Source organism: Nomascus leucogenys, chromosome 3 (genome assembly GCF_006542625.1).
Source record: "Nomascus leucogenys isolate Asia chromosome 3, Asia_NLE_v1, whole genome shotgun sequence".
NCBI lineage: Eukaryota > Metazoa > Chordata > Mammalia > Primates > Hylobatidae > Nomascus > Nomascus leucogenys.
Genome location: NC_044383.1, coordinates 22,022,053 through 22,094,141, shown reverse-complemented (window position 1 = coordinate 22,094,141; position 72,089 = coordinate 22,022,053). Strand labels below are relative to the sequence as shown.

At 40.4% G+C, this 72,089-nt stretch overlaps 1 pseudogene; it reads right to left on the bottom strand.

The window, feature by feature from the left end:
• Window positions 1-30,331: 30,331 nt before the first annotated feature.
• On the bottom strand, window positions 30,332-45,798 carry LOC105739492 (annotated as a pseudogene).
• Between the last annotated feature and the right edge of the window lie 26,291 nt (window positions 45,799-72,089).

Genomic DNA, 72,089 nt, shown 5'->3' with positions numbered 1-72,089 from the left:
GACTCAGAATTGTGGAATACTGGAAATGTATTCAGATCTGTCCCATCAATTCTAGGATCAAAACTTTGTCTCCTAGGCTTACTTGAGGCAAAATGGTACAGTGTGAAAGGTATCGCATTTGGAGTTAAAAGACCCAAGTGCAAACCATGGCCGTCCCATTTACTGGCTATGAAACCTTGACCGACCATTTAATCTCTGAGTCTCAGCATCTTCATCAGTGAGAAGTGCTTGTTTCCTCACACTCACAGAGCTGTAATGAAGACTGGTTGAGCTGATGTAGGCAAAAGCTTTGTGAAATGGTAACTAGTCACATGTATATGCTACTTGTTATTGTTATGGCCACGTCTCTCCTTTGAAGTGGCTGGGTTGAAAATCTTTACTGGAGTCATCCTTCATTCATTTGTCTATTTAATCAATGTATTAAGTACTTCCTTTGTGCTAGGCACAATTTGGTTGGAATTCTAGTTTACATTATCCAAGGAAAATTTTAAAAATTTGTTAAAAGCAACCAAAAGCAAGTGGAGGAGGAGAATGAGTATATAGGCTCTGTCACTGACCAAAGAAAGGAATTAGTTGGGTTTCCATTGTTATGCCTCTTCAGATATTTAGAAGTCAGGATGTTTGGTATATCAATAAGACCCACAACTGAATTGAGGTGGTAAATCTGTGATTACTTCAAGCCCACCAAATATAGACATTTAAAAAATATCCAGATTCACTGTGTGAGTTATTTTCTGTGAAAGACAGGTGCTTTGAGAGCTGTCGAGTTGGGGGCTGAAATGACTCACAGCCTGCACCTTGCTGACTGATGGGAGAACACCACGCTGGGTTCCACTGCTGCAGAGACCCAGGAAATGGGTCTCAAAGATCTTTTGGGCACCAGTGCAACCTTCCCAGTTAGATCCGGGCGAGGGTTCTGAGAGTGGAGCTGGAGTCTGAGGTTGGGGTAGGGGGTGGGGCATGAGGGTCAGCTGCTTTTGATGTAACAAGCTAGATGTAACAAGCTGCTTTAGATGTAATAAGCTGATTAATTCTGACAGATTTTTGTACTTTGCTAGGTTTTTGAAATAATGAAAGCCAACAACCTCGTCAATATGATTCTATATTTGCCTATCTCAATAAGACAAGTTGCATATACAAAAGCCAAAGAGTGAATAACCCTGCAGAGTCTGTGCCCTCCTTTGAGAAATAGGTCAATGTAACATTAAAGAAAATTTAATAAAATAAATCATGGGTGAATTTCCTCTGTTCCTCCTGTGTAACTGCAGTGCAGGAGGAAGGTGTCCACTTGGAATTTTATACAGGATGATTAATATAACCTTTAAATTTTAGTTTTAATGACTTTTTTTTGCTCAATTTCAATTTGGAAATGCTTGAAACACAGCACATTGGATGTGGAGGTAAGAGGTAAGATTTAATTAAGTTTGGAATCTACATTGTAGATTTCTTAGCAACTGCACTTGTTCAAATAAAAATGTATGGCTGAACATGCTGATTTTCAAATCTGAAATCTACATTGTCTTGTGGAAGAATAAATGGTTTAACAACTTTTCAGATGAATAGAATAAATTTGTTTCTTGATTATTATAGGTTTCCTCATTAGGCTGATTAAATAAAAAGAAAGAAGAAAGAAATTTCAAATCACCTATAAATGTAGGCAGGCAGATTTTGGACTCGGAATGCTATTTAAATACCTTCCTACTCAATATGTAATATGAGGACCAGCTCTCAGAAATCTCCCAGGAATTTGTTAGAAATGCTGTTAGGCCCCACCCCAGATTCTGAACCAAAATTTGCATTGAACGAATACCCAGGTGATTGGTATGCACATTACAGTTTCCATGGCTTTGGTACTTTAAGTACTCAGGGTGAATTTGGGGAGTAATACTACATTAAATGCTTCTGGAGTCACAAGGAGAGAGATAGCTGATGCTTTGACTGATAAGTTAATTCCCAAACACATGGGAGACATATTTCTGTATGGCCAACTGTCCTTTTGTGTAAATTGTTGCCTCTGTCCTAGGGCTGTGGGAGAGTCACAGCATTTGATTTATTGTGCAAGGGACGTATATTAAAAAAAAATCAGCTCCTCCCAAAACAGAGTATGAAGAAATAATATCATTCATATCTGTTCTTCATTATCAAAATAATATTGCTGTTTTCGCGCTTCTTAGACTCCTCAGGGTATTCTGTTGCCACTGTGAGATTTCTTTTCTTTTTACATATTTAGAAACAATTTAATAGAAACGTTGCTGCATGGGAACAAAAATATTTTTCTCACAAAACATTTTCATTCAATAAGTTGCCACATATTTTTGTTCCATTTGGTACTTCATAAACTAACAGTATCTGTAGGCAATGCCACTGACAGGGCAGAAGAGTGGATTTCTGTGTTTAAAGTGGCCATATTAATCTATATCTACAGTTTTTGCTTTAAACAAAACATAACTAATAATTTAACAAATTGTTAAACAGTAATTTGTTCTAAGTTCCTAAAAAAGACTGCAGAGAAGGTAAGTTAATTATTTCATTCACTCATCTAAAATTACTGACCTTTTACTGAGGATACAAAGATGAATCAAACATTTTCCATTATACTGAAGAACTCACCCTCTAATGTCAAAGGAAGAAAGAAGATGTGGCAGTGTGATGACAGCTTTCAGAGAGTAAGTGTAGATGCTCTGGGAGGGCATAGTAGGGGTCCTTAGTGAGGCTGATGAGTGATGGGTTCTTAGTGGAGCTGAGGGATGATTTTCCACAAAAGCTAACCCCTAGGTGGAATCCTTTAAAAGGGAAAGCCTTGAAGCTACTCTCTCACTTTCTTCAGGCCTCTGTTTTGTGCCTGAGTGGAGTCCTCTGTGACCATCTGTATCAAGAGCAATAGTCACCCCAAACCTCTGCCCTCCCTATCTCTTCACCCTGTTTTGTTTCCTCCATGGCACTTATTACAATGTAGGGCAGCTGAGACAGCCCCAGTGATCCCCAAACCCTGGTATTCATTATGCCATGTTGTCTCGTTTCACATTTGATCCGTTATGACCAATAGAATATGGCAGAAGCAATGGTATGTCACTTCCAAGCTTAGGTTAGAAATAATACTGTGGCTCCCATCTTGATCACTTTCTCTTGGATCACTCACTCTAGGCGAACCCAGCTGCCAAGTCATGAGGAGCTCTCTGGAGAGGTCCACATGGTTTAGAAACAAAGCTTTGTGATAACACCACATGAGTTAACTTGGGAGCAGATCCTCCAGCCCCAGATGAGCCTTCAGATGAGACTATTATCCTAGCTAAAAGCTTGACAACTTCATGAGAATTTGTTATCTTGAACTACCCAGCTACATCTGGCATGTTATAGGTTTGCTTATTTATTATTGTTTCTTAAGTAGAATATGACCTCCATGAGAGCAATTACTTTGTGCACTGCCATTCGTCTGGTGCCTAGGACATTGCCCAGATCCTAGGAGGAGCTCAATACATATTTGTTAAATGAACATTAGAGCCTACTGATATCCATTGAAATGATCTGAATGAGGATTTAGAGTATCTCATTATATGTGGGAGATCTTCAAGATAAAAAGGATTAGCTTTATTTCTCTTCTGATCTAACTGGTTGGGTGTTTTAAGTGATGAAGTCTACAGCTAAGAAAATAACCCAATCAGGCTCTCCAAAGAACAAAAACAGAGGCATGAAAGCTGATGTTTTCATTTTAGCCACACCTGACAGGATAATAGATTTTTCCTATTTGGGTTCTCAGCAAAGCCAAGGGCAGCAGACAACTGTTGGGGCCGGTCATCAGCACAGATTTGTAAGTGACCACCAGAGCTGACTGGTCCCAGGGAAATATCATCCTTGGAATTATAAGCCAAAACAAACTCCATGGACATCAAAGCCCAATCCCTCTATTCTAATTGCCTAGGCTTGGGTCCTGTAGGGTCAATGAGAGTAAGTTCTTTAAAGCTGAGAAGCCCATGGGCCAGATGTAAGCCATAACTGTGGGAACCCAAAAGTCAAGAGACCAAAAGCAAATACAGAGCTTGAAAGAGCAGGCCGATAATGGGAAAACTGAACCAAGTCTGGGGGACTTGGACAAAGCAAAAACGACCAGAAATACCTGAGAAGAGTCCTGAATTGTAGCTTTCCGTAGGCAGTGGTTCTCAACGCTGCCTACACAACATAATCACCTGGGGGACCAATGCTCATTATTAAACGCTTGTTTCTTACTTCAGACCTACCTCCTATGTTCTGCTCTGTAATGCCCGGTCTGGGATGCTGCCAACAGCATTTCTCCTTTACCAGCTCTGCCATTAGCGGGTGCTAGAAGAGACTGAAGGGATGGAATAGGGAGAAGGGATTTTTTTCATTCTGTTTGCTTTGTTTGTTTTTACTGTCACCTTAGCAGTGGTTCTTCAATCTTTGGTCCCAGTAGCAGCAGTTGATTTTAATTTGCAGGTTTGCTACAATCCCAGAAGCAGTTGTTTCTGAGATATAAGCACTAGCCAGCCAGTGCCTTCTTCTCAGAAGTCAGGTCCCATCCAGCTCTGGGGGGTTCCTCCCCTGAGCTCAGACACCAGTAACAGTTGGCAGCACATCCCAGAGGCCATGGTCTCAGTTCTGCAGGGCTCTTCCTTCCAGCTGCTAAGTTTCGATAGCGCTAACTTCTTCCTTTGTTTCTGTCAGCGTTAGAGGTAGTATCTGCTTTCTGCATTCCTCAATAACTGGTTAAGACTAATTAAATTCTCTGTTTCTGGTTTCTATATCCCAACAGGACCCTGACTGCAGGCACTTAAGAGATATATAGATATCTGTGTTCTCCCATAACCCAATGTTGATTTAATTGGTCTGCTATAATCAGGACATTTTTAAAGTCCATAGATGATTTTAATATACAGTGGTAAACAACAATACCACTATGCTGTATTGTTCTGTTTACCTGTATGGAAGAGTCCAACTGACTTAAAGGTAGAGGGTGAGACGTGCCCCAAGCAGGAGCATGAACTGTTCCTATTTTTACTAATTCTTTCAGCTGCCTATACTAGGATCTAGCAGAAACCCATTTTTAATCTGACCAGGTCCACTCTTCCTTTAAAGAGTAAGGGTTCTTTTGGCCATTCATATGTCTGACTCCTTATCAGATGGTACTAGCAATTTGAGCTGGTTCCATCTTTCTGCTTCCATATTTTGAATGTTTCTGGACTTCTACTATACCTCTGGATATCTCATTATGGGTGGAATCAATGGAGGTAGGAGATTACTAAATGGATGTTTCCCTGTGACTAAAAGCAGACAGCTCTTGCGTACTTGCAAAGGTCTTTAGAAAAGAAAATTTGCATTTGCATTCAGAGAAAATCCATCTTACATAGGTTCTTTGTGTGCAAATTCAACACCCTAGCTCTAGATTTTCATTAAATATTTCATGTGTGTGTGGAATATTGTCAACATTACTAATGGTGTTTCTGTTTAATTTCTGGATATAATTTGTCATCAAATAATCTCCCAGAAAGGAGTTCTGGCCATGTAATGGGACCTCATGGAGAAGGATGGTTTGTTTTTGCAAAGGGAATGATTTCAATTTCAAACACGCAGGAGATTGGGAATATATGGGCCTTGTGACTCGGCAGGAGCATTATAGATTGCAATTAAATTAATGTTCTCAGCACAAAGACTCACTGCTTCGGGTTTCTGCATAATGTGTCCCCTTGAATCAGACAGGGAAAGGTACTTCACAAAAATTACCACCTTCACTCTCAAGAGACTTCACTTGGCCATCTTGCACTAGACTATGGAATTATGGTGACCTCAAATGGCATACCTCTTAACAGATAGGCTGTGTGGATCCCTATTCTCCCCACCACTAAATAAACCACATAACAGCTCAAAATAAAAAGTGGCGAAAGGAAATAAGCAGACAAACAGGAAATTGGTAAGATGACAAAAGATGTGTGCACACAAACACAGTCTAAATCATGCCGTTCGACAGTGATTTGCTCTGCTTCTGCTCCCATCTCTTAGAGGGAGGTCTAGAACCAGCACCTCTTCTACGTGTTATTTCCTGAAGGAAATGAGATTTGAGCCATGATAGACTGTAAAAGAAGTATGCTTAAGCAAAGCTGTTTATAACCTTTTAAGTATTTCTAGTTTCTGCTATAGACAGAAACATAGGAAAAGTACTAACATGAATAGGGAAAAAATCTTGAAATGGATTGGGAATAGGAGCACATTTCTTTGATCTTCAAAATGCTTTCTCTAGTTTGCTAATGGTTTGGGAGAGTAATCTCTAGGTGTGAGGTTGTAGACTTCTAGAGACAGGAAGAATGATTGGATAAACCATTGGTTTGTGCTGACTGCATTGGTGACATCAATCCTAAATTAGGAAAGCTTCCACATTGTCCTTCTATTCAGAAATCTTCAATAACTCCCCAATGTCCACAGGAGAAATCCTTGAATTTTTATTGCACTATGATTCTGTACCAACTTTCTTTAAAAAAAAATCTTGCTAACTGGGACTGTGCCTTGCAGACACTCTAGAATCAGGAATCATCTCTAATACTGGTAGGTAAGCGCTCTCTTTCACTCTCAGCTCCCATGTGTTAGCAACCATGCAATCTTGGATAAGTTCTTTGACACTCTGACCTTCCATCCCCTCTTCTGTAAAATAAGGGTGATAGTATCACAGAATTACAGAATAGATCTCATAAGGTCATTTTGCAAGGAGTGCATGTGGGGTGACCAACCGTCCCCGTTCGTCCAGGACAGAGAGGCATTCTGACCTACTAAAACAGCTTTCAGTGGTAAAACAGAAAAGCCCCAGGCAAACTGGGATGAGGTGGCCACCCTACATGAGATATTGCAAGTAAAACATTTAGCATTGTGCTTGGCATATAATAAATATTAGGATAATGATCATTATTATGCTATATATTCTTCCTTTTTCCTAAACATGCTTTGCATTTCCTCCCCCCAAGCCTATGTCCTGCCCTCATCTCTGCCCCTGCCACGCTATTGCCCATCGCTGGAATTACCCTGCCCTCTCTTTGCTTATCAGAATCCTTGTTCTCTTATTTCTCTGACCAGACTGAACACTAATGAGAATGGGCCTGATCTCATTCAGATTTGCATTTTCTGCAGCTCTTCACAGAGTACCTGTCACATGATAAGGAGGTGCCCCCTGCATGTTTGATGGCTAATTAGCTAATGTTTATTTTCTACTTTAGTAAACCTGCTACATCTATAACTATATCAAATGTGCAGAAAGCACCCTTGCCCTGCAGGTATTTGCTGCCTAAGAGGAAAATGCATGTCGTATTGTCAAGATCTAATGCAAAATATCAAGTAATAAACTTGTAATACTGTATATTGACTTTCACAATTGCTATTGAGTTGCTTAATATTACCTCAACTGTCACATATAAAAGGGACAGATCATTCAGAGGAATCAGACTTTCTTTTCAGTTCTTTGTAAAATAGCTCAGGAAGTTTTTGTGGTGTCACTAGAAGAAACTCTGACACTGCAGGGTCATGTGTTTGCACTCAGTGGAATGTTTTAGAATGTTCTTTTTGGATGAGATTGTATTTCATTATTTCTTTTCTGTAAATATAACAATTACTAACACTAAGAAACCATTCTCTGATAACTAAATTGCTGATTAGCAAAAGGTTCGAAATGGATTTGAGTTTCAAAAGGGAACAGAAGAAATTGAAGACATGTATCTTTAAACAATAATTACACAGTTGAAAATCGTACACCGAACATGATTTTGCAGATTCAACTTACTTGTTATTGGAGGAAAGACAGGAGATTAATCCTATAAATTTAAAAGTGTCTGGATTTTGTTTAATTTGACTTAAAATTTGAAACTTCAAATTTATAAGTTTTGTGTTCCTTATTTCACAGTTCAATTAGCAATTGTTTGGAGAGATAAGCTCACTCTTACAGTGACAGTCTCAGAAAAGTTTAAGAGCAAATATTCCTTTTATTTTATTTCTGTCTTTCCATCCATTACACTTGGAACCATGTGTAAAGCTGATTATTCAATTTTCGGAGTCATATTTGTAATATTTTCCATCTCATTCTAGAGTTCATTGAATCTGAGACACAATTCCCACATGCAGATGAAATTATTATTGTTTTCTCCTGTTAATGCAAGCTTATGTTATTTTCCTCTTTTCCAATTCTTAAAATTTACATTAATAAGAGGTTTAAACCAGAATACCCATGATTGACAGGATCTGAATGTAACTTAGATGATACAATTCACTTGTAGTAGGCCTAAGGGAAGTCAAGTTTAAGATCAAGATGGTCTCTGACCCAACAGGGCAAGATAACTGGATCAGACAGGCTTAAAGGATTCTTTAATACCAAACCCTTCCTCTCAGGAGATACATAGCCACAACCACCTCTCATCCTCGCCCCTGATTTGTTTTTAATAATTTTTATTTTTATTTTTTGTAGAGACGGGGTCTCACTATATTGTACAAGCTGGTCTTGAACTCCTAGCCTCAAGCTATCCTCCTGCCTTGGCCTTGCAAAGAGCTGGGATTACAGGTGTGAGCCACTGCATCCAGCCTGAAATCTTGATTAAAGAGTCTACATCAATCATTAGTCACAAAAAGTCTAAACAACTGGGTCTTCTGTGATCTGGAATATACCTTCCCCCTTATCCCACCTCTGCCCAGCCACAGCCACATGCACTCATGCTCTATTAAAGAGGAAAGAAGTCAATCAGAAGCAAATACAAGTAAGACAAAACAAAAAACAAATCCTCGCACATTAAAAAAAATTGTGTTATATATCCTGAATTCAGTAGACATTTAGTATAGTTGATATTGTCAGGTTCTTTTATGTAATGTATGGTTGAATTGATTTTTTTGACTGAGAACAAAAAGCAGTTACAAAATAGTGGTTAAGAATATAAGTTTTAGAGTTGAACAAACCTAGTTTTAAACCAAGTTCTGCCACTAATTAGCCTGGTGGTCCCGGGTATGACAAACACATTGTACACTAACCTCCGTCTCCACGTCTCTGAGGTGGTGATGACAGTCCTCTTGCACAGGTGTAATGAGGCTGCCAAGAGCTGCCTGCTGCCCATTGCCCTCGGGACAAAGACTCTAGCGCTCATGTCATGGGGAAAGGGGCCACCACACCATGACAGCATGGCCTTGCATCACCACAGTGCTCCACGCTTGGGTAGGCAGATTCAGGACTGCAGCTCATCTGATGCTAATGTTTGGGAGAGTAACCTCTTGGGTGTGAGGTTGTTGACTTCTAGAGACAGGAAGATGGTGTTTCCTCACCATCTAGAGATGGTGACCACCATTATAGTGGCAGTGAAGACGTGTTAAAACTCCTGTTTTACAGAGAAGAAAATTAGGATAAAAAATAATAGCAAATCACAGCATATGTTTCCTATGGGCCAGGCACTGCCCTGCATGTTTAATGTATTCTCGCTCATCAAATGTTCATAGGAATCTAGTGAGGTGGCTACGTTATGATCCCATTTTTTTTTAACAAATATGAACACTGAGGTTTAGAGGTTAAGTAACTTGACCAAGTAACAGAGCAGATAAGTTATAGTGTTGCCTCCTCCTGTTTTAGCTGTAATGAAAAGCATTCAGTTAACCTGAACTTCCATCTGAGAGTGTTTTATCACGTTCCAAAGGCCAAGAAGTGCAAAGCACAAGGCATACAAAGGAAATTTTTTTTTCCTTTTTTTAGAGACACAGAGTCTTGCTTTGTTTCCCAGGCTGGAGTGCAGTGGTGAGATCATAGCTTACTGCAATCTCAAACTTCTGGGCTCACACAATCCTCCCACCTCAGCCTCCTAAGTAGCTAGAACTATAGGCATGCATGATCATGTCTCACTAATGTGTTGAAACTTTTTTTGTAGAGACAGGGTCTCACTAAAAAACTATGTTGCCTAGGCTAGTCTTGAACTCCTGGGCTCAAGCAATCCTCCCATCTTGGCTTCCTAAATTGTTAGGATTACAGGCATGAGCCACCGCACCTGGCAAGAAAGGACATCTGTACTCCAGAGCTGGGCAGAAAGGCAAGTGAGGACCTGCATCTTCTAAGCCCTGGAGGTTCTAGGCCATGACTAAGAGCCAGGTGTCAGCTGGCCTGCCAGGGAGCAAAGCACAACACCTTGAACCAAGACTACTCTGTTCTTTGGGTTTTGCCTGTGGGAAATGCAGTATGGCCAGCAGGACTGGAGTGAGAACTCCCTCAGAGCAAAGCATGGATGACCCAAGAGAAGTCCCTGTCTGTTCCGCCAGTGGTCCACGTGAGGACAGCACTTTGTTAAAGCAAAAGAAGGAAAGCTTTCTAGGAACATAGCAGAGTGTGCCGACTCCAAGGATTCAGCTGTGAGTCAAGGACCAAAAGAGCCTTAGGCAGGGAAAAGAAAGGACCATTTGCAAACATAGGAAGGGCAAGAGAACATTGTCCAGCCCTGTCCTTCCAAAGCTGGACCGCTGAGCCCAGCTGTGCACTTTGTGTCTTGTGCCTTGTGCTGACTGAGGGCTGAGCAGGGCTGAGCTCTGGCCCTTGCTGGGCTTTTCAGTGGGCTGTAGAAACCCAGGGAGAGAGCCTTGTGGTCATCCACCCTCCCAGTCACCCTCGGTGACTTGCACACTAGGTCTGTCCTGCATCAGGACTGCCCCGTTCTAGTCCTAGCCCCTGACCAAGTCTCCAATCCTTCTGGGCCTCCATCAGTAAGACCAGGAGCTTACCACAGGTATGTTTGAGACCTTCTCATCCTAAAATTAAATGACTTTGTTTGTTTTCTTTTTGGAAGCATCTCCCTAGATAGTTTGAATTTCATCCTTCTATGTAAGTATTTGGAGAATTTAAGCACTTCTGTAAGTAGAATATTACCTTATTCACAAGCTCCAGGATGACCTGATGATGCCTAGTCTCTAGATTCAAACATTTAAACTGCATGTTAAATGTTTAAATGCACATTTCTGCCATTTGTTTTCAAGCCATTATTTAAAAAATGTTTTTACCTTTTCAAAAATAATTTTTAAAAATAGTGATTAATTACAATTAATCCAACCAATTCTATACAACTATTATGTATTATCATTTTTTATTTTCCTCTTCTAGCCTGTGCCCATCTACATAGTTATACTGATACAGTTGCAATCACAATGCACATATAATTTGGTCATTTTTCTCTCATTTGGCACTTTAGCTTAAACATTTTCTATGTATCTACAAAATCTAATTATCATTTCATTGAATGCATTATCTTCATCATCGTCCATGCACCATAGTTTAATTTCCAGAATGTTGCACATAGAGCTTGCTTGTAATTTCTTCTTGCTAGTATTGATAATGTTGTTAATTAACATTTTTGTGCATATAGCTTTTTTTTCTTGATGAGTTATTCTTAAAGGGAAAAAAGCCCTCATGCATTTTGAAACTGCTAGAATATATGAAGCCATATTCACACCCTCAACATATGGTTGCGTGTAAGCCACAGAATTCCCTCCTGTTTCCAGCAAGAGGCTTGGGACACAGTTCGTTATCAGCTGTCCTCTTTGAAGAGACTTGCAAAAATCATCCATCTGCACTTGGGGAAGCCCATTTATTTTATTTTCCCTCTTTTTTATTTGCTTCTTGTAAAAATTGTTTTACAGGAGCAAAGTAGCTAACTTTTACATAGATAATTAAGTCCTTGTAACAACAAATCTACGAGGCAAGACAGTGCGTTCTCCTCTCTCTGCCTGCCCACCCCCTGACCAGTCCCAAAGCTTGTGTTTTCATGGAACAGTGCTGCTTCAGTAACCACGCATTCAATTTAAAACTCAATTCCAAAGAAAAGAGCCATTTCTTTTTAAATGTAGTACATCAGACAAAGCAAATATGGACACTCCAAATCAGAAAGGACTGTGAACAATTTCAGCCACACCTGGAAACATGGTTTGTAAAACTGTGGCAAGTGTTGCCAATTTCAGGGACAGGGTAGGCATTCTAGTTCATAAGCCCCTAAAGTCTACCTTGTTTTAAACTAAAAATCACAAAGAATCGAGAGATCTTCATTTTATGGGAAACTGGAGCTGTACCAAATGTAAAACATCAAATTAAATTGAGTGAAAGCCATACCTATACTAATGCTTTAAAAGGGAAGACTTGAAGCCTGATGCCTTTTACCAAAGGCTTGGGCAGCTGAGCTAGTGCAGCCTGAAAATGTCTCATAAAGTAAAATTTAGGTCATTTTTATTCATTCTGTTATGCAGAGTCACAGACCTCGGAAAAACACACTAATAAAACATCATGCTCAGCTTAATGGTCTCTCCTCATTCGACTCCATAATGATAAATGAAATGCCATTAGCATAAGGCAAGTCCATTTCTTGTGGTCTGTGGAGGAGCCCAGGATTGCGATAGAATTGGAATTCAGAGAATTGATTGTTCACAGTTCAAAGGGAAAACTATGGCACATTTTGTAACCCCATGCCAAGGCCACCACTCTGGGAATGAAGGCCAAGCTCTGAGAAGGGTTGGGGTCCCCCAGACTGCAAACAGGAAGTGTCTCAGACCTGGGTCTGTGGACTAGAACGATACCTGAAAATAGCACTTGAGAGAGAGACCAGAAGAGCAGGAAGTTAGAGAAGGCAGCCAAGGGCCACTCTCTTGCTGTGCTTCAGTCAACTTCTGCAGTCTTTATAAAAACACCTTTACGTTGAACTCCTCTCATGGGCCAGGTAGTCTGCTGGGCTCTGGGAAAATAGCTAGAGATAAGATAGACAAGATTCCTGCTCTCATGGTGCTTACATTCTAATGAGGAGGACTTTCTGATAAATTTAAAATGGCAGTTTTGCCAGGTGCAGTAACTTACACCTGTAATCCTAGCACTTTTGTTCCCAGACCAAATGGAGGGTTGAGCTGCTTATTCTCATGGCCCAATAACGAGATGCAGATGAACTGGGAAAGGAGGGAGTTTTTATTTCTGAAACTGGTTACAGAGAGAAGGCTTGGAAAATATCACCCAACCAACTCAAAATTACGAAGTTTTGCAGAGCTTATATACCTTCTAAGCTATATGTCTACGTGTAAGTGTGCATTCATCTAAAGATATAAGTGATTAACTTCTTTTAATCTATAAGATCTGAGTCCTGAAGACCTTCCTCTGGAGCCTCAGTAAATTTACTTTATCTAAGTGGGTCCCGGTGCTAGGGTGATTAGCCTTATCTTTTGTCCCTGCTAAATCATGGAGGTTTGGGGAGTTCCTTTAGATCCCAACCAAACTTGTTTGTGGAGGCCTGGTGAGTTTCTTTAGACCCCCAATCAAACTTGTTTAATCCTAAGCAGGTCCTATTAAGAATTCCCTCATTATCTTGTCATGCTTCAAAGCCCAAGAAAGGCCTAGGCAAAACTTTTGGCGGGCTTTTGTTACATTCCAGCCTTTGTATGAGGGCACTGACTCTATCAGCTTTTAATATTTATCTTAACCACTCAGTCAGTGCTGAAGCAGTTGTTATGGAGGCCTGCGTTAGTGAGACCTGACCTGCCACACTTTGGGAGGCTGAGGTGGGTGGATCACTTGAGTTTCAGGAGTTTGAGACCAGTCTAGACAACATGGCATAACCCTGTCTCTACAGATAAATAATAAAATGGCAGTTTTATAGCACTTTTTGTGGCCCGAAATTATTGGCAGGATAATAGAGTGGTAGAGTTGCCCGATTTAGCAAATAAAAATCCCAGATACCCAGTGAAGTTTGAATTTCAAATAAACAAGGAATTATTTCCTTTTTAGTGTATGTCCCAAATATTGCATGAGATATACTTGTACTGAAAAGTAATTCCTCGTTTACCTGAAATTCAAATTTAACTGAGCATCCCATATTTTACCTGATAACCCAAGTAGTGGGTAATGGGTAAGGGCAACATAAAATACGGTGGTCAGGGAAGGCTTCTGTTCTAAGACCGTTTCAGGTGGGGAACAATGTGTTTTTTGAATGTCTATGTGATAAAAACAGGTACTAAACATTTGCATAGTGTTTGCTTGGGTCAGGTACTGTTCTAGGTACTTAACATATATTAAGGTATTTAATCTTCGCAACAGTCCTGTGAGACAGATTCTGCTATTCTCCCCATTTGGCAGATAGAAAAACTGAGGCAGAGACAGGGTAAGTAACTTATCCAAGGTCACCCAGAAAGTGGTGAAGTAGCCAGTCAGTCTGGCTCCAAAGTCTGTGTTCTAACCACTGTTGCCTGTCATGTAAGTCCACCATTGGAAGCATTCCATTTTACCAAAATCAAGTATCTTGAGATGTACTGCTATTTCAGCCAGCTGAGGAAGACACTGTGCTCTCCCCTCTCTATATACACTTCCTGTCCTCTCTGATGATAACATTTGAATAGCACTTTTTACTTACAATCGATTTTATATGCATTTTTATTGGAACTCTAAGTTTGATGAATCAGGTATAAGCAGACAAAGAGGGTCTCCAAGGATTATAGGAATTTAATCAAGTTGAACAATCAGCCTGTTTTACAGCCTCCTGCCCTTCAGCCTGTTTTTCCCCAAACTCCATGTGGAATGCAGTCACCTTTTTAGTTGGAACCAGCTCCTGACAGATCCTGGCAATTTATAGATGAGCCCAAGTGAACATTCCTCATGACCATGCTGAAGTTTCCACTCCAGGAGGAGCCACAGCTTCACTACCATAACATACAACCTATGTGCTGGCAGAATGACTCACTGCCTCTGCATCACTGGGACCCCTTCTCTACATGCAATGATGTGCCCTCTCTCCTATCCATCACTCCATTAAACCCTCCTGCCATTTTCCCTCAGGGAAACACTGCTTTGGAGAATACTCCCAGGGTTCTCCTCACTTGCACCAAGTAAAAAACTCTTATTGATGATTGATGAAAACCTCTGTTCTCGTGGAGAGTCTTTTATTACTTTCCAGGTGAATGAACTCCAGTTTTTTGTTTGTTTGTTTGTTTATTTTTTCTTTTTTTCTGGGTAACATAGGCTTTGCTAGTATCCTCATTTAGCAGATGAAGAAACTCAGACTGGGAAAGATTAAGTCATATATAATCCCATGGCAATAAGCAACAGAACTATGACTTGGCCTTAGATCTGCAAGAGCTTACTCTTGGCATATAGCCCATATCTAGCAGGGGCTCAAAAAAGGTATGTTGAACTGGACACAATGTGCTTCACCAGCTCTCAGCTGGGTGACCCCTTTGTAGAGACGCTGAATACCTTCCCTGAATATGGTATTGTCTCCCTTGAGGACACCAATTCTTCAAATGGCTTGACAGACTCATGTGGGTATGCCAGAAGGCTAGGTGCTCAGACCTCCCCATGGAGGTGTAAATATTTTAGTCAGTGGCAGGAATGGTACTATGAATTGTCTTATACCCATGAATAATGCAATCCCCTTCCTTTTCTCAACCAAATGACTTTAGGACATATGGGGCCAAGAACATGATGCAGATGTGAGGCTGGATTATGTACATCATTAGCCCACCTCCTATGGTGATGGAATTTGTCACCCCCACAAGCCCTTTTCCATTTGCCTTCAGAGGCTCATCCTTGGTCTTACATGATGGATTTGCTTTTCGGCTATGGAGGACAGTGCCCTGGACTGGGCATACTTCTCAGGGTAAACCCCGTTTCTTAATGTGACTTCTTTTAATGTTTTTACATTGGAAGGGGGCCAGGGCTGGGTTTTTTTTTCTTTCAGGGACTACAGGTTCTGACTTCAGGAGCCCAAGGAGAGCTTCTGCCAGCAACAGTATTGTTCTTGGCCAAATTTGGGTCTAGTGAAGAGTTTGAGAGAAGTTTGCAGAGTGGATGGGGCAGAACATGGGGGCCCAAGGCCCTTGGTACAGAATGTTGGGGCTGGTAGCTGAGTAATGAAAAGGCATAGGTGGTGAGATGGGAAGCAAACTCCTTATTTTTATAATTAAAAAATATATAATTTGAAATTATAAAAGTATCCTTATTTTTACTTATCTTGCCCCTCCCTGCCACATCTTTATACTGTGGATTTGATTGCAAAATGTGGCATCTATTAATTTAAGAACCATGATAATATCTTGCACAGATTCCATTCCCACTGATCATCTGGAATGGTCTTCATGGAAGCCCTGAGGTAAGCAGGGATGGGGTGCTGACCTTGATCCACAGGAGATGAGGATTCTGAGAGTCAGGGAAGTTAGGGGGCTTGCCCAAGGCTCTGCAGCAAGCAAATAATAGACAAGTGTTCAAAGGGAAGTGCTCGGACTCCTAGTTCAATACTGCTCATTTTTTCTTTAAAAAGGTGAGTACAGGTGTGGGTGTTCCCCCCCTCAACCCTGCCTCCTGCTTTATGAGCTCTCTGCAACTGGCACCAGGTGCCCACCCTGACTCACCTCACCCTTTTTCCTGTTCTGCCCCAAGCCTCAGTCTGGGATTTTGAAGCTGTTGTGTTGCCTCCATTCCAGAAAGCTTGGCCCACCAGCCCCAAGGTAGCAATCTTGGTTGAATCTTCCTCAAGGAGAAACACTTCCCCTCCATCTTCTGATCTGCAGAGTGGTGGATGCTGCTTTTCTGCAGGCACGATGGACAGAAATGTAGGATACTTGATGAGCACCTCTTGATAAAAGGTAAAATATGTTGGCTGGGTCTACTTTGAATAAGTGTTTCCTAGTGATTCAGAAAAGCAGTGGAGGCTGGAATGCAGACATTTAAAGTGTGAGCCATGAGTCAGTTTAGATAGAAGAGGCAGAGACTTGAGGTCATGCGCCAACATTTAACGTAAAGATGAAATGTTCAGACAACATTGTATTAGCTGCTTGGAACAGAGGAAGGGAAAGAAACAAAACAGAAGACAGCGTGGAAAAAGGATCTACTTTAGAGTAGTAAAGACAGGTTTGAATTGAGGCTCTGCTCCATACCAGCCATGCCACACAACTCACCTTACCCTGCTCAGGCAGGTTCATCCTTATTTTATAAATAATTGTTATGAAGATTGACTCATTCACCCCACCAATATATTTTTTATTATGTGTCAGGCTCTGCTTTAGGAAGTGGGGGACAAAGACAAAGAATCCCTTTTAAGGAGTTTGCATTCTCAGCAGAAAGTAGAAAGACTAAAGAATTAAACAAGAAACTATCAGACATTGATGGGATAGAAAATTTAAAAGACTGGTGTGATAGGGAATGCCTGGGAAGAGGCTGGGTATGTTAGGTCAGGAAAGGCTTCTCTGAAGAGTCGAGAATCGAGAAGCTTCCATCCATGCCAAGATCTATGGAGGAAGTTTTTTGGCAGAGTCAACAGCGAATTCAAAGGCCCTGGGGCTCCACAGTGAGAGGGTGGATGTGCAGGAGAAGGGCCTTGGGGCAATGAGGTCAAAGCACAGGGCTTGGACTTGATTCCAAGTGGAGTGAGGGCTAGTGGAGGGCTTTGACCAAGACTGTAACCTGATCTGATTTGTATTTTAAAAAGATATGCATGGAGGACAGATCAGAAGGGACTGAAGCCAGATGCCAGACTGGGAGGCAACGCTGTAAACAAGCCACTTGAGATTTCAGTACCCCAGCATTTTTAATGACTGAAATAATAAAAATAGAGCCTCAAAGCTTATGTTTAATCATGAAGCCACATTATTAGCTTTGAAATATAGATTGAAGAAGCTGTCTTTATCCTAAGCTTCTCTATGTGGCAATGAGACAAAATCAACTCCTTGGAAGTCTGTCATGCCAAATATCAGATTCCAGCCCAATTAGAGGTTTGAGGGGAGTGGGTAGGCAAGTGGTGGGTAGCTGGAAAAACACTTGAGGCAGTTTTGACATGACTTTATTCTCTCTCTGGGAGCAAGCTGTATGTACAGCACGAGCAGGGTAGTTATGCCTTTTACAGACAATAGTGGCTCCAAGCCAAGCACGAGCTTACGTGAGGGGTTAATGTACCTCATGTGGTGTGGTTACATAATGTGTGGGGTTGTGGGCCTGTGCTCCAAACCCGCGGAGTCATGCTGCCCCCGGAAGGCCACCTCGGCCTACTCCTGACAAAAGCACAGCCATTTTCCTTACAGAGGCCAACTCCCAAAGCTTAGAAATAATTGGGAAGACAGGCTACCTTGGGGCTTACTCCCATGAATCAGGTCAGAGCCAGTATCTACCTCACTAGGTGAATCACCCAGGGGCGACAGGTTCATACGAAGAAGGCGGGCAGGGCTCACTAGCTCCCAGAACTCATCAGGGGATTGGCACCTGCAGCCTGGGTGTTTATATTTGAATTACCTTTGATAGCATGTTGAATTGGTGACTAATTGCAGCATTCCCAAACAAGGTACTTTAATTACAGCTTCTTTAATTCCAGTGAGAGCTCCACTTGGAAAACAGAGTGATGAGGAGGATTCAGATCTGCTTACTCTGATCCGTAAGTGTGAGTTGAAAAATGAATGACCGGGAAAGTCTGTGGCTTACTCAGTGAGCTCCTGAAAAGACACTGCTTTGTAACTCTGCTAGAGATGCCTCCCAAGGGAAGGGGCCAATTACAATCATTGCAGCCTCATTCTAGAAAGGTGGTGACCAGTGCACATACGGGTGTGCTGGAAGGTCAATGCTGGCTTGGTCTCAGCCTCCCCTCCTTCTAGCTGGGAACAGTTGTCCAGATGTCATGTGTATCTCTGGAGGCACTTGCTCAGTTAGCTTGAAAAAACAGACTCACTAATTGTGCTGTCCTCTGTTGTAAATCATGGACTGATCTCCTTCACCTCTTGAGCTGTAAAATTCAATTCAGAGCTTTGAATAGGCTTCCGATAGTCTTCCTAGTTTCAACAGATCCTTTGACAGGTTTTCTGTATTTATTTAATGGGACTCTTGTCCCCTTGCTGCTAGGCTACACATGTGGCCCAGAAAACTGGGTCAGTTTCACAGGTAAAGTTTAAATGTTGCCAAATAGCTTATTTAAATCACTTTTACGTCTTTTTGTTAGATGAATGTGGGCAGGCCATGAATTCTAGCCACATTATTATTTTCCATAGTGGCCTTAAGACTGGGAATCAGTTACTTTTATATTTCCATAGAAGATAATAAGTCTTTCCATAGCCCTGAGTCTTTCTCATCTTCTGTGTCTTTCAATGGGCTTATACATATAGGACACTTGGTTCAATACCTGGCCACTGGCAAATCCTCAATAAATGGCAGTTGCATGGTTTTCTCTTGCTGCTTTTGGTGAAATTTCCTACTTGACTGAGCTTCACAGGGCAAAAGCTGAGGTTGTCCTTTGACTGTCTAGTACATGGTAGGTTTATAAATTTGTGGAATGAATGCTTGATCTTCCCAACAGCTAGCAAGATAAGTCAGGTAATATTTTCCCCATGATATGATTTAATAATCACAAGAACCCTGGGAGGTAGACTGTATTTCCCCAAGTTAGTTTATAGATGGTGGTAGAGGCTCTGAGTTGGTAGAAAATTCACGCAGGTCACACAGTTCGTTACTGATCTGATGCAGGCCCACTTCTCCCCCTGCTAATCGAATGCCCTCTTTGTTTCACCTTACCACTTTCTCTCAGGCTCATTTCATCTCAAATGTGTATCTTCGCAGGGTTTAGGGTTTAACAGGTGTCATTGGTAGAAAAGAGGAGATTCTTATTGTTTTCTTTGTTAACTGACTAGCAGCTGACTAGAGGAAAGAAATTTCTTAGCATCTACCCTAAGTCCAACCTACTGCCCTGGAAACTCATCCCTCCAGAATAGTGTTAAGTAAGTTATTTTAAAATGTACAATTAAGTTATTATTGACTATAGTCACCCAGTTGTGCTATCAAATAGTGGGTCTTATTCATTCTTTCTATTTTTTGTACCCATTAACCATCCCCATCTTCCCTGCAAACCCCCACTATACTTCCCAGCCTCTGTTACAATCCTTCTACTCTCTATGCCCATGAGTTCAACTGCTTTGATTTTTAGATGCCACAATTAAGTGAGAACATGTGATATTTGTCTTTCTGTACCTGGCTTATTTTACTTAAGTGATATGGTTTACCTGTGTCCCCACTCAAACTTCATCTCGAACTATAAGCCAAACAGTAATCTCCATGTGTCAAGGAGGGGACCTGGTGGGAGGTGATTGGATCATGGGGGTTTTCCCCATGCTGTTTTCATGACAGTGAGTGAGTTCTAATGAGATCTGGTTGTTTAATAAGTGTCTGGCCCATCCTCCTCCCGTCTCTCTCTCTCCTGCTGCCACGTAAAATGTGCTTGCTTCCCCTTTACCTTCTGCTATGATTGTAAGTTTCCTGAGGCCTCCTCAGCCATGTGGATCTGAGAGCCCATTAAACCTCTTTTGTTTATAAATTACCCCATCTCAGATAGTGTCATTATAGCAGTGTGAAAATGGACTAATACACGAAATTGGCACCATTAGTGGGGTACTGCTATAAAGATACTTGAAAATGTGGAAGCAACAGTGGAAATGGGTAAGGGCCAGAGTTTGGAACAGTTTGGAGGGCTCAGAAGAAGATTGGAAGATGTAGGAAACTTTGGAACTTCCTAGAGGCTTTTTGAATAGTTTTGACCAAAATGCTGATAGTGATATGGACAATGAAATCCAGGCTGAGGTGGTCTCATATGGAGATGAGGAACTTATTGGGAACTGGAGCAAAGGTCACTCTTGCTCTGCTTTAGCAAAGAGACTGATGGCACTTTGCCTCTGCTCTAGAGATCTGTGGAACTTTAAATCTGAGATAGATGATTTAGGGTTTCTGGCAGAAGAAATTTCTAAGGAACAAAGCATTCAAGACATGACCTGGTTTTTCCTGAAAGCATACAGTTATATGCACTTACAAAGAGACATTTGAAATTGGAACTTATGTTTAAAGGGGAAGCAGAGCATAAAATTCTGGGAAAATTGCAGCCTGTGTATGTGGTAGAAAAGAAAAACCCATTATCTGGGGAGAAATTCAAGCTAGCTGCAGAAATTCACAAAAGTAATGACGAACTGAATGTTAATTGCCAAGACAACGGAGAAAATGTCCCCAGGGCATGTCAGAGATCTTCAAGGTAGCCCCTCCCATCACAGGCCCAGAGGTCTAGGAGGAAAAAGTGGTTTCATGGACCAGGCCCAGGGCCCTTCTCCTCTGTGCAGCCTTGGAACTTGGTTTCCTCTGTCCCAGCTGCTCCAGCTCTAGTCAGGGCAAAAAGATGTCATGGTACAGCTCAGACTGTAGCTTCAGAGGGTGTAAGCCCCAAGCCTTGGTGGCTTCCATGTGGTGTTGGGCCTGTGGGTATGCAGAAGACAAGAGCTGACCTTCGGGAACCTCTGCCTAGATTTCAGAAGATGTGTGGAAATGCCTGGATGTCTAGGCAGAAGTCTGTTGCAGGGGTGGAGCCCTCATACAGAACCTCTACTAAAACAGTATGGAAAGGAAATTCGGGGTTGGAGCCCCCATACGGAGTCTCCACTGGGGCACTTCCTAGTGGAGCTGTGAGAAGAGGGCCAACATCCTTCAGACCCCAGAATGGTAGATCCACTGACAGCTTGCACCCGGAAAAGCCACAGACACTCAACACCAGCCTGTGAAAGCAGCCACAGGGGCTATACCCTGCAGAGCCACAGAGGCAGAGCTACCCAAAGCCTTGGGAGTATCCCCTTCCATCAGCATTCCCTGGATGTGAGACATGAAGTCAAAGGAGACCATTTCAAAGCTTTAAGATTTAATGACTGACCTGCTGGGTTTGGACTTGCATGGGTCCTCTTTGTTTTTGCCAGTTTCTCCCATTTTGAGTAGGAACATTTACCCAATGCCTGTACCCCCATTGTACCTTGGAAGTAACTAACTTGCTTTTGATTTTTTAAGGGGGAAGGGACATGCCTTGTCTCAGATGAGACTTTAGACTTGGACTTTTGTGTTAATGCTGGAATGAGTTAAGATTTTGGGGGACTGTTGAGAAGGCATAATTGCATTTTGAAATGTGAGAGGGACATGAGATTTGAGAGGGACCAGGGGCAGAATAATATGGTTTGGCTGTGTCCCCACCCAAATCTCATCTTGAATTGTAAGGCAAATTGTAATCCCCATGTGTCAAGCAAAGGGCCTTGTGGAAGGTGATTGGATCATGGGAGTGGTTTCCCGCATGCTGTTCTCATGACAGTGAGTGAGTTCTCACTCACAGATAGAAGTGCTACTGATTTTTGTATGTTGCAACTTTACTAAGTTTGTTTAGCAGTTCTAATAGTTTTCCTGTGTAGTCTTTAGGTTTTTCTAAATATAAGATCATATCATCTGTAAAAAAAATAATTTGACTTATTTTCCCATTTGGATGCCTTTGATATCTTTCTCTTGTCTGATTGCAATGGCTAGGGCTTCCAGTACTATGTTAAATAACAGTGGTGACAATGGGCAGTGTTGTCATGTTCCAGATCTTAGAGGAAAGACTTTCAGTTTTTTCCCATTCAGTATGACACTAGCTGTGGGTCTGTCATATATGGCTTTTATTATGTTGTGGTATGTTCCTTCTATTCCCAGTTTTTTGAGGGTTTTTGTCATGAAGAAATGTTGAAATTTATCAAATGCTTTTTTAGCATCAATGGAAATGATCATATGGTTTTTATCCTTCATTCTGTTGATACGACTTATTATATTGATTGATTTGTGTATGCTGAACCATCCTTGCATCCCAAGAAAAAACCCCACTTGGTTATGATAACCTAAAATCATTAGGTTATTTATCTGAATTTTTTCCTCTTCTTTGAGGTAGGTACTTATAGCTATAAGCTTCCTTCTTAATACTGCTTTTGCTATATCCCACAGATTTTGGTATGTTGTGTTTCCATTATCATTTAAGAAAATTTTCATTTTCCTTCTTAATTGCTTCATTAACCCACTGGTCATTCTGGAGCGTATTATTTAATTTTCATGTCGTTGTATAGTTTCCAAAACTCCTGTTGTTATTAATTTCTAGTTTTATTCCATTGTGGTCAGAGAAGATGCTTGATATTATTTGCATGATTTTGAATGTTTTAAGACTTGTCTTGTGATCTTACATATGATCTGTCCTTGAGAAACAGCCATGTCCTGAGGAGAAGAATGTGTATTCTGCAGTCATCAGATGAAATGTTCTGTAAATAGCTATTAGCTGCATTTGGTCTATAGATTAAGTCTGATGTTTCTTTGTTGATTTGCTGTCTGGGAAATCTGTCCAATGCTGAAAGAAGGGTGTTGAAGTCTCCAGCTATGATGGTATTGGGGCCTATCTCATTCTTTAGCTACAATAATACTTGCTTTATATATCTAGATGCTCCAGTGTTGGGTGCATAGATATTTAAAATTATTACATCTTCCTGCCACATTGATACCTTTATCATTATACAATGACCTTGTCTCTTCTTACAGTTTTTGTTTTGAAATCTATTTGTCTAATATCTTTATGGTGACTCCTGCTCTTTTTTGGTTTCCATTGGCATGGAATATCTTTTTCTATCCCTTTATCTTCAGTCTATGTGTGACTTTATAAGTGAAATGTGTTTCTTGTAGGCAAAAGATCAATGGGTCTTGTTTTTTCATCCATTCAGCCACTCTATGTGTTTTGACTGGAGAGCTTAGTCCATTTACATTTATTGTTATTATTGATAAGGAAGGGCTTACTCCTACTATTTTGTTATTTGTTTTACAGTTGTATTTTGTTTTGTGGTCTCCTCTTTCTTTCCTTCCTGCCTTCCTTTAGTGAAGGTGACGTTCTCTGATGATATGATTTAGCTTCTTGCTTTTTAATTTTGTGTATTCATTGTATGTTTTTGTTTACCACGGGCTTGCAAGTACTATCTTATAACCCATGATTTTGACCTGACAACAATGTAACACTTTGTATAAACATTGAAATGAATAAAAAAACCCATGCCCTAACTTTATCCCCCAACTTTTAAACTTTTTGTTGTTTCTATTTATATCTTATTGTACTGGCTATGTCTTGAAAAGTTGTTACAGTTATTATTTTTGATTGGTTCACTGTTTAGTCTTTTTACTTGGGTTAAGAGTACTTTACACACTACAGTTAAAGTGTTACAATACTGTGTTTTTCTGTGTACTTACTATTACCAGTGAGTTTTGTTCCTACTGGTGAGTACTTATTGCTCATTAATGTCCTTTTCTTTCTGATTGAAATACTCTCTTTAGCATTTCTTGTAGGACAGGTCTGGTGTTGATGAAATCCCTCAGCTTTTGTTTAGGCAAGTCTTTATTTTTCCTTCATGTTCAAAGGATATTTTAACCAGATATACTATTCTAAAGTTTTTTTTTTCCTTTAGCACTGTAAATACATCATTACACTCTCTCCTGGCTTGTAAGGTTTCCACTGAAAAGTCTGTTGCCAGATGTATCAAAGTTCCATTGCATGTTATTTCTTTTTCTTTCCTCTTGATGCTTTTAGGATCAGTTCTTTACCCTTGACCTTTGGGAGTTTTATTATTAAACGCCTTAAAATAGTCTTCTTTGGGCTAACTCTGCTTGGTATTCTATAACCTTCTTGTACTTGGATATTGGTATCTTTCTACAGACTTGGGAAGTTCTCTGCTACTGACCCTTTGAATAAACTTTCAATAACTTTAAGTCCAATAACTCTTAGATTTGGCCTTTGAGGCTATTTTCTAGATCCTGTAGGCGTACTTCATTTTTTTTTTTTATTTTGTCTCCTCTGTGTATTTTCAAATAGCCTGTCTTCAAGCTCATTATCATTATTTCTGCTTGATCAATTCTGCTATTAAAGGACTCTGACATATTTTTCAGTATGCCAAATGTATTTTTCAGCTCCAGAATTTCTGCTTGATTCTTGTTAATAATTTCAATCCCTTTGTTAAATTTATTTGATAGAATTCTGAATTTTTTATCTGTGTTATTTTGATTTTGAGTTTTCTCAAAACAGCTATTTTGAACTCTCTATCTAAAAGGTCTCATATCTTTGTTTCTCCAGGATTGGTCCCTTGTGATCTACTTAGTTCATTTGGTGAGGTAATGTTTTCCTGGATGATATTGATGCTGGCAAATGTTCTTCAGTTTCTGGGCATTTAAGAGTTGGGTATTTATTGCAGTCTTCACTGTCTAGACTTATTTTTACCCATCCTTCTTGTGCAAGACATTTTAGATATTTGAAAGGACTTGGGTGTTGTGATCTAAGAGGTATGTGCTTTAGGGGGCACCCCAAGCCTAATAATGTGATTCTTGCAGACTCATTAGTGGTACCACACTGACAGTCTTGGACAAGACCCAAGATAATTCTCTTGATTACCAGGCAGAGACTCTTGTTCTCTTCCTTTACTTTCTCCCAAATAAACAGAGTCTTTCTCTTTCTCTATGTTCTGAGCCACCTAAACCTGGAGTTTAAGTGACACAAGCACCCCTACACTGGATCAGACCTGAAGTCAGCACAACAGTGAGTCTCGGCTAATGCTTGCTGTAACCACTTCCTGGCTACTGCCTATGTTTGCTCAAGGCCCTGGGGCTCTACAATCAGCTGGTGGCAAAGCCAGCTGGGTGTAGGTCCTTTCAGGGTGGCAAGGTCCCCCAGGCCCCAAGTGAGTCCAGGGGTGCCATCTGGGAGTCAAAAACCTTAGAAGTCTACCTGATGTTCTACTGTACTGCAGCTGAGCTGGCACTCAAACCACAATATGTAGTCCTTCCTCCTCCTCCCTTCCCTTTCTAAAGCCAGCAGAGCCTCAACCCACAGCCACCGAGACCCCAGGCCACTAGGAGTACTGCCAGACTATTGCTGATATTCCCTTAAGGCCCAAGAGCTCTTAAGTCAGTTGTGGTGAACGTTGCCTGGCCTGGGACTCACCCTTCAGAGCAGTGGGATCACCTCTGGTGCAGGGCAGGTCCAGAAATGTTCAAGAGTCAAGTCTTGGAATTAGGGACCCCATGACCACACTTGATGCTTTAACTCCTGTGCTGTGCTGGTACCTAAGGCTCAAGACTTTCTCCTCTGCATTTCTCAAGCAGAAGGAGTTTTGCCCCATAGCCACTACAGCTGGGAATGTGCTGAGTTTCACCTGTAGCCAGCAAGTCTCAGAGGCTCACTCAAGGCCTTTGTCACAGTACCTGGGTATTGCTGCTGCTTATTCAAGGCCCAAGGGCTCTTCAGTTAGCAGGTGATGAATGCTGCCAGGACTGGGTCCCTCCCTCAAGGCAGTGGGTTCCCTTTTGGCCCAGGGTATGTTTAGAAATGTTGTCCAGGAGCTAGGGCCTTGAATGGGTCCTCACAACTTTGACCAGTGCCATATCCTGCTATGGCTGAGCTGGTATCCAAGATGCAAGACAAAGTCCTCCCCAGTCTTCCCTTTCCTCTCATCAAGCAAAAGGAAGTAGTCTGTTTTGGAGTCATGAACTGTGCAGCCTGGGGATAGGGGAGGTGTGTTGCCAACACTCCTTTGGCTGCCCCAGCTGATCTCTCAGTATGTGCATGCCCCACCACCCAGTTAGTCTCTGGGCCTAGTTGAGCACTAGAGCTCACCTAAGAGTTGTAGTCCTTATGGCCTAGACTGCCTTTCAAGTTTATTTAGAGATACAGAGTACTTTGTCCCTCAGTGGTAAGGTTTTTGGGAAGTCAAGTTCTGACCACTGGGATTGGTGATTCCCCTCTCGGTAGGGCTGGTTTAAATGCTCCTGCCATGGGCTGGCATCAGCTGAGTTTGGTCTGGTGTTTCTTTCTGCTGTAGCAGGACAGCACTGAGTTTATTGCTTCATAATTTCTGTGTTCACCCTCCTCCAGCGCCCAGGGACACTCTGCACCACATTGCTGCCGCCAGAAGTCGGGGAGGGGTGGCATCAGCAATTCAAGACTGTTGTTTTCTGCCTCTTCAGTGTCTCTTTCAGTGATACAATGTTAAAACCAGATACTATGAGGGCTTGCCTGATTTTTGGTTCTATGATCGTGTTTTTTCTGTGTAGATAAGTTGTTAAATTGGTGTCCTTGCAGGGGGCATGATTGGTGGAGACTTCTATCCCCACCAATCTTTCCCTGCCTCCTTCCCACCTGAATTCTTGCATCTAACAAAAACTCTACTGCCCTTAGAGTTCAAACTGGAGTGAGTGTACAGGTTTCAGTTGAGTTAGACATGCAGTACCTAGAACCACTCTTAAATTTTTTCCTGTCTGGCTTATTTTCTCCTAATCATAATCAGTCTCTAGTAAAGAAAGTGAGAAAACTTGGGCTCAGCCTCTTCATCAGCTACCATCTTCTTGTACAAACTTGAGAAACTATTTCCCCATGAGATTTTTTCTCAGATTTGCTGAACCTCAGGGCAAGAAGGAATCTCACAAAACCATTGACATAGGCCCTTGTTTTTTGTCCAAATTTCCTTGACCTCATCTCCTTTTCTAGTCTTTACCCGAATAGTTCTAGAGAGAGGAAACTTACTACTCTCATTAATGGATGTAGATCTGGGCTATGAGTTGTGAGACCTACTGGACTGTGTAATAATAGTCTGAGTGGTTGACTTATTTGAAAAGTAAATAATTTTGGAGATCCTCACTTTGTAGGGGTGGCCCTATAATTTATCATCCTAACCAGGACACTCTTAAGAATGAAAGGACACTCTTAAGAACAATTATACTGGAGCAGTACGAATAAAACGGGACTATCTTGAGCAAACTAAGACATATGATTACTTGACTACCATGATTCTATGGCCACCAACAAGTGGTAAAAATTCCATGGGCAGGGCTGGGACCCATCTTTAGTAATAAGCCCTGAATTTTGGTCTTGCTGCCCCCCTTACTTTCCACCCAAACTGTTAACAGTCAATCTTTTTTGAACCATCTCCTGTTCTTTAACCAATTCTCTTGTGAGAATTCCAGCCCCAAAGCCATTTCAGAGAGAAAGCATGTACATATAGTCATAATTTCAAGCAAATTTCTCCCATAGGCACTTCATAGTCCTGACTACTATCTTGATCAGATGCATATTTAATGCCTTTTGACAGAGACACAGATGCAAACTGTTCAACCCTTTCTGAGGTGTTAGAATGCTGCCAGGTGCCAGTACAGTTGCTGTGAGAGCTACTGGAATGCCTGGAGCTACCCTCTCTCAGTGTCCCCACAAGACCCGAATCTCAGGAAACTTACCGCAAGGTAACAGAAGGAGAGGCAGGGCTTATTAAGTTTCCTTCTGCAGGCCATTTGATTGCATTTCTGCCCTGAGCACAGGCTTATTTGCATAGTTGATTTATAGCTTTAATTCAAATATTACTGTTGTTTCACATAAACCACTAACCTGATTTCTCCTTAGATTTTTCTTTTAACAATTCACTCAATACCACATCGAACCCAGTGAAACCAGGGGCCTTTAATATGAGGCCTCCATTTCCATTTCCACTGGGACAAAGGAGTATGGAAGATGGAGAACGGAAAATGAACTAACTGTTAAGTTTCAGAAAGGTTTACTCCCACTGCAGGGCAGTCTGGTGCACACAACTCAAGCACATTCAGCTTCAAGAATCTTTGATAAGAATCTTTGTTTTTATGTTACTGATTCTATAAGAGGAAGTTTCTTTTAAAGTTGCCTCTCCTCTTCTTTTCTTTATTTGTTCTTTCCAAAAGACAGTTAAAATTTATGGAGCCAAGCACTGCGCTAATGACTCAGATGATGGTAGGGCTAAAGACAAGTTTGTCCTGGCCCTCAGGGAGATTGTATTCTTGCCAGACAATACAGACATCAGGAAAGAATTACACATTCTTTTAATCAATTATGTATTCTAAACAACTGCTTTTCTGAATAGACATTTTAAATACAGTCTATCTAAAAGCACTAGAGAGATTCTGAGGTTACCAGAACTGAGGGGCCAGGATTACAGAGATAATGGATATGCAGGAAAGTGAGCCTGTGACACTTATTCCCTTGAAGCATTTGCCTTTTCTTAAATAGGAGTTACAGAACAAGAGGTAGAGAATGAGAGCAAGAGAGAATATGATAAGTTTCAGGAAAGAGCACAGTGTGACGAAAAAGCGAAGTGGCACTTTCATCAGTCTAACACTACAGGCGAGAAAAAACGCTGAAGTTTGAGACTCTAAGAATGAAGGATCTTGGAAAACACACAAGATTTTCAGGGTGAATCCTTCAAGGGCTACATTATAGAAGTGGGGTTGGATCAGAGGTTGACCAAGCCTTACAAAGTCTGAGAATAAGCCTCAAAGAAGTGAGTCCGCTAATTGGTTTAAGGCATTATGGCCCTGTTCTAACCACCTGCCAAGAGGATCAATGATTGGCTGATAACACCAAATAATGCCAGTGAGCATGTGGAGCAAACAGGAATTCTCATTCATTGCTCCTATTCAAAAATGATGCAATCATTTTGGAAGATACTTTGCCATTTCCTTAAAAACTGAAATATAGTCTTACTATGTAATCCAATAATTGTGCTAGTGGGTATTTACCCAAAACAGTTGAAAATTATGTCTACACAAAAATCTGAAAGTGAATAGTAGCTTTATTTATAATGGCCTGAAACTGGAAGCAACCAAGATGTCTTTTAGTAGGTAAATAGATCAACAACATGTGGTTCATCCATACAATAGTGTATTATTTGACAGTAAAAAGAAATGAGCTATTAAGCCACAAAAATAGGTGGAAGAACCTTAAATGCATATTTCTAGGCAAAAGAAGTCCATTTGAAAGGATTACACACTATACGATTCTAACTATATGACATTCTGGAAAAAGCAAAACTATAGAGATAGTAAAACGATCAGTGACTGCCAGGGTTTAGAAGGAGGAGAGGGATGAATAGGTGGAGTTTTAGGGTATTATTGTGTAATAATGGTCTATTCATGACATTGTGCATTTGAGGGAACATAGAGAACTATATAACACACAGAGTGCATCTTAATATAAACTTTGAACTTTAGGTAATGATAAATCAATATTGTTTCATTAACTGTAACTAATGTATTATACTAAAGCAAGATATTAAAAACAGGAAACTTTGTATGTGTGTGACAGGGAGGGCTTATATGGGAACTCTGTGCTACCTGTCAATTTTCTGTAAATCTAAAAAGTAAATTTTAATATAAAACAAAAACTAATTGATAAGTAATTTACAAGTAAAAAACTAAGAGAAGGAATAGACAAATGTGCAATCACAGTAAGGCACATTAACATACCTTGGTAACTGATAGAACAGGCAGAGCAAAATGCTCAGTGAGGACATAGAAAATCAGTAAAAACACAATTCAAGAAAACTTGATCTAATGGACATATGTACAACACAGTGCCCAACAGTGGCAGAATACACATTCTATTAAGTGCACGTAGAACAAAACTGATTACAAGCAGAAACATAAATATCAATATATATATTTTTTGAGTGTTTAATCTCCTCTAGTTGTTACTCAAATAATCTTATTTTTGACTGGGCTCAGACTTAGGGTAGAAGCTTCCAGACAGGACAGTCTGCATCTCTTGGTGATCTGTTCCTGGCATTTTTCTTTGGCTTCCTTCATTGTCTTGGCCAAAAGTTTAGCCTATTCTGCAGGCTCTTTTTTATTTTTCTTAATACTTTGTTTCTTCAGAGCAATACACTGGTGTTTGTGTTGCAGGACACGTGGAATAACAAGATGCTGACTCTTGGGTGCTTTGGTCCCGGGTTTCTTACCTTTCTTGTCTAAAAGGTTTCTTACAACATATTGGAGGATGCCATCTTGTTTAGGCAGATTAAAAAGATTGTGGATTCTGCTAGCTCCTTTGGGCCCCAGGTAATGAGGTACCACAGTATCAGTCAGTACAGGAACATTATTCTCTCCTTTTTTAAATTTTACAATAATCAAGTTGAGAACATTCAGAATGACATCCACAATGCAACCTCGAACAGATTTGTGCTTTTTTTCTCCAGTTCTCCTTGGTGTATAACAGGAATGCCCCTTTCTCAGTAGCAGGCAGACACAGCCATGGGTCAAGACACACTTCTGCATGGGGAAACCTTGTTTGTCATTCCCACCACTGACTCAGACCACATAACCACTCTATTCTTCACTCAGAGTGTTAGCAGTAACTTCTGTTACCACACACTTCTCATAAAAAGTATGAAATTTGCTTTCATCATCCACTTCAATGAGTTTCTGGCAGCCAGTGGCTGGGAAGGACATATTCAGCTTCAGCTTGAAGCAGTTGATCACCTCTGAGGTGCCATGAAAAGGTGTTCAATATATTTTAAATGAACAATTGCATTCAGGCTGTGCTGGAATCAAGCACAAAAGAATGCTAAAACATTCCCAATTACTTGGAACTTAAGCAACATATTTTGAAACAATCCAGGGATTGAAGGTAGAATCACAATATTATAAAATATTTCAAACTAAATGAAAATGAAAATATGATATAAAATTTTGGAGGATGCTAATAAAACTGTGGTTAAGGGGAAATTTTTAGGTCTAAATGCATACATTAATAAAAGATGGAAGGCTGAAAAATCTCAGTATCACTCTCAGAAAGAACATTCAATAGATCCCAAATGAAACTGAAGGAAAAAATAATAAAGAACAAAATTAATGAAACAGAAAATATAAACACAAAATATTCAAAGAGACAAAAGTTGAATGTTTGAAAAGGTGAATAACATTGTTAAATCTCTAGCAAGTCTAGGCAAGAAGAAAAGAGGAGAAATTAAAAAAAAATCAATAGCAGAAATAAAAAGGGAGATTGCTACAAGTCATTCAGAGATTTGGAAAGATAACAAGAGAATATACTGAAGAATTATATTCCTGAAAATTTGGAAATGTAGACGTAGGGGACAAATTTCTTAAAAGCACATTTTTAAAAACCCGGTACAGTAAGAAATAGAGAATCGGAATGGTCTTATATCATGTAAAGGAATTGTATGTGCAATAAAGAACTCTTTTACAAAGAAATATCTAGGCCCAGGTGTCATCTTCTCCAGTAAATTCTTTTAAATGTTGAAGGAATAAATAACAATTTTATGCAAGTGCTTGCAGAAAGTTAAAAAGAAGAGGAAACATTTTCAAATTTGTTTTATGAGGACAGCATAAACTTAATACCAAAACCTAACACATACAGGACCAGAAAAGAAAGTTACAGGAAAATCTCAGGAGCATAAATGAAAAGTCTAAACTAAAAATTAGTAAATAACTCTAGTGATATATATGTGTGCATGTGTATGTGGGGGAGGGGTAGGTAGACAGGTGACTGGTTTTATTTTAGGAATAAGGTTTGCAAACAGAATTTGGGAAGTTTGTTTATATTTAATAACCAATGTTATTTACCAGATTAACAGAATAGGGGAGAAAAAGAATATAATAATCTCAACGAAGACATTCATAAAATCAGCCCCCATTTATAATAAAAATTCTTAGCAAGCCAAGAATGTAAAGGCCGTCCCATATCTGATAAGACTATTTACAAAAACCCTACAATGAGCATAATACTTAATGATAAAATATCAAAATTTTGCCTCTATGATCAGAAATGAGACAAGTATGTTTATTGTTAACGCTCTTATATCCAACATTGTACTGAAGATCACTTAGAAAATCCCAAGGAATTTACACTAAAATAAGTTTGGCAAATTAAGTAGGAAGGTATGATGTTAACATTTTTTAAAAATCAGTATTTTTACATACTAATAAAAGATTTTAAAATAAATCTTATTTTAAAATAAGATTCAAAATAACAATACTATCAAAAGCATCAAATATTTAGGAGTAAGTCTAACAAAACTTATAAACACAAATCTAAAAACTTTCTTGAGAGAAATTAAAGAATACATAAATAAATGGTATATGTTCATATATGAAAGATTCAATAATGTAAAAATGTTAATTGTCCACCATTAATATATATTACATGCAATCCAAATTAGAATTTTAGAAAGTTTTTGTTTTTTGTGGATACTGACAAAGTAATTCTAAAATTTGTATACAAATACGAAAAGTGTACAAATATCTTTGGTGACCTTGAAAAAGAACAAAAATTATGGAGAATTTACACCATATCAAGACATTAGGCTATAGTAATTTAGACAGTGTGTTATTGGCATATGGCATTGGAATAGAATAGAAAATTGAGAAAGCAGAATCATCTCTGTATGGTTAATTTATTACAGAAGAAACAGTAATAACTGTACATTCCAACTAACAGTGCTGGGCTAAATAAATATGCACATGGAAAAAAAATAAATCTTAAGCCTTACCTCATACCAAATGTAAAAATTATTTCCAAATGGGTTGTAGATCTAAATGTTAAAGATTTTAAAAAGTGCTTCTGTAAGATAAGATCTTTGAGATCTTTGGGGTAGGCAAAGATTTCTCAAACAGAACACAAAATGTACTAACAGTGAAGATTGATACACTGAACTACATTGCAATAGAGAACTTATTTTCATGATTAAGAAAGAAAAATACAATAGAGTAGAAGACATTTGTTAAGAAATAAAGAGCTCCTGTAAATCAATATGAAAAAAATGACATGAAAAGGCACTTTGCAAAATAATGATTAATATCATTATTAATCAGGGGAGTTAAAGTCACAGTGAAATACCACAACAGAACAACAAGACTGATACAGTGAAAAATATAGATAATACTAACTCTTGTAAAGGATATGGATCAGCTGAAACCATTGTGAACTGCTGGTTTGAAACATTTCAGAAACTTTTTAAATAATATATACTATCACTTAATACAGACTGTATTAGTCAACTCAGGCCACCATAATAAGATACCATAGAATGGGTAGCTTCAACAACAAAAATATACCCTCTCACTGCTCTGGAGGTTAGAAGTCTTAGATTAGGTGCTACAATGTTCATGCTCTGGTGAGGGCTCTCTTCTTGGCTTGTGCACAGCTGCCTTCTTGCTGAGAGAGAGAGAGAGATCCCATGTCTTTTCCTCATTTTATAAGGGCACCAGTTCTATTAGAAGGCTTCCCTCTTATGACCTCATTTAATCTTACTCTCCATAAAGGCCCTATGTCCAGTACAGACACATGGGAGGTTATGACTTCAACACATGAATTTGTGGGGAGGGGACTCAATTTAGTCTATAGCACTTGCATTGTTCATGATCTAGCAATTCCACTGCTAGACTGCAACCAATAGAAATGTGATGCCAAAAGACATGCTTAAGTATGTTTATAGCACTATTTTTTATATTTGCTGCAAACTGGAAATAACCAAACAGTGCATAAATGGTAAAGCAGCTAAATTATTTGTGGTCTTTTGTTACATGGATCTTTGCTCTGTATGAGGAAAATAAGTGAACTACTGTTAAATGCAATAACATAGATGGATGTCAAAAACATAATTTTCAACAAAGGGAGCCAGACACAAAAGAGTACAATACAATTCCATTTATATAATGCTCAAAAACAGCAACACTTAATCAATGGCAGGAGCAATCAGGGTAATTATTTTCTTCAGTTCAGAAATTAAAAGATCATCTTGGCTGGGTGCGGTGGCTCACGCCTGTAATCTCAACAGTTTGGGAGGCCTAGGCGGGCAGATCACGAGGTCAGGAGATCGAGACCATCCTGGCTAACACAGTGAAACCCCATCTCTACTAAAAATACAAAAACAAAATTAGCCAGGCGTGGTGGCGGGCGCCTGTAGTCCCAGCTACTCGGGAGGCTGAGGCGGGAGAATGGCGTGAACCTGGGAGGTGGAGCTTGCAGTGAGCCGAGATCGTGCCACTGCACTCCAGCCTGGGCGACAGAGGGAGACTCTGTCTCAAAAAAAAAAAAAAAAAAACATCTCATTTCATGTATACTTTCCATTACACAGTCAGCTTTCAACTTTATTAATACTCCTTCAGAGGTAATATGCATTTTTAGCTCTTTCTACTTTTAAGGGTTTCTCTGTCTTTCATTTTTAGCAATTTGATTTTGGTGTCCCTCACATGTATACTGGGCTCTGTTTTATTATTTATTAAATTAGTCCACCTGCCTCCATTTCTCAGTATATTCAGTTTGTCCTTTCTTTCAGTTAAATAACCCCATCTTCTGTATGGTCAATATTGTGTTAAATCTATCCATTATGTTTTTAATTTGATGTTTATTTGATTCATTTTTTATAGCTTCCAGTTCTCTGATGAAAATCTTTAATTTTTTTCTATTTTTTCTTTATACTTTTAAACATATGAATTGTAGGTATTTTGAAGTCTTTGTTAACATGAATACAGTGGATCCTTGTTATTTGTGGATTCCATATTTGTGAATCTGCTTACTTGCTAAAATTTATTTGTAAACCCCAAATCAATACTCATGGCACTTTCACAGTCATTTATGGAAATGTGCAGAGTGGTGAAAAATTTTATTTTCTTAATGCACATGTTCCTAGCTGAGATTGAACAAGGTGACACTCTACAGTATTGTTTCAGCTCTGCTGTTGTAAACAGGTGTCTTATTGTGGTCTATTTTTGCATTTTGGTGCTTTATTTGGCAATTTTGCTGTTTATGGCTCCCAAGCATAGTGCTAAAGTGCTGTCTGGTGTTTTAATGTGCAAGATGGCTGTGATGTACCTTACAGAGAAAATATGTATACTAGACAAGCTTTGTTCAGGCATGAGTTATAGTACTCTTTGTCATGAGTCCAATGTTAATGAATCAATAATGTGAATCATGCAGAAAGAGAAAGAGAAAATTTGCCAGTCTGTAAGTAACGCCACTCTGGAAAGTGCTAAAGTAACATGTATAGTGCATAATGAAGCCATGGAAAAGATTATAAAGTGTCTAAAATTTTGGATTATTAAAATGATTGATTTTTCAAAAGCATAATGTACAGCACTACCATGATGGTGAATGTCAAATAAACTTAATGTTACATCACTCAGGGTCAGGAAAATGTTACACACTTCCCAGTTAATGATGCTGGCTCACACATTTGGAAAGGTGATATAACATGAGAAATGTTAAATGTAGGCAAGGGAGGCTCTGAAGATCATGAGGCTGTGGAAACATTTTTAAAATACCTGCTAAGTAGTATTGTACAGGAAGATTTATGTGGAAGAGCAGGTCGTCAAAGCTGATAACACTGGCTCATCTTACAAGATGTTGTCAAACAAACTTATATAATGACAACAGAATCTTGGCTGATAAAACTGTTGTGACCAGAGGTTTTCAGAATCACATCCTATATTTCCCTGTGTAGCAATAGTTCACTATTCATTACTTCAGCATTCTTAGCAATTTATAGAGCATAGCCACCACAAATAACAAGAATGACTGTTTTGAATCATCTGTGGATCTGGTTTTATCATTTGTCTTTCCCCTTGGTTATTGATCACATGGCCCTGTTTCTACATCCCTAGTAAATCATTACTATTTAAATATCTTTAAAACACTGCAGAGTTTCAGCTGATCTTATCTTTCACAGGTAGATTCGCCCTTTCCTCTGATGGACAAATGGATGTCAGGAGGCTGGGATGGGGTGGCTAATTTCCTTATTCCAGTCAGGGACTGAATGGGTCAAGCCTGGGCTACACTTTTCATAATTATCAGTCTTAATCTAATTTCCTCCTATTGTTAGGTTGTGGCCATCAGGAAACTTAATTGAGAACCCAACTTTCTTTTTTTTTAGTACAGAGTAACTGCAGCATTTTTTGCTCTACTTTAAGGAGATTTTTGGCTTTGCATCTTGACTCACCACTTTTTATAACTTCAGAATTTGGCAAAGGTATTGAAGAGGATATTGGTTATATGTTTGAGGCTCCTCAAATCTTCAATTTTGTCACTTCAGCTCAATATGACTGCCAAAATCCAATTCTGCTAGTTTATCTCTCCCATAGCAGTGGCCCTTTACCAAGGCCTAACCTGGATTTGCAGATTTTAGATGTGCTCAGATTAGCAAGTGCTCAGGGGGAAAACAGTTGCAGATAGTAAATGTTGCTTCATGACTCCCTTGAGGGCTGTATTCACTTGCTAGGGCTGCCGTAACAAAGTGCCACAGACTGGGTGGCTTAAACAACAGAAATTTATTTTCTTTCAATTCTGGGGCCTAGAAGTCTGAGATTAAGGTATCAGCAGGGTTGGTATCTTGTAAGGTCTCTCTCCTTAGCTTGTAGATGGCTGTCTTCTCCCTTTGTCTTCATGTGGTCTTCCATTTGTACCTGTGTCTGTGCCCAAATTTTTTCTTTTTCTTTGAGATGAGTGTCTCTCTCCTATGTTACTTGGGGCCGATCTGGAACTCCTGGCCTCAAGAAATCCTTCCATCTCAGCCTCCTGAGTAGTACAGATTACAGGCATGAGCCAACATTCTGGGTTCCTAATTTCCTCTTCTTAGGAGGAAACTAGTCATATTGGATTAGGGGCCATTCTGATTATCGTATTTTAATTATCTTTTTAAAGATACTGTCTCCAAATACAGTCATATTCTGAAATACTGGGGGTTAGAGTTTCAACATATGAATTCAGAGGAGTCACAATTCAGTCTGTTACCGGTGACAGGTATCCCAGTTACTGGTGGCAAATTCCAAACAGGTCTGTGGCAACCTCAATTCCTGCCTCCCCAGAAAAAAGAATTCAACTAAGGGAAGTAAATCAGAGAAAGAGATCCAGGCAAGTTTCAGAGCAGAAGTGGAAGTTTATTTAAAAAGGCTTTAGATCAGGAAAGAAAGGCACGTGTGCCTGGAAGAGTCCCAACCGGGGATGTCAAGGTCAAGTGTAGTGTTTAAACTTATCTTAGGACTTTAGAGGCTGGCTCCTTTCCCATGATTCTTCCCGTAGGGTGGGCTGCCCATATGTGCAGTGCCCTCCTTACCCTGGCAGGTGAGCACAAGCAGTGTGTTTAGGGAAGTTGTATGCATGCTGTTTTTATCATTTGTCTTTCCCCTTGGTTATTGATCACATGGTCCTGTGATCAATAGAAAGCCTCCCCACCTAAGGGTTTCTTCCCTTTTCTGGTAGAGTGTCCTGGAAGGTCATACTCTGCCATTTTGTCTCTTAGTGCACAGGCCTGGGCAGTTGCTTCTCCCTGGCAACTGTATTCAATGAACACTTTAATGCCACAGATATGGACCATCAGGAAATGGCATCTCCCTGGTGCTGGCTGCCAATTTATCACTTCTAGAGATGCAATGTAATGATTGCCAAACCATCACCTGACATTCCTAGTGGGTGGGGAAGAGCCCCAGTCAAAGCCTAACTACCTGTAACAAGTCCATAATATTCCTGGTCTATAGTTTCTCAGAGCCCATTCTCATAGTGGTTCCTTGTCTCCTAGGCACTGCGAGACTGGGAAATTCTGCTGTTCTTTTCAGAGTTTGGATTATTAACCAAAAAGAATTTGAGACAGGTCTCAATCAATTTAGAGGTTTATTTTGCCAAGGTTGAGGACCATGTCCTATGACACAACCTCAGGAGGTCCTGAGAACATGTGCCCAAGGTGGTTTAGTTACAGCTTGGTTTTATACATTTTAGGGAAATGGAAGTCATAGATAAAGACATAAATCAATACATGAAAAGTATACACTGGTTTGGCCCAGAAAAATGGGACGTCTCTGAGCTGGGGCTCAGAGGTCATAGGTGGATTCAAAGATTTCCTGATTGGCAGCTAGTTGAAAGAGTTAAGCTCTGCCTGAAGAGTTGAAGTCAGCATAAAGAGATGCTTGAGTTAAGGTAAGGTAGGGCAGGGACGGGGGAAGCCAAGGTTCTTGTCATGTAAATGAAGCCTTCAGGTAGCAAGCTTTAGAGACAGATATCTCTTTCCAAGCCTTAAAAGATGTCAGACTCTTCAGAAAAGACCTAATAATGACTGACAGGAGATTCTCTACAGAATGCAAATTTCCCCCACCAGAGATGCTTTGCACGACCATTCAAAATATATCAAGGAAAAACATTTTGGGGTAAAATACTTTGATTTCCTTCTGTGCTTGCTCTCTGTCATGTGATGCTATACCAGAATCAGGTTGGAATTTGGTATCTTACTGCTACATAGAGTCTATTTTGCCAGGCTTAAGAGCTCTGTTTTAATGTTAATGCTTGTCAGTTACCTCTTAACTCCAAAGGGAGGAGGGTATAATGAGGCATGTCTGACCCCCTTTCTCATCGTGGCCTGAACTAGTTTTTCCTTCCTTGAGATCCTCTTGGCCAAAAGGGGGTCCATTCAGTCAGTTTAGGGGCTTAGAGTTTTATTTTTAGTATACAAGTCACAGCGCTTTCTCCTTCTGCTTCAAGCAGCTTCAACATTTAGCAAATGTCCTAAGAGAAAATGTTCTCAGTTTGAAGCCATTCCATTTCCCATTTAAGTCACTGCATCCCTGTGCATCTGCTCCAAGCCTTATTGTATCACTTTCTTAGCTCTTGCCCTAGCGTCATTGCTCTGCCTGAGCCGAGCCCAAATTTTCAGCCTCTAGCTCATGCCCAGAATTGGCAAAGGGCAGCTAAATCCTAGCTCACCTCTGCAATGCTTTCCCCCATAGAATTTCACTGTTTCTGCAGCACTCTAATGCCTTTACATGTGTGCCTTTCGAAACTTATCAAGTTTTTCTTGTTCTTCATGGGAACATGGCTTGCATGAACTTCTCTATCTTATCAGGAAACCAGGTCAGTGGTTGAGTTTAAGGAGGGATGAGTAGTAACTTCTAGGTGTTATGAAGAGAGTCTCTGACTTAATCTGGGAGTTGGAGTTGCAGAGGTGTGTTCATATTAAGAAATCCATTGAGTTGTCCACTTAGTTATACATGTTCTGGAATGTATGTTATGTTTCTAATAAAATATATACTTTTCAAAAAGGAAAAGACAACATAGGAAAGAAAAATACAAAGCTGTGTGCTAAATACAACTTTTCCAAAACTCAGTGAGAAAGTAGCTTTTATATAGAGGCTCTCATTCTTCTCCCAGTTTCTCTGCCCTTAAATTCACACTCTTCCTGTATCTTTTCCTGTGTAAAGTGCCACCCCTCTTGATGTGAGGTGATCAATAACCCAATTCTCACTCTCTTATCCTGCCACTGGACAATTTCCCAAATCTGGGTCCTTGCATCAGGACTGGTTTCCTAGAAATTTGGCAGCATAAGTGGAGATACCTGTTGGTATTCCAGCATGGGAAGGGAATTTGGGGCTCCAAATCTCACAGGCTTAGTTGGGGGCAGGTATATCTTCCTGCTTGGTTTTTCTGACAGAATGATTTACAGGTACATCTGTTTAATTAACATGGTACCTGTTGGTGTGTGCACATACTCACATCTCTGAAGACATTATTAGTTCTCAGAGACAGCAGATTCTTAAGCCTAAGAGGAAAAAAGTAGCTACTCTAGTGCCTGTGAGCTGCAGAGTCCTTCCTTTTCCACAAAGTAAGTCCAATTACTATTCCTTCCTCCTTCCAGATTGAGATGTAGGGGGCCTACTAGAATAAGAAAGAGACCATATGCCCCTTCTTCAGGGCTCCCTCAATTACGCAAAGAGAAACTGCAAAATGTCTACTCTAGAAAGAGCTCTTTCCCCCTCAGTCTCCATTTGGGGAAAGGGATAAGGCTTAATTATAATTATGGTAAGGGCAGTACAGGAGAGATATAAAGTGTCATAAGAGTGAATTGTGGGATGTGTTTGTGTGAGACCATCATGTTGGGCCCATTTGTGACCCGTCTCTGCAGCCAGGGTCACTCTGTTTACATGCTCATCAGATGATGTCTGCAGTGGCTGAAAACGAAGGCTGTCTAACATCAGTGTCCCAGTCATTTTGTTTCCTTGGTATTTCAATGCATCTTCCAGGGTGGATGCTTTCTGGTGGGATTTACCATGAGATACAGATTTCTTTGTGCCCACACGTGTATATTTATCCATATGTCTTCACCATGTACACCCTTATCTCCAGTCTTTCAAACTTTTTCCTCCATGCTTTGAGAAACCAGTCAGAAATATATTCTCACCTTCAGCCACTGAAATGGGAGTGTATCCAAGTTGGTGGATAAGGACTGGGTTGACTGTGATGAAAGGAAATAATATGAAGTTTTTGGTTTGTACCTCCTATCCTAAAACACACACACACACAACCACACATACACAACCACACATACACATTTTTCTATAAGCATCTCCTCCCACTCTTCTACCCACTAAAGTTAGGCTCTGGCAGCATCCTACAGGAGTAGGATGGAAGTGACACATTCAAAATCACAAAATTGGTAGAGATATGAAAATTGAGTATCACACAAGTTAAGAAACTTGCCAAAGTCACTAAGCTATTAAATGGTGGTCCTAAAACCTAGGATGAATGGAATAACCATCAATAAAGTGAGTTTCGGATCTCTAGTGCCCTAAGTCTACCTCTACTCTCACATCCACTACATGCTTTGTGGAAGGTGTTCTCGTGGAGAAGAAAGATCGCAGCTTTGAAGTTTGGCAGATTTGGGTTCTAACTGACTCTACCAATTTCCAAACATTTGTCTTTGAGCAAACTCTCAGGCCTCACTTTTCTCCTCTGTAAAATAAAATTAATTCTATCTGATTTATAAGATTGATATTTAAATTTGCATAGAAAACAGCAGCTAGTATACTTTGAGCATGTTGTAGAAACTTAACAAATATTCATTTCCATCTTAGGAAGATCCCATTATGATGGACAGAGCTACATTTTCGGTCTCCCAAGCCAGTGAGCAGCCTATCAAACAGGGCCCTTACCTAATCCCATGGATAAACTAAGGCCTTATTGTACATCAGCCTCAAGGTTGCCATTTGGAAGGCAATTATATTGATAGCAATTAATTTCCTCAGTCCTGGCTTTCTTGTTAATTATTCTGAAAACATACCCACATTCTGTCAATAAGCCTGCTTTCAAAATTAAAATTGTAGCAATTTTTCATCCTTAATAAAGGCTCCTTCCTGTTTCCTCCCTTCTGTTTCACAATTGAAAACATCTTAATTCTTGAGAATTTAAAGAATGTGGGAAAACAGGATGTATAGTCTTCCTTTATAACAATATAAATTTCTCTCCCTAATAATTGCTCCCTAAAGAAGAAAATGACCTCTCCTTTATCCATTTGGTGCAGGGACTTTACATTCTCTGCCTTGCTCAATGTGCACACCAAAGCTCCATGTAAGTGATTGCTAACTTGTTATCCTCACATTAGAAATGAAGAAAGCGAGGCTGAGAGAGGTTGCCTCCCTTAATCAAGATCACATGGTAAATGTGAGAGTCAATATTTGAGCCATAGTTTGTCTGATATCAAAATCCATGCTTTTTTTCCATGCATGTGTTGCTTGTGTGCCATTTCTACCTAAAATCACAGACACACACACACACACACACACACACACCCCACTCATCTTTATGCATGCATACAGACTTTTACTGCCTCCTATTTCTGTTCTATTGTTAAGAGAAGGAAGTAACTCTCTTCTCCATCAGCTTCTATCCTCCACATCTAAAGTCATTGTCTCCCACTAACCTCACTGAATACCCAGGCAACAGTAGTTGTGAATGAAGCTTATTTATTTTCTTCATGGTATTGAAGAAAGTTATTTGCAGATTAGGCATCTTAGGGACTCATCTCCGCACCGTCACTGATTTGCTTTGTGGCTTGGGAAAGTTACTTGTCTTCAGTGACCCTTGGTTTTCTCACCTCTAGAACAAGAAGTTGTACAGGACAATCCTCCAGGTCTCTTCATCTCTTTGTCTATGACTTTTGCCTTTGTGATTTGATGTCTGCAGCCACATCTCCATACTTTGGGACATGTCATCACAGATCATTAGCATGCATCTTTCTCACCCCTCATTCCTGTTGGAGGGCAAAACAACTTTTCTTTTTTCCCTTTCCTGACAGTGCAGGAAGGTTAAAGGTTGGAGGAGCCTCTTTTCTCACTGACTCTATTTTCAAAGAAATAGTTTCTTCTATTTAAAGAAAGTGAAGTACATTTATTTCAAAATATCTTCCCCAAATATATTATGTATCATATATATATTTTTTCTAAATATTTAGAATCCCATTTCTACGGACAATCATCTTTCCTTCAAAGATTTCTGATGGGCAATGCTGAGTAAACACAGTTTCAAGGAGAGAGCAAAGTCTAGCTTTTTCGGTTCAACTGTAGAGGAAAGAGATGTTGACAGGAAACCTAGTTTTCCTTGTGGTTTTAGTTCTGAAGGTGAAGGAAGGAATTGCTGGTATCTTGAGGTCATTTTTGTCTCAGCTGAAAACCATCTCCCTGATCAACTAAATGAATTTTAATTACTAGGAAAGTATGCATATGTCTTTTAGACACATCTAACTCTTTGCCTTTGGATCATATTTGGAGCCAAATTCTGAAAAAGAATGCAATATATCAAAATGTCTTCTGTTTCCAAAGGGGAGAATAAATGATGATTCCCAATATTGATGTTGAAAATTGTTCTCTAAATGGTAATGAGGCATCACTAGGTAAACGTTTGCTAGAAATTTGGGAAACAAACCACTTCCATGAAGTGCAACCTAAGAGCACAGTGATTGTGAGGAAGAGAGGCTAATATGAAGGCAGAGATATCAAATACGCCCAAAGTAAAGTGTGGAGGAAATGGTCAAGATTTGACCATATCTGGTGAGCCTCAGCTTGGGTACAGTCTGAGATATCATTGTATTCCTGAACAAGGAAACTAGAACAAAAATGCTCCCACTTAAGTTTCTGTATTACTGTCCTTGTCCCAGTCTTTTGCTAGTGTAGTAGGAAGAAAATATAACAGTGGAAGAAACAGGCACACCATTCCTCTCAATATAGGAGACTCACTGTATGAAAGGAAGGTCCATGCCCCAGGGAGGCTCTAGACCTTTGTTCACTGACCCAGGGCCCTGGTGCAGGATGCAACCTACACAACTGTGTGTAGCAGCCCTGGACTCTCAGAGGTGCCAAGTTTTCTCTTGAATTGGAACCTTGTCCCAGCCTAGAGTCCTCTCCATCCCTCCTCCAGCCTTTTACTGGTGTGCTACACACTGTTCTTTTAGATGTCTGCTTAAACATTACTTCCTGGGACCTCAGCCTGCATTAGATGCCTGCTTTAGGTATCTCCACCTCACCACTCATAACTGAGCTGCAATTGCCTATTCTTTGATCCTCCCTGTGATCTAGGGAACGCCTAGAGGCCACTGTTTTTTTCCTTTTCTGCTATCCATGGCGTTGAGCACAGAGTGGGCACCTGGTAAATCTGTGTAGCAGAAATGAGGCAATAGGTGAGGGAAGCAGGGAAAGAGAAAAAGGAAGAAAAGAAGGGGAGACAGGGAGAGAAAGAGAAAAAGAGAATGCGGGAGATGAAGGGAGATACAAGAAAGAGACAAGGAGAGAGAAATAAAAAGGTTGAGAGTGAAGGAAAGGAAAGGGGAGAGAGGAGAGGGAGAGAGAAGAGAACTACGTCTGCCGCCCAGGAGGTGGAGCTGGGCTTCCCTGCATCTTCACCTGTCTCCTCTCCTCTCTCACTTCTCATCATCTCATGGTCACACCTCATCTAGTCCTAGTGTGTGGATCCAACAGAACAAAACCTTTTCACCTGTGAGAAATGCACAAGTCAGAGTCTCCCTTTTCTTTTCTCCCAGAACTATATTCTAGGATTTCCATCAACAATGTCAAAACCCTAATCTGAGGAGTAAGCTCAAACCAGCAAGACCCCTGGAATTGTGGGTCTCCTCATTCAAGTTTACTAAGCTCCTGCTAGTGCACAGAGAGCCAGGAGGATGCTGTAGGTAATATGGGCTACAGAATGAATTGTTTTACAGAGCTTATTAAAAGTGCTTCCTTGGGGGAAATGCCCTTTTTCTGCTAGAGTAGGGGCTCATGGTCTTGCTCTAGGGCCTCTTGTTTATGACATGTTCTGGAAAAGGGTTCTGGGTCTGGAATTTCCTACTAGGCCAATAAGAGAGAAATTCACTTGGTTGCTAGAGGGCTGAGAATTGAATTTAAGTTTTTACTTAAAGTTGTGATTTTTAACTTGCAGCAACATTACCTTGGGCAGCTTGTTTAAAATGAGCAGTTCTAGGTTCCAACCCCATAGACTCTTACTCAGTGGGTTGGAGAGGGGTCTGGAATTCTGCCTCCTGCTTGCTTCTGATACAGGCTCTCAGGACCTTTAGGGAGAAGCCTGACAGAGGGAGGCTGTGGCCAACTCTCAATGCAGTTCAAACCCTTTGCTTGCGGACTTTGGTTCCACCATGAGCAGGAAAGAAGATGGTGAAACCTCCAGCCATATAGTTTCTGGGGAGGGGACACTGACCATATTTCACTTGGTGGCTAGCCCTTGGTGGGTTTGGAGTATCCAATTTACGTCTTAATTTTGTTTCTTCCAGAACTTTTCCTTCTTGCTAGGGTCTCCATTACTGGGAATTGGGCTACATCCCATTCTTGTTACCTTCTAAGGTGGCTCCACAAGGTGAGAGACACCGTTCCCTCTAGTGAGGACACAAATGGTGTTTTGTGAAATAACAACTCTGCACAGGGCTGGCTTCTTCCTGGGAAGCTACAGCCTAGGTAGCAAATTAGAAACTTTGTCAGAGAAGGTGGGTAGGGGGACAAGATGCTGAAGATCCCTCTGGTGGTCCATAAATGTGCATTGACAAGGGCGGACTGCAGAATGTCAGCTGAGTAGGGAAGAGGAGGGGGGTGGCAGGGAAGGGTGGGAAGGTGAGTAAGGATAGCAGGAGCTAGAATCTCTGCTTCCTTTCCCATTTCAGCTACTGAGTAGCTGGGGGATGTGGTGTCAGCCTTCTGGCTCTCAGGGCTTCTGTTTGCTCTTACAAAAATGGAGAACATACTGCTGGCACCCTTGACCCCCACCCCATAGCTGCAATGGGAAGGGTAAATGCCATGACACATAGGGAAGTACCTTTAGAAACCCACGCAAAAGTCTTCCAGCCAGGGATTTCATACATTAACTTGAAGGGTGCAGAATCTGCCATCCCAAAATATGCTACTTTGGCACACAGATTATTTTGGGATAAAGGCCCTTTAAAAAAGCCAGCAGGTGCAAGAAAGGTGCTCTGACCCTCCCCGTTATCTTCCTGAAAGCAGGAGATAAACCCCCATATGGAAGATGGCCTCCCTGTACCAGAAGGGAAAGAACATTCTTATCATCAAGGACAGGAAGTTGAGACCGAGAGAATTCTGTACAAACAGACCTTGTTAAAATCATTCTTATCTTCCTTTAGCCTCCCCACACAGTTTACTTTTACACAATTGCCTCTTTTTGTTCGACCTGGTCTAAAAGCATTTAGGTTTTGCCACTTCTTTGAGTCTTCATTTCCTTATGAGGGCTTACAAAAAAACTTTGATTAAATACATTTGCATGCTTTTCCCGTTAATCTGTCATCAGTCAAATTCTCAGGCCCAGCGGAAAAACTAAGTGTGAAGAGAGAAGATTTTGCCTTCCCTACACATAATAAGCAGCACAATTGCCATGGAAGATTGTGTCCTGTGACATTTCTAATGCCTGCATTTCCGGCCGCTACCTGTCCTTCCTTCCTATACATTTCCAGGTGCTGTGTCTTTGCCTGGAAGGTCAGCTCATAGCTTCCACTGTCTCTCAGCCTGGAGTTCTTTTTTTCTACATTTGGCTTCTCAGAAGCAATCCATTTTTTGTTGGTGTTATTTTCTCATATTCTATACTCTTCTCCTCTCCTGCTTTGTTTCCCATATTCTAGAGATGGCTGCTCAATTGGTGAGTTCTTCAATAAATACCTTCTAAAAAATCATATGCCCTTCTGCAGTCTATTCAGTCCATTCTTTATTGCTTTATTTCTCTACAAAAACCAAGTGAGGCGACTCGTCAAAGTGCAAGGCCTTGACTCCTGGGAAACCAGACAGATCATTCCTACAAGGCACTGCTACCTCCAGTCTAGAATGGTCTAGACCATTCTCCCAACACATCTGCCAACCACATCTGTTCCTGCCACCCAGTCTCTTCTATCTCAGGCCCCAGAGTATTCCACTTGCTCTTCCCTCCCTTCTCCAAGTAGCACCAAGGCTCCCTGGCCCCCTTCATCCATGTGGATCTCAGCTCAAATGTTTTTTCTTTAGAGAGTCTTCCCTTGATTTCCACATCTTACACAGCTCTCTCATTCGACATTCCTCTACCCTGCTTCATTTCTCCTTCAGAGCACTTTAACCGGTGATTCTCAAACCTAGCTGCAATTTAGAATCACTTGAGAGCTGGGTAACTGCCTAGGTTCCCAAGCTCTAATCCCTGATTTAATTGCTTGTGATAGAGGAGCTGGCATTTTTTAAAAAAGCTCCCCAGGTAATTCTTATGTGGAATCAGGGTTGAGAAATTCTAGCTAAACATTGTTATATATTTGCTATTTGACTCAACTATTAGAATAATCATAGATTGCAAATAAATAAAGGCCACAAATTCCTTCCAAACCTGTATACCTGCCATTTACAATGTATCTTTGATGCATCTCCCGTCAAGAGATGGAGTACCCTTTACATCTGCGCTGGCCTTGTGTCTTGATTTGACCAGTAGAATGCTGAAACACAGTACTGTAGAACATTTGAGGGAGCCTACTGGAAAGAGAAGGGCTATGCGGAGCACAGATAAGCTGTCTCCACTGAGGCCCTTCGAACAACCAGCTGACAGCTACCACCACCTGCCAGCTGGGAGTCAGGCCTTCTTAGACCACCAGCCCCAGATAAGGCGCCACATAACTGCAGGTGCATGAGTGGACCCAGGTGAAACCAATAGAAGACCAGTTCAGCTAAGCCCAGCCCCAGTTGCCGACCCACAGAATTGAAAGTAAATGGTTATTGCTTTAAGCCATTAGGTTTTGGTGCCACTTGCTATGCAGCAATAAACTGATATAGAATGTAGGTCTCATGAGGACAGAGACTCTGTGTGGTTTTGGGGTTGTTTATTTGTTGTTGCTATTCTATCCCCATTCTCTAGGTCAGTGCCTACCAGAGCACATGGTAGGTTCTCAACCACTATTTTCTAAATAATTCAATTAAATATCTGATAAGCCTTTAAAATTGCTGTTTTGCACTTGCTAAGAGTCTGGTTGGCATCATGGGAGACTTCTCTAAGTACTTAGAGTCAGCTAATTGAAAGAATATGACTCCTTTTCTCTTCCCCAAGAAATACCTTAAACTGCTGCAGTGAAGCTTTCCTTTCTCAGTGGGTCATTTCATAAAAGGGTTGTTTGTTTAGCATAAATCTTTGCTGATTCAGGAAATCTTTTTTTTTCTAACTCTTCAGTTTAAACACTCCTTAGTTCAGAGATACTTCAGAAATTGCCTACTTCCTTCAGTTCTCCCCTGAGAAGAGCATCAAGGTAGCTGGGGATGAGAGGACACTATTCTGAGCAGGTGGGTGGGATGGGAGTGGAGCTGAGGGCAGTGGAGTATAAGGCATTTGCAAACAACAACAACAAAACTGGAAAACTGGTGACAGTGGTTTCATGTCAGTTTCTATTATAAGAAGACTATATTTTGGTAATAAGCTCTATTCAGAAGCAAAAAGCCTGTCATTATAAGTCCCAGCGCAACGAGAAACTAAGAGAGGGCTAATGGGGTGCAATGGGGTGGTCTAACCAAGAATTGTGTGCTGAACTGGAAAACTTTTTGAGTCCAGCTGTCTACAGCTGGGTTCTCCCTTAAGCAGACTCTGAAACTAAGATTTGGGTAATCCCAGGAAACACAAGTAGGGAAGTGTGGAGGTGACATAGGAAAGGGAAAGAGACCAACAAAAGATGTGTTGATGAGCAGGTTACTGTGTGGGCAACTGGAGCTCAGTCCTGTTGGGGACTCTGGCAGACAATGGAGAATACACTTCTGAGTTGTCCTGCTCCAGGAAGTAAGGAGGCTGGCATAGACATCCACCTATTTTGGGCCTGCTCTATGTAGGAGCCTTGCCTATTCCTGCAGTCAGAGCAAGCACTTAGAACCTTAGAATGGAACAACAGTGAGTACATAAACCATGAGGGGATAAGTGACAGTGTCTGCTATAATGGCCAGTAGTTTGCAAAAGAGCCCATCCCAAGCAATGCAGCTCCTGAAGGGAACCGGGTAGCTGGTGGGTGGGATCTGCCAGGCCCCGGAAGCCTGTCTAGGCATTTGCCCCAGACTTCCCCACAATGGCCACTCTCCCTCTCAAGATACCGCTCCTTCCTAAGGGTGCTTGTCTCCAGATCTTAGAGCTTTCTTAGGGTGGCTTCCCCTGAGTGGATGGCAGAAGGAAGTAATGGCAATGTCATATTTGATACAACAGCCAATGCTTATTGAACGCCACTTATGTGCTGGACAAGGATTATACCATTTCATTCTCAACAATGCTGTGAGAGATACTGTCATGAAACATCTTTTGTATCTGATAGAACAGGCACAGGGGGGTGAAATAATTTTCCCAAATCACACAGTTAGATGTAAGAGTTGAAATCCTAGCTCTGTCCTTTGATACCTCCACACCCTTGACCATTACCTTTGACCACTACTCCCTATAATAGGGAAATATTATAAAGGGTTTCTGGGCAGATACAAATTGTATCCTGGGATGGTCTCTGAATAGCTAGATGACTTTGGATAAGTCATTCAACTTTCTTTGTTTTGAGACAGGGTCTTGCTGTGTCACCCAGGATGGTATGCAGTGGCGTGATCTTGGCTCACTGCAACCTCTGCCTCCCAGGCTCAGCTGATCCTCCCACCTCAGCCTCCCAAGTAGCTGGCACTACAGGCATGCACCACCATGCCAGTTAATTTTTGTAGAGATGGGCTTTTGCCATGTTGGCCAGGCTGGTCTAGAACTCCTGGGCTCAATTGATCTGTCCACCTTGGCCTCCCAAAGTGCTGGGATTACAGGCATCAGCCACTGTGCCCCACCTCAGTCATTCAACTTTGAAGCTTATTTAACTTTGAGACTTATTTTTCTCATCTGTAAAATGGACCTAAGGACCTATCCTAATGGGGTATGTGTGAGGAGGAGATGGAATTGTGTGTTTTGGTGGCTGGCACTTAGGAGGGCTCCACAAAATTATGCTCTTTGCATCCGCCTATGAACTCTGCCTTCCTTCCAGGTGACATCGTTCTCATTCTTTTCTGTGGTGCTCAGAGGACACCCCCAGGCTTGCCTTTGTCTTGTGCTGCTTTGAGGGGAGTTTTGATCCAAGAATTTATTTAGATCATACATCCTAGGTGGGTGGTGAGCTCCCTGAGGCAGGGAACTAAATTTGGCCTTTTATTATCATTGTCTTTGTATTCTCTAGAACATGGGTTTAGTGCTGGCACCTAGTTAATGCTTGATAATGATTATCGATGTTTGTTCTTGTTAATAAGAAAAATAAGAAATATTTCGAAAACAGAAAAATGTACAGACAACCTGATTCCAGTATCTCTGGAGGGCATTTTCCATCCACGCTGAGTGTCTTTCTGGTCCTCAACCTAAGTATTTGAGGCTTCTGATAAATGGTAAGGATCTCTGTCACCAAGTTGGACTCTTGCTATACATTCCAGCGAGCTTCACATCTGTCTAGCATGTACGAGTGTTGCCAATTCTTGCAGGGCCAGCATCTTCAACAGTTGGGTCACTGCAATGATATTAGCAACATTTATTAGGCACTCTCCATGGTACACACTTTATAGATACTGCCTTGCTGAATGTATACCTGAAATATAACATGTAAACAGTATCATTACATTTGAAGAAACTCAGTCACAGAGAGGATAAATAATTTGCCCAAAGCCACATGGCTTGAAGAGGGTAGAGCTTGGATTTGAAACACGTCTCTCTCATAATTTCTTCATGGACTCTGTGGATATTGGACTCTGTAACTCTCTCTTATCCATTCTTCTATAACAACTCCTCTCTGGTGGGCAATACATTCAATCTTATGGTTCAAATGAGATTTGCAGAGCTGGTAGATATATAATCTTAGGACAACTTTCAAGATTTTAGCTCAGAACCACTGAGTCAGCCATTAACTGACATTATGGTAAATAGTTACTCATTTATTTGCTCATTATCTTTCTCTATTTACTGAAATGTAAGCTCAAAAAATGTATTTTGTTCCCTGCTATATCTCTCTGCATATAACAGTGCCTACGATGTAGTAGGTGCTCAATAAATATTTGTTAAATGAATGCATCCATTATATGCTAATTTCATAGTTTCATTAAGAGAGCAGCCGTCTCATTTCTAAGCTATTTGGAGGCACTTCACTCCTTTCTGCCCCCTCTCCATAAATACACATCACCACTACATTTTATCCTCATGAGACTTATACTTAACTGGTCAGAGGACACATATGAAACCATAAAGCACTTTAGGTAACCCATATAAAAGCAGGGTCCTTATATGTTCTGGACTCTGTGGAGTTAGGATCTGAGAACCCAGTCTAACACATAAACATTACAAAAGGAAGCTCAATTTTTACGTATGTATCTTTAAGAACATAAAAGTTGATAAAATTCATAACCTATAAGCCATGTTTCTAATAAGCACCTTTCCTCTCTTTCTTCTTTTCCACCTGCTATTACTCTGGTATCCCTAAAAGTATTTCTCGATGTCCAACCTATTTGACATTTCTCTCTTCTTCCTCCTTCATAACCCCCAGGCCTATGTTAGGTGGACTGCCTGAGCCTAGTTGCCTAAGTCTACTGATCTTCCCTCCAGTTTCTCTAGTATGCTATCACTTGCTAGCTGTGTAACCTTGAGTGTGTTACATAGATGGTGCCTCACCTTTCTTGTATATAAGGAGGGCATTTACTCCTATGGGGAAGGGACTATAAAGATTAATGAGCTCATACTTATAAGATGCTTCCAACAGTGCCTGGTACGCGGGAAGTGCTTAATAACCTTAACTGCTAGTAGTAGTAGTAGTGGTCGTAGTATTCATAGTAATATTATCATCTGATTGTACACCACTAAGTACTGGAGAATCAACCAACTAAAATGGGAACTCTAGAGACAGCAGAGAGAAGGGATTAATCTGCTGCTGCACAGTCAAATGTCTCTTTTTTGTTGTGTATGTGTATGGGAGAATTGGGTAGAGGGAAACGTGGAAGCCTCATTACAAAATCCTGCACACATAGACACCAGGTACTACAAGAATTTAGGTACTAGAAGATTTCTCTTCTCTCTGTACTGTAGCTCCTGGTATCTATTTTCAGTTTTATTATTATTATTATACTTTAGGTTTTAGGGTACATGTGCACAATGTGCAGGTTTGTTACATATGTATCCATGTGCCATGTTGTTTTGCTGCACCCATTAACTCGTCATTTAGCATTAGGTATATATCCTAATGCTTTCCCTCCCACCTCCCCCCACCCTACAACAGTCCCTGGAGTGTGATGTTCCCCTTCCTGTGTCCATGAGTTCTCATTGTTCAATTCCCACCTATGAGTGAGAACAGGCGGTGTTTGGTTTTTTGTCCTTGCGATAGTTTACTGAGAATGATGTTTTCCAGTTTCATCCATGTCCCTACAAAGGACATGAACTCATCATTTTTTATGGCTGCATAGTATTCCATGGTGTATATGTGCCACATTTTCTTTTTTTTTCTCTTTTTTTTTTTAATTATTATACTTTAGGTTTTAGGGTACATGTGCACAATGTGCAGGTTTGTTACATATGTATCCATGTGCCATGTTGTTTTGCTGCACCCATTAACTCGTCATTTAGCATTAGGTATATTTCCTAATGCTGTCCCTCCCCCTCCCCCACCCCACAACAGTCCCCAGAGTGTGATGTTCCCCTTCCTGTGTCCATGAGTTCTCATTGTTCAATTCCCACCTATGAGTGAGAACATGTGGTGTTTGGTTTTTTGTCCTTGCCATAGTTTACTAAGAATGATGTTTTCCAGTTTCATCCATGTCCCTACAAAGGATATGAACTCATCATTTTTTATGGCTGCATAGTATTCCATGGTGTATATGTGCCACATTTTCTTAATCCAGTCTATCTTTGTTGGACATTTGGGTTGGTTCCAATTCTTTGCTATTGTGAATAGTGCCGCAATAAACATACGTGTGCATGTGTCTTTATAGCAGCATGATTTATAGTCCTTTGGGTATATACCCAGTAATGGGATGGCTGGGTCAAATGGTATTTCTAGTTCTAGATCCCTGAGGAATCGCCACACTGACTTCCACAATGGTTGAACTCGTTTACAGTCCCACCAACAGTGTAAAAGTGTTCCTATTTCTCCACATCCTCTCCAGCACCTGTTGTTTCCTGACTTTTGAATGATGGCCATTCTAACTGGTGTGAGATGGTATCTCACTGTGGTTTTGATTTGCATTTCTCTGATGGCCAGTGATGATGAGCATTTTTTCATGTGTTTTTTGGCTGCATAAATGTCTTCTTTTGAGAAGTGTCTCTTCATGTTCTTCACCCACTTTTTGATGGGGTTGTTTGTTTTTTTCTTGTAAATTTGTATGAGTTCATTGTAGATTCTGGATATCAGCCCTTTGTCAGATGAGTAGGTTGCAAAAATGTTCTCCCATTCTGTAGGTTGCCTGTTCACTCTGATGGTAGTTTCTTTTGCTGTGCAGAAGCTCTTTAGTTTAATGAGATCCCATTTGTCAATTTTGGCTTTTGTTGCCATTGCTTTTGGTGTTTTAGACATGAAGTCCTTGCCCACGCCTATGTCCTGAATGGTATTGCCTAGGATTTCTTGTAGGATTTTAATGGTTTTAGGTCTAACATTTAAGTCTTTAATCCATCTTGAATTAATTTTTGTATAAGGTGTAAGGAAGGGATCCAGTTTCAGCTTTTTACATATGGCTAGCCAGTTTTCCCAGCACCATTTATTAAATAGGGAATCCTTTCCCCATTGCTTGTTTTTGTCAGGTTTGTCAAAGATCAGATAGTTGTAGATATGTGGCATCATTTCTGAGGGCTCTGTTCTGTTCCATTGATCTATGTCTCTGTTGTGGTACCAGTACCATGCTGTTTTGGTTACTGTAGCCTTGTAGTATAGTTTGAAGTCAGGTAGCGTGATGCCTCCAGCTTTGTTCTTTTGGCTTAGGATTGACTTGGCGATGCAGGCTCTTTTTTGGTTCCATATGAACTTTAAAGTAGTTTTTGCCAATTCTGTGAAGAAAGTCATTGGTAGCTTGATGGGGATGGCATTGAATCTATAAATTACCTTGGGCAGTATGGCCATTTTCATGATATTGATTGTTCCAACCCATGAGCATGGAATGTTCTTCCATTTGTTTGTATCCTCTTTTATTTCATTGAGCAGTGGTTTGTAGTTCTCCTTGAAGAGGTCCTTCACATCCCTTGTAAGTTGGATTCCTAGGTATTTTATTCTCTTTGAAGCAATTGTGAATGGGAGTTCACTCATGATTTGGCTCTCTGTTTGTCTGTGATTGGTGTACAAGAATGCCTGTGATTTTTGTACATTGATTTTGTATCCTGAGACTTTGCTGAAGTTGCTAATCAGCTTAAGGAGATTTTGGGCTGAGACAATGGGGTTTTCTAGATATACAATCATGTCATCTGCAAACAGGGACAATTTGACTTCCTCTTTTCCTAATTGAATACCCTTTACTTCCTTCTCCTGCCTGATTGCTCTGGCCAGAACTTCCAGCACTATGTTGAATAGGAGTGGTGAGAGAGGGCAACCCTGTCTTGTGCCAGTTTTCAAAGGGAATGCTTCCAGTTTTTGCCCATTCAGTATGATATTGGCTGTGGGTTTGTCATAGATAGCTCTTATTATTTTGAGATATGTCCCATCAATACCTAATTTATTGAGAGTTTTTAGCATGAAGTGTTGTTGAATTTTGTCAAAGGCCTTTTCTGCATCTATTGAGATAATCATGTGGTTTTTGTCTTTGGTTCTGTTTATATGCTGGATTACATTTATTGATTTGCATATGTTGAACCAGCCTTGCATCCCAGGGATGAAGCCCACTTGATCACGGTGTATAAGCTTTTTGATGTGCTGCTGGATTCAGTTTGCCAGTATTTTATTGAGGATTTTTGCATCAATGTTCATCAAGGATACTGGTCTGAAATTGTCTTTTTTCGTTATGTCTCTGCCAGGCTTTGGGATCAGGACGATGCTGGCTTCATAAAATGTGTTAGGGAGGATTCCCTCTTTTTCTATTGATTGGAATAGTTTCAGAAGGAATGGTACGAGTTCCTCCCTGTACCTCTGGTAGAATTCGGCTGTGAATCCATCAGGTCCTGGACTCTTTTTGGTTGGTAAGCTATTGATTATTGCCACAATTTCAGAGCCTGTTATTGGTCTATTCACAGATTCAATTTCTTCCTGGTTTAGTCTTGGGAGGGTGTATGTGTCCAGGAATTTATCCATTTCTTCTAGATTTTCTAGTTTATTTGCATAGAGGTGTTTGTAGTATTCTCTGATGGTAGATTGTATTTCTGTGGGATTGGCAGTGATATCCCCTTTTTCATTTTTTATTGCATCTATTTGATTCTTCTCTCTTTTCTGCTTTATTAGTCTTGCTAGTAGTCTATCAATTTTGTTGATCTTTTCAAAAAACCAGCTCCTGGATTCATTAATTTTTTGAAGGGTTTTTTGTGTCTCTATTTCCTTCAGTTCTGCTCTGATTTTAGTTATTTCTAGCCTTCTGCTAGCTTTTGAATGTGTTTGCTCTTGCTCTTCTAGTTCTTTTAATTGTGATGTTAGGGTGTTAATTTTGAATCTTTCATGCTTTCTCTTGTGGGCATTTAGTGCTATAAATTTCCCTCTACACATTGCTTTCAATGTGTCCCAGGGATTCTGGTATGTTGTGTCTTTGTTCTCGTTGGTTTCAAAGAACATCTTTATTTCTGCCTTCATTTCATTATGTACCCAATAGTCATTCAGGAGCAGGTTTTTCAGTTTCCATGTAGTTGAGTGGTTTTGAGTGAGTTTCTTAATCCTGAGTTCTAGTTTGATTCCACTGTGGTCTGAGAGACAGTTTGTTATAATTTCTGTTCTTTTACATTTGCTGAGGAGAGCTTTACTTCCAACTATGTGATCAATTTTGGAATAGGTGTGGTGTGGTGCTGAAAAAAATGTATATTCTGTTGATTTGGGGTGGAGAGTTCTGTAGATGTCTATTAGGTCCACTTTGTGCAGAGCTGAGTTCAATTACTGGGTATCCTTGTTAACTTTCTGTCTCATTGATCTGTCTAATGTTGACAGTGGGGTGTTAAAATCTCCCATTATTATTGTGTGGGAGTTTAAGTCCCTTTGTAGGTCACTCAGGACTTGTTTTATGAATCTGGGTGCTCCTGTGTTGGGTGCGTATATATTTAGGATAGTTAGCTCTTCTTGTTGAATTGATCCCTTTACCATTATGTAATGGCCTTCTTTGTCTCTTTTGATCTTTGTTGGTTTAAAGTCCATTTTATCAGAGACTAGGATTGCAACCCCTGACTTTTTTTGTTTTCCATTTGCTTGGTAGATCGTCCTCCACCCCTTTATTTTGAGTCTATATGTATCTCTGCACGTGAGATGGGTTTCCTGAATACAGCACACTGATGGGTCCTGACTCCTTATCCAGTTTGCCAGTCTGTGTCTTTTAATTGGAGCATTTAGCCCATTTACATTTAAAGTTAATATTGTTATGTGTGAATCTGATCCTGTCATTATGATGTTAGTTGGTTATTTTGCTCTTTAGTTGATGCAGTTTCTTCCTAGCCTCGATGGTCTTTACAATTTGGCATGTTTTTGCAGGGGCTGGTACCTGTTGTTCCTTTCCATGTTTAGTGCTTCCTTCAGGAGCTCTTTTAGGGCAGGCCTGGTGGTGACAAAATCACTCAGCATTTGCTTGTCTGTAAAGTATTTTATTTCTCCTTCACTTATGAAGCTTAGTTTGGCAGGATAGGAAATTCTGGGTTGAAAATTCTTTTCTTTAAGAATGTTGAATATCGGCTCCCACTCTCTTCTGGCTTGTAGAGTTTCTGCCAAGAGATCAGCTGTTAGTCTGATGGGCTTCCCTTTGTGGGTAACCCGACCTTTCTCTCTGGCTGCCCTTAACAATTTTCCCTTCATTTCAACTTTGGTGAATCTGACAATTATGTGTCTTGGAGTTGCTCTTCTCGAGGAGTATCTTTGTGGCGTTCTCTGTATTTCCTGAATCTGAATGTTGGCCTGCCTTGCTAGATTGAGGAAGTTCTCCTCCATAATATCTTGCAGAGTGTTTTCCAACTTGGTTCCATTCTCCCTGTCATTTTCAGGTACACCAATCAGACGTAGGTTTGGTCTTTTCACATAGTCCCAAATTTCTTGGAGTCTTGATTCGTTTCTTTTTATTCTTTTTTCTCTAAACTTCCCTTCTCTCTTCATTTCATTCATTTCATCTTCCATCAGCGATACCCTTTCTTCCAGTTGATCGCATCGGCTACCGAGGCTTCTGCAATCTTCACGTAGTTCTCGAAACTTGGCTTTCAGCTCCATCAGCTCCTTTAAGCCCTTCTCTCCATTGGTTATTCTAGTTATCCATTTGTCCAATTTTTTTTCAAAGTTTTTAACTTCTTTGCTATTGTTTTGAATTTCCTCCCATAGCTCGGAGTAGTTTGATCGTCTGAAGCCTTCTTCTCTCAACTCATCAAAGTCATTCTCCATCCAGCTGCGTTCCTTTGGAGGAGGAGAGGTGCTCTGCTTTTTAGAGTTTCCAGTTTTTCTGCTCTGTTTTTTCCCCATCTTTGTGGTTTTATCTACTTTTGGTCTTTGATGATCGTGATGTACAGATGGGTTTTTGGTGTGGATGTCCTTTCTGTTTGTTAGTTTTCCTTCTACCAGACAGGACCTTCAGCTGCAGGTCTGTTGGAGTTTACTAGAGGTCCACTCCAGACCCTGTTTGGCTGGGTGTCAGCAGTGGTGGCTGCAGAACAGTGGATTTTTGTGAGACCACAAATTCAGCTGTCTGATAGTTCCTCTGGAAGTTTTGCCTCAGAGGAGTACCCGGCCGAGTGAGGTGTCTGTCTGTCCCTACTGGTGGGTGCCTCCCAGTTAGGCTGCTCAGGGGTGAGGGACCCACTTTAGGAGGCAGTCTGTCCATTCTCAGATCTCCAGCTGTGTGCTGGGAGAACCACTACTCTCTTCAAAGCTGTCAGTCAGACAGGGACATTTAAGTCTGCAGAGGTTCCTGCTGAATTTTTGTTTGTCTGTGCCCTGCCCCCAGAGGTGGAGCCTACAGAGGCAGGCAGGCCTCCTTGAGCTGTGGTGGGCTGCACCCAGTTCGAGCTTCCTGGCTGCTTTGTTTACCTAAGCAAGCCTGGGCAATGGCAGGCACCCCTCCCCCAGCCTGGCTGCTGCCTTGCAGTTTGATCTCAGACTGCTGTGCTAGCAATCAGTGAGACTCTGTGGGCATAGGTCCCTCCGAGCCAGGTGCGGGACACAATCTCCTAGTGTGCTGTTTTCCAGGCCCGTTGGAAAAGCACAGTATTAGGGTGGGACTGACCCGATTTTCCAGGTGCCGTCTGTTACCCCTTTCTTTGACTAGGAAAGGGAACTCCCTGACCCCTTGCACTTCCCGAGTGAGGCAATGCCTCGCCCTGCTTCAGCTGGCACACAGTGCGCTTCACTGACTGTCCTGCACCCACTGTTTGGCACTCCCTAGTGAGATGAAACTGGTACCTCAAACAGAAATGCAGAAATCACCCGTCTTCTGTGTCGCTCAGGCTGGGAGCTGTAGACCAGAGCTGTTCCTATTCGGCCATCTTGGCTCCACCCTCCTATTTTCATTTTTGTCTATTCTTTCAAAAGAGGCTTTTTGGACCACCTATCTTCAAATATTTTAAATCTTCATTGAATTCTGTCCTGAGACTCTCTGCTTACATGCCCTGACCTTCTTTTTTGATTTTCTCCCTCTGTTTTTATAGCTTTTTTTGCTGATCACAGGGTTAAGTCTGTTACACATTCTGGAGGTCTCTTCTTGACAATATTCTCTCCAGGTGACACCCAAAACACCATTGTAAGTTCTACATGGCACTGGGGAAAGGTAGGATGAGGCCTAATCCAGGCTGTTTAATTTTCATCCATGGCCCACATTCTACTAGTGAACTAGTGACAGGGCACAGGGCAAACCTCATAGAAGTAATCACTGCAACAGGGGCAGCTGCCCATGTCCACTGTCCTCCACCCACACTGGTGACGCCCCCCAGAGACTGGTGTGAATTCTGTGTGCATAGGGAGACAGGACCAAGAGAGCCAATTTCATTTGAACCCAGGGTGGAGACCAGGTGAATCTCAATTTTGAAAGGACTTTAAGTCAGTTTTTCTGGGCTCCGATTCTAATTTGCTAATTGGAAGCAATTCAATAGGATGTAGCATTTCGGGTTTAAAAGATATACTCAGAAGAGGGGCTAGGATTTTTGTGTTTTGCGCCTTGAATATCTGTTTTCTCTGTTTATAGGATTTCTTTTTCCAATCATATTTTTCTCATAACACAAATGCAGTCTGATTTAGAAAGGAGGGGTCCTTATTTTAAAAACCCAAGCTCATAAATAAGATAAAATTGTGAAGTTTTGATTTGCTTCTATATTTTATTCTAAATTTTAAAGAGGAATTTTAAGGTTGCAAATTCTCTTTCTGGGCACCTTACTCCTTGTTGAAGTCTTACAGGAGTTAGGGTTGTGTGGAGGAAAGAGGAAGAGAGAAACTGAAATCTAAGGCTGTGGCTTGGAACCACAGCCAGCAGAAGCTCAAAATGAAGTTAAGATGGAAGTGTGTCTAAATTTTAACTTAATGCAAAGGGAAAACACAGTGGATTCACAGGGAGAATTTAATACACATTCTTGTTAATCTTTCAAAGAGAGGCTGAAATTCATTCACTGATTCAATAATAGGTATTGAATGTCAGCTATCTGTAATGTCCCCTTGAAGGTGTTAATGACCTGGCAATACATAAAACAGGCAAAACTCTACCCCCATCAAGTTTACATTCTAGGGTATAAAGAGACACACACATATGAAAGGATCTACAGAAAACATCTATACACTTTAAAGAAGAAGCACAAGAAAGACTACCTGGTTCCCACTTTCCAAATGAGGACATAGAACGTTTACCTGAAAAGGACCTTCTGGTTCCTTCTCAGTCAAACCCTTCTGCACATCCCCAGGCCCAAAGATCATCCTGATGAGTTGAGGAATCATGCCCTTGCTTGCCTTATAGTTTCACAACCTACACACTGAACATGTGATGTTATTTCATTTAGTTTTTCATTTTTCAGTGTCATATAAATGGACATATGACTTGCATTCTCTTGTGACTTCTGTGGCTCTATATTATGTTTTGGGGTTGATCTTCAGGGATGCCTTGACTTGGAGTTCACACATTGTCCCTACTGGGTAGGATTACATGTATGACTATCCCACACTCTATGTGTCCATTCTATTATTGATATATTTGGGTTGTTCCATGTAAAAAATATATCATGATCAAGCTTTGTTGATCATTCTTAAAACTGTCTCTCTCCAGGTTCCCATATGCAAGAGTTCTTGCAGGAGTAGAATTTCTGGGTCTTTTTCTACCTACTTTCTAACTTTCTAGCAGACAGAACCCCTTCTTTCAGATGCCTATTGTTGCCTTTTACAGAGTGGATGGTGAAAGTTGGTTTAAGGGACAAACTAAAAGGAACCTGGTTAATGATGAATTTCATGAGTTTTTGATTCAATTTTGCTTTGGCAAGAAGAAATAAAATGCAAGTTTAGTCATCCATGGATTTCAATTTCTAAATAAGAGGAAAGCTTTAGAAGAAGAGAATATGAAAGGAACAGTTCTTCAAAATGGGTAGAATAAACCTAAGTCACTGTGGTATCACGAAAGAACATCAGGCTGCAAACTCCATGAAGGCTGGGACTAGGAGTTCTCACAGGCGGCAGCAATAATGAGAACAATGTCCATATCCAGTATGGGTTAGCAATTAATTAAAGGGGATGTGTAAGAGGCCTAGTCCCATGCCCACCATGCAGTAAGAGAGGTGTCCAGTCTTATTTCCTTCCCTGCATTTCAGCTCTTCCACTGACAAGCTCTGTTACTTTTAATGGCTTGCTTGGTCTCCCTGTAACTCAGTTTCTTCATCTGTGAAATCCCATTCATGAAAGCAATCCAAAGAGCCAGGTGTCACAGTTTAAAGAGGAAATGAAGTTCCAGCTATTTCGGAGTGATTGTCAGTGATGGGAAGCTGGGAGAATCAGCAAACCGGTAGAAGGAAAATGTATCTCTTGCTGACATGTCAGCACAGGCTGTGAGGACAGACAAGGGGCAGATCAACATACAGCATAAACCATCTTATCATCTTATATCACTTATAGACTACTTTAAAAAGATCTTCACATTTCTTTGAGTCAAGAACAGCCAGACCAAGTGGTCCTTTCCATCCTGGTGCCTGGATGGTGGGCCCCAGAGTCCCTTAGGCCTTGGATACTGGGCTGAGATTTCTGGCAACAGCAGTGGTAACAGACTGCAGGTTTCAGGCAGCTCAGAGGCAACCTACGCTAAAACCATCAGTGTAGCCAGATAATAAGGAAGGGATTACATGGATTGATGAGGACAAGGAAACGATTCTGGCAGAACAAAGTGGGACCTAGAGGCCTTGCTAGGCCATGCAGAGAATTTCAAATTCACGATCCAGGTCAAATGGGGCTGCCAAGGTTTTCTGTTGGTACGGCTCCTGCCAGTAAAGAGGAATAACCCTGGCTTACTTACTGCCTATGCCAGTAGAGTAATCCATTCTGAGACGCAGCATCGATGAACTCCAAAGCCCCCATTTCCCTTGCAGAGAGAGGCCAGCAAATCCTTTCTTTTCAGGGGAATTGTGTCCCTGGCATCTCATGGTAGGTGCCATTCACTGACCAGGCTATCAGGATGGCTGCGTGTTGGCTCAGAGGATTCTCGCCCACTGGAAGCTCAGAGGATGGGTCAGAAAAGCACTCTTAGCCTCAGACTACCTTGGGAGCTTCACAGATGGGGCATCTTGGCCTTACAGTTGCTCTTTAGACATTGGCTCCATTTGGAATAAGCAACAGAAAAGCTTGGCTTTCAAAGGGCAGCCAAGACATGGCAAAGAGGCTCTCCAGATGGTGGCAGAACAATCAGTAGCAATCCCAGCATGGGCTCTGGTGGCTCAATTTGCTTAGATATACCAGATCACAAGGAACTAAGAACCCCAATCTTCTGTTGCCTGAGGTCTCTGGAAAGTTTGGTAGGATAGAGAAGCTGCTGCTTCAGAGCTTTCTGAGGCTGCTATGGAGAGAATGGGTAAATGCTTCTTCAGATTGCAATGAAGTTTATAGGCTATTTACAGAAAAAAAAAAAAAAAAAACATCTAAAAAGGTGAGAGGAAGCACTCCTGCTCTGCATCAAAGTCTCCTTGGCCTTCAGGCCTGCTCTGGTATTTAGCTCTGTCACCCCCAGGCCTCCACAGGACTTGATGGTCCTAGTCCAGAATTGTTTTTCCCTAACCTCTCCTAAGCTGCGAGTCATTCTTGTGGACCTCAATACCCAAACTGCCAAACCTTTTCCCTCTGGGAAATGGTCCTCCAGCGTTGCCCTGAGGCCTGTCCTGTAGGGGTAGGTAATACACACTTGGGATCTTTAGCTATGTGTGCCTGACCTAGGGAAGTGAGACAACAGCAGGGAGAAAGTGGGCCATGATCTTGAGGATTAGAGAGTGGTGAGAATTCTCGTTCTGCCACTTACTAACCATGCATTTTGGGCAAGTCACTGAAGGATAAACAAGAAAAAGACTCAAGTGCTTCACTGATTATTGTGAGGATTTAAATATATTTTTTTTTGGGAGAAAATGGAAGGGAAGAGATGGGGAGAGAGAACAAGCTAAGCACAGTGCTTAAGTGCCTACTGAGTAGTAAGTGCTTGATAAGAAGGAGCTGTTATTATTATGATAGGAAAATGCTCATGTGCACAAACACTTTTTTTTTTTTTTTTACAAAATTTTAAATGATTTCAATAGAATGCTAGGTTAAAAGATCTGATCACAGATCATCAGATCCAGTCACTTTATGTTTTAAATTAGGAAAGTGAAACTAAGCCCCAGGAGAAGTGACCTCCCTGTGGTCACCCAGGGGCAGAGCCACTGCTGAGAACTAGGGCTCCTGACCCCAACGCCCTGTCTACCTGGCTGTTTGTTTGTTTGCCTTAGAAGGAGTCAAACAGACCTCACGGTATCACCTACCATCTGGTAAATGAGAGTGACTGGCAAGAGATCTCCTTACATTGCAGGGAACAGAAAATTGCTCAATTCATTTCCTTGTAGATAGTGGTGAAAATCTCATTCAGGAGAAAAATGGGAGTGTGTGGATGATCAATTGATGTCATCCCAATGTACCTAACAACCCTCAACAGACAGCCTTGGGGGTAATGAGCTATCAGCTCTGTAGGGCTCTGGCTGTGCTGGACATCTTCTGTTTGTTGCTCCAGAACTGCTCTCAACCTTCTCCACCCTGCTCCCTGTCCTTGGAGGCTGACCAATGTGGACCATGCCAACAGGCTTCCTGGCCCCTGGGACCTGGTTTGGTTCAACCAAACAGGAGCCCTGGCAGGACATCAAAGAGAGGAAGGGAAATGAGAATGGAGAATTACATTCCTTTTCCCTCCCTGTGAGGTTACCTGTGGCTGGCCATGTCCCTCACGTGATAATCTGGGTGTTCAAGATGACTCTCTTCTTCAGGATTCCCACAACTCTTCCTCCCCTCGTCCTTTTGGGCTTAGGGGTGATGATGTCTCTGCTCTTATTAACCCTGGGATATTATCATCCCTTGTGGCTTCCCTATATGCTATCCACACCTTGTAAATAAACTATCCTTGAATTATCCTGAGTATACTATCTGCTTACTTTTGGAATTCTAATTTATATACCAGTCATCAACTTATCTTAAACCAAGATCCAGCTATAGGCCCCCAGGAGATGACCTGTGTTGGCTAGGGAAAGAATTCCATATCAAATAATCCTGTCTTTCTGAATATGCCTGCTTTCTTGCTATATCTCCCTTATTTAGCCCTTCTTAAGGACTTTGCTGATGGTGGTAATGGAGTCTGACCCTTCCATGTTCTGAGAGAAATTAATGTGTTATAAATAGCAGGTAAAGGTGAAAAGAGAGGGGCTACCTCAGTCTCTGTTTATCTTATGAACCTTATGGGGCCTCTTTTTGGTTTTCTGACCTAAGCTGAGCTTCAGAAAAGCAACCTGAAAAGCCATTGATTGTAGCAGTTTTATAACTAATTCTAACCCTAAATCCATTTTCAGTAGTTACGAAAACTGACTTCTTGAGATATGGAGATAGGATTAGTTGAAATATAAACCCTTATTAGAGTTTACGGTAAGTCTAGGAGCCAATCTCATGTTTACAATCTTTGAAATTTTCTTACTCTACATTTTCCTGTTTTGTCTTACAATAAAAATTAGATAGTAAGCACTCTGGGGACAGAAAGTATACTTTTGTAAAATTAATTTTTTTAAATTTATAGTCACTAAAGTCAGGCACTAAACTGGACATGGACGATGCAATGGTTACTAAGAAAGATGTGATCACTGTAATCAAAGAACATATGGTGCAGCCCTGGGTAAATTATGGCTGCAAGCCAACTGCCTGTTTTGTCAATAAAGTTTAATTGGAACACAGACATGACCATTTGTTTATATAATTTGCTTTCTGGCTACAAGGCCAAGTTGAGTAGTTGCAACAGAGATTTACTATCTGTAATATTTACTACCTAACCCTTTACAGCAAGTTTGCTGACTCCTGGTCTAGGCATATGCCTTCCCATTACCTGGCACAGCACTAGGGACAATTTTTTTTTTTCTACAAACAGATTATATTTTCTACAGTTTTACAGTTAGTTAGATCAACAGATTATTTGCAGCTGAAAAGTATCATCACTTTCCTGTTAGTAGGAGATAATCCCTAGTGGATTATTTTTAATCTTTACATCTTAAATAATTTGCTGAAATTTCTGGATGCTGTTGACATAAAAACAATTTTTTTCTTGTTTTTTGGTGGATCAGTGTGAATTCAATACACCTGTGCAACTGTGCAGCAGTTTCAAAGGGGGAAATATTCTGATGCAGAGGGTAGAAGGAAAGGCTTGAATAGAACCTTGATTGCTCCCATTCCAGGATGTGTCATCTGGTTTTCTGCTGCTCTTAGCCTTCTCTAAATGCACTTCTGCTGTGAATTTCTTTCTAACTTTTTGCTCATAAATGTGTGAAGAAAAGCAATAGGCTCAGAAATCTGTTTTAACCATTTCCCTCTTGGTATTTAACAGCAAGTGAGTAGGGCAACATTGTAAATATTCTAGGGAAGAGAAAAAAGTTGACAATTGCTACTTCGGTTTACTCAGTGCCTAAAGCTGGCTTATATGTACTCTTTTGGGCCACAAATGCAAAATATCGTGAATAGAAATTACTCCAATCAAGGGCAGCCTTATAATCTTTGGTTATCTCAGTTTATCTGCATGATCCATTCAATGTCACACAGGCCCTAGGTTCTAGGCACTGTGATCATCCTAAGAAAATATAGTAATGATGTAGCCCACAACACCTTATTCAGAGGATTTACAATCTATCTAGTAGAGAAGGGTAAAAAAAGGCTACATATATATAAAACAGCAGTGTGATTTAATTGCCACACATAGTTTAAGAGGACTGAAAAGTCCAGAGGAAGACAGAATTAATGAGAGATGGAAATAATGCAGGAAATGTTTTGGTATTGGACTAAGGCCTTGGAATAAGAAGAGAGGAGGATATTCCAGGAGATGTAACAGTATAAGCAAAGGTAAGGACTTAGGTTGTGCAGTTATATGTGGTTGGATTATGGAAAACCCACTGCTTGGTAAGGAGGTAGGAAAGGTCATCCAGGATCTTAAACATTCATGTAAAAAGTCTGGACTTAAGTTTGTAGGCAATAGGGAACCATTACGTTTCTGAGGATAGGATTGGCATGCTTGAAGCTTCTCTGTAAGATTGCGATGGTAGCTATCACAGTGATATAACTGATTGGGGGATGAGAAATTGGAGGTGTGGAGGCCACTTAGATAGGGATACTCCAGGTGAGGCTAAATACTTACAATACTCCAGGTGGAGGTAAATGTGGTTATAGGAATGGACTTCCTATGGAGATACATAAGGCAGGCTTGGCACTTGTCAGAATATGAGTGAAAAGGAGATGATGGTGACTTAGTGTCTAATTATGAAGCAAGGGCTTCAATATAGAGAGAAATACAATAATATGTTTCCCAATTCTGATTGCATCCAAGATGGACCTACTAATCATGATGCTAATCATGATGCATCAGTCCAAAACAAAACATATTTCTAGACCTTCTATACTGATCTATGTCTGTTAGGCCCCAATTTAAGAATGCCCCTCCTCCAAGAATAATTTTTCAGACGTGGAAACAGGTCTTGTTTATATTTGTGAATCAATTACAATGTGAGAAATTGTAGAAAAATTGTAGGAAAAAGCCAGTATCTTTTATGCTTTTGTTATTCACTAAATATTCTAGTACAGTACTAGGCATACAGTAAATGATACTAAACGAGTCCAGAATAACTTATCCTGATTGATAGACAACCTCTGAAACATTAGGTCACGCACACATCAAAGCTAACTGCCTGGAGTGATGAGCTCTGGACAGAAGAGGTCCTAACCAGATATCCATTAGGTCCATCTGGATGTATGTCAGGAGAGTTATTTTAAAAGGCCCCAAATTAAGAGTCATCACAATAGTAAAGACTGATTTACAATAGTAAAGACTGATTTTCAGGGGACTAGGAATGGTGCTGCCTAGATGGGCTGTTGCAATGATGACTTTCAGGCACTTTGGGCAGCAGTGAATATGTTGGGCAGAGTTGCATGGTGACAGAATTGAGACAGAATTGACACATATAAGACCAATTCTGGTTGATTTTAATCAAAGGTGAGGAATTTTTATGTCCTTGGGTTAATTTGGGTTAATGGGAGAACAATGTGGAACATTAAAAAGTGATAGAAAATGTTAACTAGGGCTCCTTTCTCAAGATGCTCCTGGGGGCTCCTTAAAAGATTGTGACTGAAGATGAGGAAACCTTCCACAATTAAGTCTTTTCCAACACTGTCTGTGAGATTGAAGCTGCTTCACACACACACAAAAGTTTGCTTTGACTTGTGGGATACAAACTATATGAACACGTCCCTACAGCACACATATCACTTAATGTTAAAATATTAGAAGCATTCCTATTAAAATCCAGAGCAAGAGAACTATGGCTGTTATGATCGCTACTATTCAACATAATAATGGAGGTCCTAGACAATGCAATAAGATATGGAAAATACATAATGGCCACTAATAAGAAAGAGATACTGTCAATATCATTTGGATTTATATAAAAATCTAAGTAGTTTGTCAGGCAGTCTTCCTTGAATTTTCTATTTGAACTCTTAAGAAAATTCAGCAACATGGCAGATTCTATCTATCTTCCTATCATCTATCTATCTATACAACAGTGATAGTTATAAAATAAAATTTTCTAATATGAATATGAAGAAAACCATAACATTTACTGAGGGGTGTAAAAAAAGATTTGATAAAATAAGTATATTTATGGTTGAGAAGACTCAATAAATCCTTCATAAATCTAAGTTCAGTGCAATCCTAATCAAATTTCTATGGAACCTATCAAATTGATTCTCAAATTATTACAGAACAGAAAATATATAAGAATAAATCAATTTTTAGAAAAAATGATGGGTACATGTCTTATTAGACAACAAAATATACTAGAAAGCTATAGTGATGAATAGGAAATAAAATAGATTAAATCAGTAGAAGTCAAAAGAATCTGAAGATAAACCAGATATAAATGCATATTAGAAATAACATTTTCTGTAATTGAAGAAAGAGCTGGAGGCAACTGGGTAGCAATCTGAGAAAAAAAATTAAGCTAGATCCATATTTAAAACAGTCTACAAAATAAATTCAAGATAAAGATAAAAACATTTATTTTTTAAAGGTGAAAAGCATTATTATAAAATAAGAAAATAAAGAAAAAAATTAGAAATAAATATTGGAGCAGATTTTAAGTTAGACAAAGAAGTTGATTAATTTGACTCTATATAAATTATCTGACAAAAGATATCAAGTTTAAAGGCAATAACATATGTTGCAACTATTTTCTTTCAATCTAGTAGACTGAAATATTTAGAGTTTCCATTACCAATAAGGAAAAAAGATAAACAGAGAAAGGAATATGAGCAGGCTATTTACAGAATAAGAAATGCAAATGGCCAATAACATATAAAAAGATGCAAAAAGAGAAATATAAAATAAACAGTGAAAAATCAGTGTTTCCCCCATAAATATAGAAGATGAGGAGGAAGAAGAAGGAAAATGAAAGAAGATGATGATGAAAGGTTCTATTTACTGTTGGTGCTGATATTGATACTGGCTCTTCTGGCAAAAAATTTCAATGTTTATTGAAATGTATGCATAGCCTCTTATTTAGCAATTCTTCATATAAGCATTTTTCCTAAAAAGTATTTCCATGTGTACAGAAAGAATAATCATTGCAATGTTGTATGTTATAGTGACAAATTGAACACAACAAAATGTCCATTAGTAAGGCACAGTTAAATGAAATATACCACATCTATACTATGAAATATTATGCAACAATGAAAAAGAATGAGATAATCTGTATTCATTAAAATAGAAAGATCTCTAAGACATATTTCATTTGTAAAAACAATTTGCAAAACAATATTCGATATAATCCCATGATATAATCCCATTTGTGTAAAACAAGCAAACAAAACAAAAATATATAATTCTAAATTTAAACACATATATGTAAATGTATAGAACAAAATCCAGACATATGTACAGCAAACTGCACAGAATTGTTATATCTAGAGAAGACTGTGAAATTTGTGTGGCAAAAGGGATCCTTCTTGTAGGATTATTTGTTTGAATTTGTATAAGAATGTACAAATTAATTATATCCATAAAAATAATAAACATAACTAAAAAATGAAAACAAACCAAAATTCAAGCACATAGGATTATGGCCCATGCTTAAAGGAGTTTGATCTAAGTATGTTTTTTTTACATTATGTAATTGTACATTCCTCCTTCCCAATGGACTTCTTATTTCCCTTTTAGGATTTATCCTTGGAAATGTCAATGCCAGAGACCTATCCGTTAGCTAATTAGGCACATTTCTGAGTATACAATTACTTTTAGGCATAGCAGATGTTGCATCTCATGTCCAAACCTTGGCTAATGTGTAGATCATTAACTCGGGTCTGACTCACATTAAATTTTGTGAAGATATAAGGGCCCTTCTTTTGTTTGTTTAATAAAGAGCTAAAAATTTCAGCTCCTTAATGATGTAAATTTATTAGCTTGCATTAGCTTTTCTCTAGATTTTTACATTATCCTGAGTTCTCTATATAATATTGATCATATCACCGACTAGAATCCAGGCTTTAGCCATAAACAGATAAGAATTGGACTTTCAATCATATAATCAAACAAAGCTAGAATGGATATACAAATAAAACCATTTTTGCTTAGCATTACATTTTTCTCTGCAAAACAGGAAAGTTGTGAAAAATCAATCATGGCACAGTTTTGCTGAAGGTAATGTTATTTTTATAATGATGTCTAGTTTCAAACATCTTGTTGGGTCACCTTCCAATTTCCATTGACTTCATCAGAACTAGTAAACAGGGCACCAACTACGTCGAGGCCTTTGCTTTAGACAAATCTGGATTTTGAATTGTAAAGGAAAACAAGGTCAAGCCGACTGCTTGAATGTGCCACTTTCCTGTGCCTGGCACTGGCTTCCACCAGTTGTCTTGTTCAACAAATTCAACAAATACCAGTGAGCACCTACTAGGTCCCAGGCAGAATACTAGGACCTGGGATATGGAAATCGGTCCAACAAAATCTTCCCCTTGTGCTGCTCACAGCCTTGTCATCACAAAGATCGATTAGAGAGAGGATGACTGAGCTGCATGGACCACTCTACTCACTCAACCCTTATGTGTTTTAAGGCCTTTGGTGTGGGGCACTGTGCTCACCCTGGGGACACAGCAGTATCCTATAAGACTCTCTTGCCCCTTTCGGACGTACAGTCTGTAGGGGAGAAAAGACATAAAGTGAAACATGCTATGATGGCAATGGAAATATGGCAACCTAGGAGGGACCTACTAGGCTTAGCAAATCTGTCCCTGAGGGGGTCAGAAAAGGCTTCTTTGAGGAAGAGAGTTTTAAGCCATGTGCTGCTTGAAGGATGAGTAAAAGTTTGTAACTAAGGGATGAGGGGTAGCAGAATTATAAATGGGATAAGCCTATGCCAGATATGGTGATGGGTACCTGGGATCCCAAACAAAGGGCTTACTTTCCTGTCTCCATCTCTTCCTCATCCTGCTTAGAATCCTACAGGATCTCCTCTCCCTTCACCTCAAGCCATGACCCCTGACTCTTAAACCCAATCCACATAGGCCCCCTCAACCCCTAGTGCAGCAACAGCCCCTGGATGCTCTTCTTGGTCTCCCCGTTTCTACTCTGAGTGACTCCATCCTCCTCCCTCACCCTATCACCATCCAAATGACAGCAAAGTAACTGACAGCACTGCATTTGGGCAGTTCCTCTTTTTCAGCTGTCCTTTTATGTGTATGAAACCATGGCCTTGTAAAAGTACAGGGTACTGATCACCTTGAGGTTGCCCTGGGATGCTAAATCATCCTAATATCCCCACTTGCTGTCCTTGCTTTCAGTAATAACAAGTCAGGAAAACACACCCTCAGTGTACTTTTTTCTCCTGTGGTCTAATAGACACTTTCCAATTTGCAATTGAATTTGGTATAATCTGCACTTCTTAAGGGCTACACATCACTGGGGAAAGCTTCTGCGTTTATCGTAATAAACTCTCATAGTGAATAGCATTTATTATACGTTTCCCAGAATCTCTAAATGATGAGCAGACCTCCCAGCTACCTCTACCACCCTCACTCCCTCCCCTAATTAAAAGCATATAGATGTGTGTATAGATGCTAGGATTTGGCACCTGCTTTATAATTATTCAGGAACATGACTCAGCTATTTTGGAAGCTATTTTGGAATCCCACGGGGGAGGGACTGGAGGGTATGGAGAGTAGAAAATTTGCCCTTGTCAGAGAAAGAGAGGAGAGAGAAGGGATAGAAATCTCTGATCTCTCCTTCCTCTGAATACTAGGAACTCACTGGGCAATTGTTTTGTTAGTTTTTTTTTTTTTTCTTTTGTGTCTAGTAAACATTAAGCTCTTACAGGTTGGTGGTAGTACTGTATACCCCCAAGTTGTGCCCAAATCATATCAAGCATAAAGCCTTGCAAATAGTGTACTAGTGAACAATTGTTGTCCATGACGTTAGGAAAAGTAAAGAGAAAATTCTTAAGTAAAAGAGGTAGAAGTATACGTGGAAGGGCAAGTCAAGGACTGGCACTGACAACTTATATCTTCCAAAATGTGTCAGAATATTTCTGTTTAAAATAAATGGTTAGGCTGGGTACAGTGGCTCATGCCTGTAATCCCAGCACTTTGGGAGGCCGAGGCAGGCAGATCACAAGGTCAACAGATTGAGACCATCCTGGCCAACATGGTGAAACCCCATCTCTACTAAAAATGCAAAAATTAGCTGGGCATGGTGGCATGTGCCTGTAGTCCCAGCTACTCGGGAGGCTGAGGCAGGAGAATCCTTGAACCTGGGAGGTGACGGTTGCAGTGAGCCAAGATCACGCCACACTGTACTCCAGCCTGGCAACACAGTGAGACTCCGTCTCAAAAAATAAATAAATAAAAAATAAAAATAAAAATAGTTAATATTTTTCACCTGTAATTTAACAAAGGGAAAAGGTAAGGAGATATTAACCTAAATGTTGATGTGGACAGAAGCACTGTGGGATAGGCACTCTGACTCCCAACTGGGAGCACAAGATATTATTTAACTTTATTTTAGGTTCAGAGGGTACATATGCAGGTTTGTTACATGGGTAAATTGTGTGTCCCTGAGATTTGGTGTATAAATGATCCTGTCACCCAGGTAGTGAGCATAATACCCAATAGGTAGATTTTCAACCCTTGCCTCCCTCTTGAAGTCCCCAGTATCTATTGTTCCTATCTTTATGACTGTGTGTAGTCAATGTTTAGCTCTCACTTATAAGTGAGAATATGCAGTGTTTGCTGTTCTGCTCCTGTGTTAGTTTGCTTAGGATAATGACCTCCAGGTGCATCCATGTGGCTGCAAAGGA